This window comes from Tursiops truncatus, chromosome 2 (assembly GCF_011762595.2).
Source record: "Tursiops truncatus isolate mTurTru1 chromosome 2, mTurTru1.mat.Y, whole genome shotgun sequence".
NCBI classification, from domain to species: domain Eukaryota; kingdom Metazoa; phylum Chordata; class Mammalia; order Artiodactyla; family Delphinidae; genus Tursiops; species Tursiops truncatus.
In genome coordinates this window covers 46,340,335-46,412,423 of record NC_047035.1, presented here as the reverse complement: position 1 = coordinate 46,412,423, position 72,089 = coordinate 46,340,335, and the positions used below count along the sequence as shown (strand labels likewise).

Sequence of the window (72,089 nt, the reverse complement as noted above, 5' to 3'; positions counted from 1 at the left end):
AACCGTGACATATGCACTAAGAAAAATATTATAAAATTATCTAATTATGTTTATAAATAGTTCCTTTTTAAATGGAGAATGTATAATTACATTACTCATGAAATTGGATACATACCATATACAATTATCGTTTTTAAATACATGGGAAATGATTGAAAGGAAACTAATATATATTAAAATGCTTTTTCCAGCTTTATTGAGATATTATTGACTTATATGTAAGTTTAAGGTGTACAACATGATGATTTGATACACATATATTGCAAAGTGATTAGCACAGTAAGGTTAGTTAACACCTTTATCACCTCACATAATTACCATTCTTTTGGTGTGGTGATAACATTTAAGATTTACTCTCTTAACAGTACAACAATATATCAATACAGTCAAGTACATAATACAGTACTGTTAATTACAGTCACCGTGCTGTACATTAGATCCCCAGAACTTAGTCATCTTATAGCTTGTAGCTGGTATCGTTTGATCAGCATCTCCCAGTTCGCTCCACCACCACCCCACCCCCAGCCCTTGGCAACTACCTTTCTACTCTCTATTTCTATGAATTCATCTGTTTTAGATTCCACACATAAGTGAGATCATACAGTATTTGTCTTTCTCTGTCTGACTTGCTTCACTTAGCATAATGCCCTCAAGGGCCATTCCTATTGTTGCAAAAGATAGAATTTCCTTCTTTTTTATGGCTGAATAATATTACTCTGTGTATGTGTTTGTGTGTGTGTGACATTTTCTTTATCCTTTCATCCATCAATGGACACTTTGGTGGTTTCCATGTCTTGGCTATTATAAATAATGGTGCAATGAACAGGGGGATGTAGGTATCTCTTTAGGAAAGTAGTTTCATTCCCTTTGGATAAATACACAGAAGTAGGATTGCTGAATCTTACAGTAGTTCTACTTTTAATTTTTTGAGGAACCTCCATACTGTTTTCCATAGTAGCTATACCTATTTACATTTCCACCACCACTACACAAGGGTTCCCTTTTTCCCACTTCCTTGACAATGCTTGTTATCTCTGTCTTTTTGATGATAGCCATTCTAACAGGTACAAGGTCATATCTCATTGTGGTTTTGATCTACATTTCCCAGGTGATTAGTAATGTTGAGCATATTTTCTTGTACCTATTGGCCATTTGCGTGTCTTCTTGGGAGAAATGTCTTTCAAGTCCTTTGCCCAATTTTTAATAGAATTGTTTGAGGTTTTTTGCTACTGAGTTGTATGAGTTCCTTATATTGGTTATTAATATATATATTGGTTATTAATCCCTTCTCAGATAGATGGTTTGCAAATATTTTCTCCGATTCTGTAGGTTGCCATTTCATTTTGCTGATTGTTTCTTTTGCTGTGCAGAAGCTTTTAGCTTGATGTAGTTCCTCTTATTTTTGCTTTTGTTGCTTCCACTTTTGGTGTCATATCCAAAAAATTGTTGCCAAGAGCCAATGTCAAGGAGCTTTTTCTCTATGTTTTCTTCTAGGAGTTTTATAGTTTCAGGTCTTACATTTAAGTCTTTAATCCATTTTGAGTTAATTTTGTGAGTGGTGTAAGATAGGGGTCCAATTTCATTCTTTTGCATGTGAATATCCAGTTTTCCCAACACAATTTATTGAAGAAACTATCCTGTCCTCACTGAGTATTTTTGGCTCCCTTGTCAAATATTAGTTGACTGTATATGCATGGGTTTATTTCTGGGCTCTTGATTCTGTTCCATTGGTCTATGTGTCTGTTTTTACGCTGGTACGATACTATTTTGAATACTATGGCTTAGTGATAAAGTTTGAAATAAGGAATGTGATGCCACCAACTTTGTTCTTCTTTCTCAGGATTGCTTTGGCTATTTGGAGTCTTTTGTAGCTCTATATGAGTTTTAGGATTGTTTTTATTTCTATTTCTATGAAAAATACTGTTGGAATTTTGATAGAGATTGCATTAAATCCATAGATGTCTTTGGGTAGTATGGACATTTTAACAATATTAATTCTTCTGATCCATGAACATGGGATATGTTTCCATTTACTTGTGTCTTCTTCAATTTCTTTCATCAATGTCTTAATAGTTTTCAGTGGACAGATCTTTTACCCCCTTGGTTAAATTTATTCCTAAGTATTCTATTGTTTTTGATGCTACTGTAAATGGGGTTGTTTTCTTTTTTTTAGATAGTTTGTTTTTAGTGAATTGAAATACAACTGAATTTTGTATCTTGGTTTTGTATCCTGCAATTTTACTGAATTCCTTCATTAGTTCTAACAGTTTTTTTGTAGAGTCTTTGGGGTTTTCTATGTTTAAGTTCATATCATCTGCAAACAGAGACAGTTTTACTTCTTCCTTTCCAATTTGGATGCATTTTATTTCTTTTTCTTGCCTAGTTGGTCTGGCTAGAACAACCAGTCTCAAACAGTTAGCTAGGCTCTTCCAAATAAGGCAATTGCTTAAGTATGTATAACCAGTCAAATAATTTCCTTGCTTTGCTTCAGCCTCTATTCTATAAAAGCCTTTCCCTTAGAAAGCTCCTAATCACTTCCAGTTTGGTGCTGCCTGATTTGAATCACTGTTTGCTCAAATAAACTCTTGTCAATTTTAACGTGCCTCTGTTTATCTTTTAATGGGACTATGGAATCCACTTCATATTCCTCACTGGGAACTGATCTGGAGTTTGTTCTAGACTTACAGGGTTCCAGGTTTACAGGTGGTCAAGGATATCACTTCCAGGCAGCCTGGGAACAATGGCAAACTTTGGAGATCTCAGAAAAAGAAAGGTACTTGCATGTTAAGAGATAATGCAGATGAAACTGGAGAAGAGCCACCAATCCTTGGTTCCTGGGCTTAGATGAGATGATAAGGGCAATTCAAGGGAGAAAGAAAGCATTAGAATAGCCTTGCCACCTTTTAGAAAATCTCCAGATAGAAGTTAACTCATTGGCATTTGTAGTCTTATAGCTCTAGTTTAGTTGATCATAGAGCAAGGACAACAACCTCCTATTAATCAACACCTCCTATTACATCTGTATAAGTAAAACATGCCACACAGAACAGAACATTCACAATTTAAAAGCTCATATCTAGGTACTTCCCTGGTGGCGCAGTGGTTAAGAATCTGCCTGCCAATGCAGGGAACGTGGGTTTGATCCCTGGTCTGGGAAGATCCCACATGCCATGGAGCAACTAAGCCCGTGCGCCACAACTACTGAGCCCACATGCCACAACTACTGAAGCCCACACGCCTAAAACCCATGCTCCACAACAAGAGAAGCCACCACAATGAGAAGCCCGTGCATCACAACGAAGAGTAGCCCCTGCACACCGCAACTAGAGAAAGCCCATGCACCCAGAGAAGACCCAACGCACCCAAAAAATAAATAAATAAAATAAAAGCTCATATCTACAAACTACATGAAGAGCTAGTACTGAAATTAAGTCATGGTGAGATTTTGTTTGGAGATTCTTCTCTAGAATAGAAAACATGTTTAAAGAGAAAATATCAGTATGTACACAAATACAAATATTGCTGACAACTATGATTGTGTATGTATCATATAAATTAAGCCTGTACCTAATTTGTACCAAATAAATAATGGGAAATAATTTTCCTCAAACTGAAGAATATGAATCCCCAGATTCAAATGGTCCATCAGATATCTAGCACAATGAATGAAACCAGATCCGTACCGAGTTTCATCACAGAGACATTTCACAACACCAGAAATAAGAAGACCCCAAAAGCTTCCTGAGAGGAGAAGAATGTAATTTATGAAAGAATTGGAGTCCAACGGGCATCAGACTTCTTTTTGCGGTACGCGGGCCTGTCTCTGTTGTGGCCCCTCCCGTTGCAGAGCACAGGCTCCGGACGCGAAGGCTCAGCAGCCATCGCTCACGGGCCCAGCCGCTCCGCGGCATGTGGGATCTTCCCGTACCGGGGTACGAGCCCGTGTCCCCTGCATCGGCAGGCGGACTCTCAACCACTGCGCCACCAGGGAAGCCCCATCAGACTTCTTAACAGCACACTGAAGGTAGAAGGTGGAGGAGCAATGACCTTAAAATTCTGAGGCAAATTGATCCATCTTAGAATTTAATACCCAGAAAAGACATGCCACTCTAAATTCAAATAATTTGAGGAGGTTTTAAAAAAGGGCTAATACTAAAGAGTGGGAAGGGATGCTGGAGTCCTCAAAGCTTTGCTGTTCCCATCACCAGGCCCAAGGATGAAGAGGAGGTGGTGGTTACCAGGATTCAGAAAAAGCAGATCATGTAGAGAGAACTACCTTGAGTGCAGGAATGACTTTCAGTGGAGGGCCATAGCCTGTGGAGGAAGCCCTAATGGAGTGATGGAGGGAATAAATACCCTATCCTCACCCCCTATCCTTCTTAGAGATTGGCTGAAATCAAAAAGAAATCAGAAGGCAAAGGAGCCAGTTGATATAGTTTCTAAACATCAGCCTCCTTGAGGGCACAGACCAGGGTGGAGAAGGGCAGAGAGTGGGTCTGGAGAAGCAAACCAAAACTATCTGGCACACCAGCCAAACCACAAACTAACTGTGAGTATGGAGGAAAAACATTTTCAGAAACACAAAAGCTCTCCTCCATGTGCCATGAGCCTCAACGTCATGAGTTAACAAGACAGGGAATACATGGGATCCAACCAAGAGGCTCCAGCTAAGAAGCAAGAGGGGGAAACTTCAGGATGACATCTGGCCTCATACCTACAGAGCATCCAGTGTGTGTGCAGATCTAGAGGGAAGATGGGAGGCGGGGAAGTAGGGCTCCAAGGAGAAGAAGGGAACTGACAGCTTTTCCTATATGCTGAAGTATTGGGAAGAATTGCTCTAGGCATTTTATTAATCTCTTGGGGTATTTGGGCAAAAAATAGCAATGAATACATTAAAAACTAAGAAAATGGGGGGAAATGATACTTATTAATCCAGTAAAACAAAATTTGTAGAAAGAGTAATCATGAAGAAACCCCCAAAAGACATCTAAAATCCAAAAGATGACCCCTAGGAAAGAATCATTGTTTGAATACTTGTCCCACTCTTGGAACCACAGCCAGTTGGTGTTAAATAAAGAAGCAATGACAACCAGAAGTAAGCAACCTGCTCACCAGCAGCACGGGATGGATGCTCAAAGAAAGAAACCCCCAGAACAGAGGCAGCTTGCCCCAGGCAGGTGCATTAGCTAACACCTTTTCTGTCTCCTTCTTCCCCATCCCCAAGCCAGGGGGATAAGTGAGAAAGGCAGTGCAAGGCGACTGAGGACGGGTGCTCCCCACCACCGCCAGCCACAAGTTTAGCCTGTGCTGATGGGGAGAAAAGGTCTGAATCAAATCTGAGACGGAATTTTTAAAAGGAACAGAACGGAATCTTAGTAACAGAAAAGGCACTTTTAACAAATAAGCGACTGACATGTTATGGAAATATATCATTAAGGAAGCTTTCTAACCAGAGGGAAAAAGAGAGGTTGGACAAGGAACAGAGGTAACAGTTTTTTAAAAAACAACCCAAAATTTGTTATAATATTCCGTTTGAGAATCCTTCATCAGACCAGTTACATAAATTAGAAAAATATCAGATGGTGGTTAAGTGCTATGCAGAGAATGAGAACAGATGGGACGTGAGTATCAATGTGTTGCCACCTTAGGAAGGATGATAGGAAAGCCTCTGAGCGGCACCATTTAAGCTCAGTTCAGAATACAGGAGCCAGCCACAGGAATATTGCAGGGGAAGGGATGAGGGGTGTGCAGAGGGGAGAGCGGGCAATCTTCCCAGGAAGAAGCTACAGCTAGTGAGAAAGACTGAGCTTACTGTTGGAGGAACAAAAATAAGGCAGTTTGGCTCAGGTGTAGTGGGCTAGAATAGGACAAAATGAGATCAGAGAGGTACGCAGGGCTAGATCTGAGAGCTGACCCTGATGGCAGAATGAGAGAGTTGTACAGTCCCTGACGACAGCAAGGCAAAGACACGTGTTTCTTGCAGGCCCTGCTCAAAATGCCAGACTGGAGAAACAAAGGGAGGGTACCAGAGTTGACTGCTAGAAGCCAAGAGCTGGGAGGGATGGTTGTAAAGTCACCAGCCATAGGGGGCATGACCCAAGTCAAGGGTCTTGCAGCCAAAGCCCCCACTGGGGGAATTGGCAAGAAACCCATGAAATCATTCCATGGGGGAAAAAAGGTGGTATTTGACACTGACCACGCCAGAGGGCACCAACTCCAGGTTACATCTGTACCAGGTTAATAAGTCTTTTCCTTCTCCCTTATGTTGCCCATTTCCTCCAGTCTCCAAGGGCCCAAAAACACCTAGTGAATGGAGGAGCGAAGCAGGGCAATAATGCGGGACAGGCCACACCCCACGTCACACGGTGGGTTTCCCAGCCTGGAACAAGCTTGAAGGAGGCAGAGTAGAGGAAGGGGAGATGGGAGGGAGGGAGGGAGCTTTAAAGAAAGTAAGATGTTGAAGTTCTGACATTAGGCTAGACTGGAATTTGTACTACCTGAAAAACTGAGCATAATTCCATAATTCTTAAGAGCGACCAGAAAAGCTATGGAGCCAGAGAATTCCTCCAGAGACAAGAGAAGAGGTAACCAAAAATGTCACAGGATTTCTCTGAGTGGTAGACCTTTTCTACCTTTTGCTTAGGGTTAGGCACTTAGTTGGCATTTATGGAGCCATACTGCCATCGAGCAGAGATTGTTTCAGTCAAAGCCAGTTACCAGGTCTCAAGGGATGGAGACAGCCACAGGGCTGGAAGGAACTGGCCCCATGGGGACTGCGGGGGGTCGGCGGGGTTGGTTGTTTTGTCCTGAGGGTGCACCTGGGCAATGGGCTCCTGGCCGTAAAGTTTGTGTGTGTGTGTGTGTGTGTTTTAAGAAGATGCTATATTTAGTCCAACAAACAGCAGACTTCATGGTTTAAATGGCATTTGAGATGCTTTTTGAAGATCACTGGTTTTGGCAGGCAGCAGCAGCATGGGGAAGAGGTGTTTCTGTTGGTGGGGGACAGGGCCAGGGCATGTTTGTATAAAAGTTGGGCTGGAGATGGTGTAAATGTAGGGAATAGGGGCAGACGAAACCAGAGGTAGCACTGGGGTTAGGTACTTTATGCAACTGAACAGACATGTCCATATTGACTTAAGTAATGGAGGGTTTCTAGTAAGGATAGACACGCAGAGGAACCCAGAAAAAGCTGACCAACCAACCAGGCCTCAGAACGAGGGGGACTCTGAAGAGTGGCCCTAGGAACCTAGAAGCCAGGAGGGTGGCCCTTCAATTCAGGACTCCATCTATAACATGATTCAGCTGCTCACTGCACACCTGCTTCATTCTATACCTCCCCAGCTGGCATCTTCTTTCCCTCTGCTCTGTAGGTTGCACTTGGCCTCTTCTCCATCTAACAGCGTTCTTCCAAGTTCAGCTCCCACTGCTAATGGCCTCATTCAAGAGAATGAGATCATCGTCCCAATATCAGGAATTGAACTATAATTGAATTGTACCTCTTTATAAAGTAACAAGACTGACACCAGGAAAGCAATTGGCCCAGCTCAGTGTTTGGTACCAGTTAGGCAACATCTTAGAGGCTGGTGGCCCTTGGGAGAGATCCTGTGTGTACTGACGATGGGGAGGGAGCTGCAGACAGGAGTACAGCCATGTGGGACAAACCATGGCTGCCTAAAGGCTTGCCCCTTCAGCAAGGAGCAGTGGCAGGGGTATTTCTACCTAACAAAGGTCTGTGGTGTATTGGGATCCGCCATCCATTACAGGTAAGGAATAGGTCACAATACTGCAGGACTTAATTCCAGGGTAACAGAATCTATACTTAATTGTGTAGGTAACAGTGTCTAGAATCCACCGCCCCCCCCACGTCCCCATCCCCACTCCTACCCCCACTCGCTGACACACACACACACACACACACACACACACACACACACACACACACACACACACGGCCTTCCCCCTGCTTTGTCGGGGCAGCACAAGGTGGCTTTTGGATGCAACCTAGACATTCCGCTTTTTCTTTCCTGTAATTGGATGAGAGGGTTATCTCAGCAGGGAGCTTTTCATGTAGCCTAGGCGCAGATCTCAAGCAAAGGATGAGAGAACTCCCTGATGCTCAGCAATAAGATCTTTCCTCTAACTGGCTTCCCAACATAGCTAAAAATATACCGCACAAGGAGAGAGCATCTACTCAGGGTGCGCCCTCATGCAAATGAGAGTGGGCCCTCACTGTGAGGGTAAGTGATTAGAAATACTTTTTTTTTTTTGCGGTACGCGGGCCTCTCACCGCTGTGGCCTCTCCCGCTGCAGAGCACAGGCTCCTGACGCGCAGGCTCAGCGGCCATGACTCACGGGCCCAGCCGCTCCGTGGCATGTGGGATCCTCCCGGACCGGGGCACGAACCCGTGTCCCCTGCATCGGCAGGCGGACTCTCAACCACTGCGCCACCAGGGAAGCCCAGGAATGCTTTTTGATGCTGAAAACTGAAAAGGACAAAAAGACAATGAAGGTGAAAAAATTTAGGAGCTGGCCGTCTGAGTAGCTAAGTGGCTAAATTTGAGAAATAAGAAAGATGTTTCCTCTGGCCAATTCTCCTTGTGAGATTCTTGAATATAGGAAGGCAAAAACAGCTCCTTTCACAACGGTAAACCAACTGTGACCACTACATAGTCAATCACAAGAAGTATATGGTAAAGTCTAAATACTATGTTAAGTACTGTTGACTTGTATTCATTCAATAGATACCCACGACACACAAACCACGGACAACAGTCTGTGATATAGGCAGAATGGGTCTTTAACGGACGTTTAATAAATGGTGATAAACTATATTCAATAAAAGATGCTTCAATTTAATTTGATTTCTTACAAAATACACAGACCCTCTAACTTAGTCTTCCCTTTGAAAGCAAGTGTTCATCATTTGAAATAATGCCCTCTGCCCCTACAAACAAACCATTTTAGTATCAGACCAAGTTTTAGAAATTTTTATAATCTCGTTATATTTTCCCTCCCCCGTTCCTACTTTTGCCAACTGATCCACTTATTTTGCCTCTCGGTTTTTCCAGATAAAGTAAACAACTGAATCTGTGTGGTTCACACAGATGCCACAAGTGAGCCAGGCAGGTAATAGTAAATAACAACAAAAGGGAAAGGAGGCAAGTAAACAATGAAAAGCTATAAGTCCTTTCATGTTAACATTTTATTTAAACCAGTACAAGCACCATGCTTAACAGAAGACTGTCCAAAATAAACATGCAATATGAACTCGCACAGACTGAAACCACAGCTTCAGAAGTTGTGCCAGCTGTTGATTTTGTTAAACGATGACAGGAAACTGTTAAAATTCACAAGACTAAACCATTAATGTTTCAAGCCTCCTGAATGAGATTACATTGGACCACCTAAATCAGTGGGAACTACCCTGGCATGTTAGTGATCTCAAACAATATTCAAGTAATTACACGTGTATGAACTATACTCCAAAAAGCAAGAAAACACAGTTTCTATCACAACCTTAATGTAGTTGTTTTAAATATCATAGGGAGATGATCACTGATTTGAAATGTCAAATGGCATAATAAGAAACAAATTTCTCAAGAATATTCAACTTGGGAGCACTGATGTTAAGTGGCCTAAAAGAGTTACATTGTTCCAGAAATACAAAATAAGATTCGTCCAGAAATGTTTGAGACACTTCTTCACATAAGTTGTAAAGGCTCAAATTCTGTAGATTCCAGTATTATCAGTCTATTGAACAAACAGGGAAAGCAACCATACTAAGAATATTTGAATTGATAGATTAGGAGTTACTCTCTACCTTCCACCAAATGTCAGCATTTAAACTCTTATGAAAATATCTTTTCATCACTAGTCCACATTATGGATTAATGACATTGCTCGTGTTTTAAGGTAGTCCAGACATATTTTTAAGAACCCCTTCCTTACTATCTATATGAGTGGGGAACAAAGACAGCCAAATTTAATTTGGCAATAAACTCCTTTAACTGGAAAATTTTTAAAGTGTCAGACCAGGATACAGTTTATGGCTACGTTCGACTCCTGAAAATAGGAGACAAAAAGGGAGAGAAAAGTGCTGACATTTTGCTACAAAGATCATTTAGTAATGACAATACAAAAATTCAGCAACACCCTCTTAAACAAGAGTATGTTTAACTGCACTAGGCATTTAGTAAACTTTTTAGAAATAGACAATTTGAACATTTATTTTAGAAGTCAATTAAACAAAAACAGCCAAACAACTTTTTTCCTAACATAATTGCTTCAATACCAGAACAAAGTGAATACTATTCAAAACTCTTTGACATTTTGGAATTTCAGCATAGTCACCTGAGAACAGTTTTCTTCATATGTCATTTATGTTGCCACAAAAATCATACTAAAAAACATGCTGTGATTACGAGTCAGTTCTATTTTGACAACATTAGATGCTATGCAGAACTTATACAAGGCCAACAATTTCAAAACTAATGGTGACTTAGAAGACCATGAAGGAGGTTCCCAGGAAAAAAGCTGCTGCCAAAAAGGAAAGATGAAGTTTGAAGGCTGAATGGGAATGGCTGTACCAGAAATGGAATGTAAAAACTGGAATTACAAAATCTGGAGTTACTATTAGGGAGAAGGCAGAAAAAGAGATTGAATAGGAAATATACTCAAAAAGAACAATGCAAAATTTGGTTAGATGAAAGGGAAATATATATAAAAAACAGAGAACACTCTAGGACAAGGAATCTATAACTCTCCCTATAGGACCAAGGAAGTGAAAAAAATGTTCTACTGATCCCCTAACCTCATCTATTGTCTTGCAAAAATACATGTTATCGATAAGGAGTCAGACAAGCTCAAAAAAGCATGGTTTATCACAGCTCTTTGTCCCTGTTAGAGAACAGGGGAGCTAAGAGTTCTGTGTATGGAGGTCAATATTATCTGACATTATGGAGGACCTTCCAATTAAATTTAAAAAAAAAACACCTAAAACATGCAAGACAAAATAAGGAACCTCACTAAAAAATACATTCTTGCAGCCCTAGATTCTCTTATTGCTGCGAACCTGATGAAACAAAATCTCATTTCCTTCATTCAAAAACATTAGAAGAAGTGTCCAGTCACCTGGATTACATTTGCATTTCTGCAGAATTATAAGCATTATTCTCCAATATCAAAATAGCTGTTTAAAGAATTCTTAAACATCCTGGGTGAAGTTCTCTCTCTCAGGAAATTGGAATAAAGAACCCTTCCCATTCATTAACCAAAACAAATACCCCCTCTAGCACTTCCTCATCTCCAACTAACTTCCTATTGCTTCCTGTTTTTTAGATTAGTGAAGCCAAACAGTGTTGGAATAGAAGATTCAATATTGTGAAAATTCCAACTATCTTCACCTCTTTATTAAAGTTGGCACAGAAAGCTTAAAAAAATGCAAAGCACATATGAATGGCAGATACGCCAACATTAAAAAAAAAGCCTTTGCTAGTTTTGAAATGATTAAGATATTCTTAATAAAAGAATTCACTCACCAAATCTGGGTCTTTAGAGTCTCAAGACCTTTTGTCAAATTAATGTCAAGATAAATAATGTCAAGATAATGTCAAGATAACAGTTACTCATATGTTTTTAAAGTACACTATATATCAGAATCCTTGCTTTAATGATGCCAAGGATGCCATCATCTAACAAGACAGGTGTCCAGTTTAGAGTATCTTCTGACATTTAGGATGTAAGATGAGATTTCTATTGATGTGTTAATGTTATTAACTATGGCCAAGGTTTTAAGATAACCATTTTTTTTCCTATGGCACAAAACTAATCACAAATATGCCCCAAATTATAACTCTCAACTGCCATATATTCACCAATGCAAGTAGATAGTTGGAATTTTTAAAATATCAAGTTGATTTTATTACAAATTCCAGATACACATATTAGAAAATTGTTTTACTTGGACCCTTCACAAAAGTATTAATTTCACCAAATCTGGAATACTGGCAGAGTGTAGAAGTCTTAAACTAAATGTAAAGCTAACAAAGGCACAGTATTAACACATGTAAAATAACGAGCATTCACAGGACGACATTAAGAGGTGCTTTATAAATAAAGTGTTATTAACGTAGATTCAAAACTATCTAGAAATGACACAACCAGGAATGAGGCCCTTAATTAGTTACAATCCATCAATTTCTAAGACTAAAATGCTATTTTCCATAAGAAGAGAACCTAATAGTCATAACTTTATTATAAAATCTAACTTCCAGACCTTAAGAACAAGCAATTGATGAAAAGTTTCTGGACTTGATTAAAAGGATACAGAAAATTAAGAAGGCATGGAATTGATGAAAAAAATGCTTGTAATGCAGATTATACTATAGTAAGTTATTATTCATGGCTCAAAATTGGGTCACTCAAGTCTTTTATCCCAAATTGATTTCAAAGATTTCACAAGTGATAATATGCTATTTTCATATATAAACTGCTAATATCCAGTATTTGTCAAAAGGAGGCAACTGTTGTCTATCACAATCTAATACCCACTTTCCAATGGTGTCTGTAAATAGTAACAAATTCTGAACCATAAGTTGTAGAAATTAGTCACAAGAGTGCAAAAAGTCCCTGGAGAGAAGTAGTCCACCTAACAATTACAAATATAAGGAAACACTTTACAAAGTTTCATTACTATGAAGATGATTTCCCCTTTGTTCAAACTTTGAACAAATGAAGAATTTTTCTTTACTGCAGGTAACAGACTGTAAATAACAGTGCATTTTTAGGCATAAATAAGTATTTATGTCTGGTTCCAGTATGGTCAGGTTAATACATAAATACTTTAGAAACACAGAAGTTCACATTAGTGGAAAAATCCAAGTTTCTCACGTAACCATTCTTCAGTTAGGTCTTCGGTATTTCTTATTTCAAATACCTTAAGAAAAAAATCAAATATTTTGTATATTTGAGTATTAAATACCAAATTCTCCTTCCTTTCATGTTGGTCATGACTTAATCTGTGTAAATTAGATATACCTTTACATTTCTTTAAATGCTAGGGCCTCAGTTACCAAAGTTTAGCAATCAAGACAGCATAAAATCAAAACTCTTAAAAGCACAAATCTACAAATGTTCTAAAAGAGTAGTTCTGTAAATATTATCCACTAAAAGAGAGAGCCAAGTATACACACTTAAAATCAATCCAGTTAGGAACTGGAAGAGCAGGTGCTGATCCTTCACAGGTGGAGGGAATACAGCTCTTTTTATAAGGATAGATTAGTGGTCCACAGCCACAAATCTCTAGCCAGAATCTGAACACACACAGGCCCAGAAAGTATAACGGCTATAAAAAGACAATTTGTGTAAGACAATGTAATAGAGCAGAAAGGATGGCATTTGAGGCCAGATGAAAGTTTGAATCCTAGCTCTGAAATGTACTAATATACAACCCTAGGCAAGTCATTCATCCTCTGAACCTCAGTTTTCCCAGATAAGAACAGGAGTTTCACCATCAACTTACAGAGCTGTGGTGAGGATTCAATCAGATTATTTGTAAAAGTAACTTGTAAATTGTAATGCCTTAATTCCAGCACTTTAGGGCAGGCCTAGGATTAGAGCAGACATGAGCCTGTTAACAGAGCTCCTTCCTAACCACCCAATCCCCTTAGAGCAACTCCAGCATATTCCCGTGGTACAAATGAGGATACGTAGTGTCTATAAGTTGGTGGTATCAATGACAATCATGTGGGCTAAAGGGAAAAAGCAGAGGGCACTTAAAAACATCACCTGGGTTGATAATTAAGCACCCAAGGGGAAAACCCTGCTCTCCTTAAAATAAAAACTGAAAGGAAATATTATTTAATACCATTCCAGTGATGTAAAATTCTATTTCAAAATGTTAAATGTATATACTTTTTCAACTCAAACTAATGCATGGAAGTTAAATAAAGTTTGAAAGCAAGTACCACTCTTACCTTTAACCTTCAAAAATGCCATAAAACAATGGGAACATGTTAAATCTTGAAGCAGGTGTCTCATATGAAACAGAATGTTCTAACTTAATAAAGCTAATACGTATTCTTAAAATTTTAATTTTAGATTTGGAAACAATACAGTTAACTGCATAGCATGGAATTCCTGCACAGAATCTGGTTCATTTAGTCTATGGTAAAGGGCCCAGAGAAGCTTCAAATGCTGCATTTATCTACTAGAAATTACATTATGGAAGATGAAAAATTCTCAATAGATTGAGTAGTTTTCTAAAGCTGCCTATATTTTGAATATGAGTTCTTGTAATCAACTTATAATTTTCACCCCAAAAACACACTTTTGGTTAAAGACTTCTATCATTCTATTTCCAACTAATAAAAAGCTCTAGTTTACTGCTCTGTTCTAAATAACTTTCACCTACATAAAGAAATACTTAACTCTTCAGATTACTTGGGTATTGCTCTATTTACAAAGGGAAAAAATTGTCTCAACAAGTTAGTCAAATATAAATGCCACCTTGGTGAGTTCAGCTGTTTGGACTAGCTTATTCTTACTCCCAGCATACATCATCTGTTGTTCAGGTTTACATCCTGGAAGAGACAGATCAGAGTAGAAATGAGACTTAAATTTTGAAAGTGATGAGTTTTCATTATTTACTTTATAAAAATGACACATTTAGGATTTCCTATGCTATCAAGTTTACAGAAACTTCTGTCTGAATGTGTAAAGGCTGTATTTTGAGTCTTACACTGCATACTGCCTGCACAAAGAGAAACAGCTATATTACTAATGAACAAGGCTTTAGGTCAGCAAAAATAAATGAGGCTAGATCTCTAAAGATCTTGACTTTTAGAGCCTTGCAAATACTTTAAAACTTTTCAGCACTTAGTTTTGACGGTAAATATCAAGATGAATTTTACAAAGGCCTAATACATATAGGTTTGGGGATGCTGTTGGGTCAGTAGTGTCAGGAGACTGACTCTGAAAAAAGGTTACGGTCTGTTTACGTATTAATTAAAAAACAGACTGCAGTATATTTTAAGTGCTACATAAATGATACAAATAATAAAGTTCAGGGAGGAGTTCAGTGAGCAGAAACTTTATTGTGGGCTTGAATGGTGGTGGCAGTGGGAGTTCTGGTGATAATGGATACTTTAAATACCAATAAGCCATTTTAATATCCAATGTAAGCTACTCTGGGACTATTTTCAAGATTATAGGCATATCACTGGTAACTACTATTTTAAAAATAAACACCAAATATATATCATAATCATACACATAGTTCACATACTTATAAATAAAATTAAAATACAGAAGAAAATGTACTTTTGATATTTTAAAATGTCATTACATTTTCCTTAAAATCAATTCCTTAAAACATCTGTACAATTTGACCTAACTACACTTCTAGGAATCTATCCTAAGAAAAGCAAGTTCTAAGAGATGATGCTTTATAGTAACTTCCTTTTAGGGATGCATTCATGTGTGTATGGGCGTGCGCACATACTGCAATTTAGGTTATTCAACACTTTTCCTCCTTAAAACGAGCATAAAATTTGTCTAGTATAAAAATGGTTTAATTTGATCAGAACCAAATATGCACTATTTAAAGAAATTCACTTACCAACAGGACTGGAGAAAATAAAGCACAGAGGGTATGAAACTCTTCCATCATCATGTTGATACTTATAACTATATACAATGAAGGTTTTTCTCAAGTTAAGGAAACTAAAATTGCTGCTCTGTTTGAGACAAGTACTTATCAACAAAGTTCTGAAAGAAAACACGCACCAGGGGAGCTAGTGGGTGGCAAATTTCTATCCTATCCATTTAGGCCACACCTTCATTATTCATTATCTTTCCACAAAATTATAAATGGGCCCCCCGCCAAAAGTTATAACATCTTATACTCTCTCACAAATAAATTTATTAAAAGTATAGATTTAATATGGATTTTTTCTCTTTCTCAATTTTTATTATAAACATGTAATAATAAAAGGAACTTTTAAAAAATATTAATTTTTTGGTTCTTTTCCAATATGAGCATACATTTTATCGAATAATTTGGTCATGATCATGGTGTAGAAGAAAATTTTGTAAAATATGTCTTTTAAAAGTTGAACAAATGAACTTCATAAATAAAATGGTGACCACCTAAAAAAACAAATCTTTCTAAAGCACTAAGAAAAGGATATCGAGGTTGTCGTTCAGGTAGTTCATCTTTAAGTTCATCTGGTGAAATGCCCTGGAACCATAAAGAAAACAACTTTTAAACATTTTCTTACCCATAAATTCTTAAGAGATATACCAAGCACCTATTCTACTAATAGGTATAAATTCATAACCTTATACCACAACATAAAATTTTATTTTACTAAATTGTACATAAGCTGAGGTTATTAAAACCTCAGTGCAATGAAAGCCTACTCCAGCCCACTCAGTTTAGCTCTGTGTATTAACTAAACATGGGGCTGAGAGGCAGAGTAGTCTATGCTCATGTTCCAATTGTCAGGAAATACTGAGTGAGATAAGTCAACTCCTCAGAGCAACAACAATATCTGATTTAGGGGAAAAAGTTAATTTCTTTTCACTCTAAATTAGTTACTTGACAAACTAAATACTTAGGTTAAAGGGCTTTACTTTTTAATTACTGGCCAACCAATTTAGAAGCAAGTTATAAAGCTGATTCAGTTTTGGGGCTTCCCTGGTGGCGCAGTGGTTGGGAGTCCACCTGCCGATGCAGGGGACATGGGTTCGTGCCCCGGTCCGGGAGGATCCCACATGCCGCGGAGCGGCTGGGCCCGTGAGCCATGGCCACTGAGCCTGTGCGTCCGGAGCCTGTGCTCCGTGACGGGAGAGGCCGCAGCAGTGAGAGGCCCGCGTACAACAAAAAAAAAAGTTGATTCAGTTTTTACCAGACATATAGCCCTAACTTCTACTACTTATTACCCAGGATTTCATTAATCTTTTATGGAAGGTGATTATATTACCAAGACAATGCACTACACAATAATTAGCACATGCTTTTCATGCATAATAATCATGTCTAAAGGTTTAGAACTCGCTTTAGAAGTAACTGTAACTAATATAGCATCTTTTGGGCAATAACAATTGCTTAATGATAAAACTATATTTAGCTGATCCAACAAACCTCAAGCTCTTCATCCAGCACCACCAGGCGTTTATCCTTATCAATTTTCACTAAAATAAAAATATAGTATGAGTAAACTGTGATTCTGATGTGACTTGATCTACCCAACCCGCAGAGTCCTAGCCCTTTTTTTGGCATCCAAAATTAAAACAGGAAGAAACACAAGCATAAAACACAAGCTTGACTCTACAAGCAGTCAGCATTTAAAAGCTTTTACCCAGAATTCCCAGCACCTAATTTGCTAATTTAGAACTTTATGTCAACTCCTTACATTTACTGTGTATATGAAGAACTTCGTAACTCAAATGCACTTCCTAGATGATAAGAAAAGGTCTGAAAAGGTCATTGTGACTGAGACTGGTTTATTGCACATGGTTAGAATTGCAAGCAAAACGTGGACCAAGGGTCAGGACAGAACAACCGCCAGATTCCCAGCTTCTCCAGAGTCAGGATTTCATGGTGCAGTATGAGTATTCTGAGAAAGTGAATTACCAAATAGTAGTGATATCTCTATTAAAATACATGCAACAGAGCCCAAAGCCAAACTGAAATACGTTTAGATAATCTATGCCTATATTCTTTTCCGTTACTCTGAAAAGTTATCTAATTTTTTATTTTGCACTAATTTCATAGTAAATCCTGTGAGACACAATATGATCTCAAATAGCTTTACTCTTTGTGGCAAAGTGGCACTGACGCACATTGTCACTTTAAAGAACTGTATGCCTGCGTTGTAGTATTTGTTTGTAAAAGAACCATAATTCAACAAGCTGTCACCACCTCATTAATTCACATCTGCCAGATGCATCTGTTAACAGTATATAGAGTTTTACATTCTCACCCCCTCATTCTTCCTTTATCTTTCTAAATCACTACCCACATATTAAATATTACCTAAGAATATAAAAGAAATCTGCATAACATCACATACAGTTCACAGTGGAAGAGGCAATATACAAATCATTCTTTCTACTGTCAAAAGTCAGTGACACTTAAAAGTACTCTCCATGAAACTAGAGTTCAAGTCTACAATTGAATTAAGACCTCAAATCACTTTGAACATAATGCTGAACTGTACCACTTTAGGTGTAGGCAAAGATGTCTGTCTGAGGATTAATGGCCAGGCTATTTTTAGTCCCCTGAGAAGTTAAAGGATGGAGTTGGATGGGTCACTACAAATGACCAAGTGACCAAGAAGATGATCATCTTCTCCAGAGCTGTGTAGGCAGCTGAGGGCGGAGGCAGGACACTCTGCCTCTGTTCTGTTACAGTAGCTGCTACTTTTTAAAGTGACCTAACAGATGGGGGCTGGTGGGAGGGGGAATTAAAACTGGAGGAGGTAACTTTCTAAAGGTTCAGGTTATTCGATGTAGCTATAGGATAAAGCCAAACTCCAAACTAAGACCATGTAACGGAGACAATCGTTTTTAGCTTACTTATAATGGCAGCATTGTTCGTCTCTTTGCGAAAACGAAACTTTCTCAGCTTTTCCACTAAATCTTCAGCAACATCACAAACTACCAAAGACTCACTCTAGAAAAGACAAAAATCATGTTATCAAATGCCATGACTTCAATATACACATGTACATGTTAAAGTTATAAAACCTAATACCTTTATGAAGGTATACTGACACCTACAAATGTCATAATTATGTGGAAGTATTAATGTGAAACACATGAACACTTAAAGAGCTTTTAAATCTACCAAGCTTTGTATCTACGTTATTAAATTATACACATTTGTTCATCTTATATGTAGGGTATACTTTCTCTTTGGCTACTAAATATCTCAAAGAACTAGACACATAATAATGTGCAATTTCATCAGAACTGTAGAGGAAGGGAAGAATAAGGGAAAAGTCAAGGATCATTGCTGTTAGAAAGTATAATATTTTTGCACTATGCAGCAAGAACAGGAAAATCATCTTATTACACTTAGAGTTAATAAGGCCTTAGTTCATTTTTGAGTCTCACAACTATGAAAAAATAAAAAGAAGCAAAAGTTATGAAAAATAAACCATAGGAGTAAAGACCGATTACATTTTATATCTTAATTAAATGACTACACGGATCAAAAAAAAGGAGCTATTAAGAATTATGAAAGCAAAACCAGATGAAACAAATATAAACACTCAAAGAACCTTTTATAAATTATGAATAAATATTAGAAACTCTTCTCCAGAAATCTGGCAAGGACATTATCAAAAGCACTCTTCTTTTAGTGGTACAAATGCACTATTGATTGCAAGCATGTGGATGGAAATCTTTTTCTTTAATGTGTAAACTTTGAACACATACAAAAGTAGAGAATAGTATAGTGAAATCCTATGCACTTAACACTCAGCTTCAACCATAATCAACACATAGCTAATCTTATTTCATCCAAAAACCTCAATACTGCCCCCATGGACCATCATATAGGAAAGGCCCAAAGTCATTTTAACTATAAATATTTTAATATGTATTAATAAAATGACAGTATGTGCCATTAAAAACATAATGACAATAACATTATCTCACCTAAAAAAAAACTAATAATAATTCCAGTGAATTATTCAAGTAGAGTTCAAAGTTCAAATTTCCCTATTGTTTTAATTTTTTTTTTTTTCTTTTTTAACAGTGAGTTTGATTGAGTCAGGTTCCAAACAAGGTCCACATTCTTTGGTCTCTTCATATATGGGTCTCCCCCCACCACCCACTTCTTCAGAAAATTATAAGTGTTTTGAGACCAATGCCAAAATACATGTCTCATTACAATCTGAAAGAATTAAGGCTTCAAATTTTAAGTTAAAAGGAAAATTTAAGAAAAGCCTGCTTTTTCATCCTGTGTTGGGTAAATAAGAGCATATGTTACAACAGTAAATAGCTATCAATTTTAAGTTGTCCTTTAAATTCATAACACTGGTAACATATAAGTTATGATATACCATAGGATGTGCTATTTATACAATTAGAAAGTACATCCCACCAATACATATTATCCAATAAATTAGGTTCCTGTAGGAGTCATGTATGTCCATCCTTTTACTTCTCTTTAGAGAAAGAAATGCTAAGTCATATGGAGCTTCCTGAATGCAGTATTCAAGCCTAGTCTATTTTTTCCTATCTTTCAAGAAAGAGATATAAATCAGAAAACTAGAATTTCCAATCTTTCATCAACCAAAGATAGAACCCTTTAGTAGAAACTAATAAATACTTTACATTTTTGTAGGCAAAGAGCAATTTGTCATGAGTCTTATCTTACAGTTCTGATACCCAGAGCTGCCTGTGCAATCCTGACACTCTAAGAATAGTAAACCAAGCGAAAAACATGCTGTGATTTAATCTATATTGCTTTTTTTTTCATTTTCACCCCTCCCAATACCTTAATAAGGCCAAGAATTCCTTCCTACAAGAAAAAGGACCACGGCTCAGCCAACTCTAATGCTTCCAGTCAACAGAAGCATTTAAAAATCAGTATAACACCCTGAAAACAACACTGTATGGTAAATATTAACATACAAAGTGGAGAGTTGAACTCAAGTGGTCATCTATTGGATAATCCACACAATGAACATTTAATGAGTGTTAGCACGTGCTAAGTGCTAGGGATACAATGATATAAGATAAATAGATTAAAACTATGGGCCCCTCAAGGAGCTTATAAAGTCTATTAGAAAACAGACGTACATAAAAATCATCAGGTAAAAAAATATACATTTGTTTGTACCTAGGATAAGAGCTGGAAAGGAGAGAAACTTGATGTTATGAGAACTTATGACTAGTGGACAACAGCATGGTTACAGGAGACTTGCCTGAAAAAGGCATCTAAAGGACCAAAACTGCCTATGTAAAGGCCCTTTGATTAAAGTGAGCACAGCACATCTAAGATAACGAAAGGCCAGTGTGACTCAAGCACAGAGAACGAGCTGTAACACGTACAAGAGGAGGCTGGCAGGGGCTGGACCACATAGGGCCCAGTGGGTTATACTAAGTATTTTGGTCTCTATCCTATGAGCAAAGGGAAGCCTCTAAGGTGTTTTAAGTAGGTGGTGACAGGGAAAGTGATCAGATTGCATGCAGGAAACAGGCAGTGCACCTGGATGAATAGACCAAGACTAGTTAACTGACAAGCCTAGTCCAGGTGAGAGACGAAAAGTAGCCTAGACAGACTGATGAGGATAAAGAGAAGCAGGTGAATTCTGTTAATAATTGTTAACGTGTATTAAAGGCTATGAGAAAACACTGTGCTATGTAATTTACATGGATCTCTCTTCATCCTCAAAACAATCCCATTAGATGGGTATTATAGTATACCCAATTTGCAATAAACTTATTAATAAGATTTAGAGAGGTGAAGTATATTCCCCAAAGTTATGCAACTAGGGGAGCCAGGACTCAAGCCAGACAGCCTGACTTTAGCCCACACTTAACCACCACAAAGGAGCTGGTGACAGACAATACTGGGAGGGGTGGATCGGTAAAAAAGGTGACTCCTAAGCTTTTTGGCTTGTGTAAGACTTAAACAGTGCTACCTTTCACTAAGTTAAGGAACACTGAGGAACACCAGGTTTGAGGGGAAGGAGATGAGTTCTATTTTGGACAAACTGAGGGGGCTTTGAGGCACTCAAGAGGGGAAAAGCTTCCCAGGGGATGTTAACTAAATAGTGGGATATAAATATCTGTGCTGGATCTCAGAAGCAAGGTCTGCACTACAAATTCACAAATCATCTACATATAGGTAAGTGGTAATTGAAGCTATGAGTGCAGGTAAGAAACGAAGGAGAAAAAAATACAAAATGTTAAATGAAGCATTAGGATGGAGCCTAGGACTCCTACTTGTGATCTACAGGATAGGAGAAATGCATGGGACACAGACAGACCAACAGGAGACGACGTAGGAGAAAAACCAGTTCTGTATCCTAGAAGCCAAGGGGGAAGCATGAGGGAAGAAAATGCTTCAAAGAGGGGAGCGTGATCAACACCCAGAATGCAGCTGAAAGGTCAGGAAACGTGAGAATTGAAGAGTGAGTCCCTTGGATTTAGTGACCAAGACAAGATCTATTCGATGGAAGTGGGTTGAGCAATGAGTGGGAGGTCAGAGAATAGAACAGTGGGAGTTTTGTGTTTTGCTTGTAATTAAAGACACGAGAAGCATATTTTAAAACCCGATGGGGAAGATGCAGGAGATCCTCGTTGGGTAACTAATTTAATTCTACACTTTATTTTTGAGCGCGGGGTCTAACCCATACGAGACGGAAGCCAAAACCCCCAGACCGCGCAAAACTAAGATTTTGACAGTTACTTTAAGGCCAAGGGTCAAAGCACTGGGTCAAAAGATTTCCAACTGCCATAACTCGAAGAAAGCATGGATAAAGAGAAATCCTTAGAGGCAGGCCAAGGGAAGGAGGAAAAAGAAACTAAGGTGAGGCCGGGAGAATGGAGTAAGAATTCGAGCCCTTCCCCGCAAAGGCGGCCAGGCCGAAAGTGCTCGGCGTCCGCCGGCCCTTTGGGCCTGGCCCGGCCTTGGGAGAAAAGCCGGCGTTTGGGGGAGCCCTCGCCTGGGCCAGACCCACGGCCCCTCCGACCCTTCAGCGCAGCAGCAGCTAAAACCTTCCATCCAGAAGGACCCGGTGAGAATCACCCATCCGCGCTGGTCGCACCCTAGTCGCCAAGCCCGCTGGACGATTCGACCCCGGGCCCGGCAGGAGGATGCTGCCCTTAGGCGAGGCGGCAGCGTCCGCGGGCGGAGGCCAAGACTCAGACTGGGGGTACCCACCAGCAGCCGGGCCGGAAGCGGCGCCGACCCACCCCGGGCGCTGCCCGCCGAGACCGGTTCTGGCAAACAGGAAAGCCCGGCGGGCTGGCCCAGCCCTCCGGCCGGCCCCCACCCTCCCCGGCAGCAACTCACCATTTTCCTTCCGGCCGTCAGCAGCCTTTCGCCTTCCCTCGGGTCCCTTTAAGAATGGCACGACAGCCGCCTCCCTTCCTGCCCGGCGCCAGGCAAAGCCGCCCCCACCAAGCTACGCGGCAGCGGCAGGCCGGCACGTGACGGTGGACGGCGGGCTGCGCGGCTCAAAATTAGCCGAAACGCGAGCGCCCGCTTGCTCTTCAGCCACCGTAAGGGAGGATGCCCTGTCTGATTGGGAGTGGACAACCGTGCCAAAATACACTCTTAAAACTCAAGCCAGTTTTTGCTTCCTTTTAACTTTCCTCTGAGATCAATTTCCTGGTGACATGATTAAGTCAACGATTTCAGTGGTAAATGTGTGCGTTAACCCTGGCTTCCCTCTCACCCTTTCCGGAACACTACCCCAGACTCCCACCAGCTTCTGGGACTTGATTAATACATTTCTTTTCTCAATGGTGTTTATTTATTGAAGTATGATTGAATGATGATTGATGTCTAGATGAGTGCTCTCATCTAGAGCCGTTGTCTAATCGCACGTTAAGAAGTTTCTGTAGGAGGTGCCGACTTACTGGAGCAAGTTTACTTTTGAATGTGGTGGGGAAAGTAGTTTAGAAGAAGTAAGGTTCGAACTCAGAATGCATACAGGTGCCTTCAATGAAAGAAGCTGCCTGAGGCAAGATCTCACGGTGTTTACAGCTTATCCCCAGCTGCTAGCATGATGCCCCATCCATAGTAGATGCTCAATTCATACCGAAAGAGTGAAAGAAGCAAAGAAAAAGAACGTTCCAGAACATGCTCCCACTTACATCCTTCTTCATTAGTATTAGACTGAATTACTAGAATTTTTAAAGTTTGTGTTTAATATTAAATTTAATGAATTGTTAGCATGTTAATAAGTAGCATTAAATCAGAATTCAAAATATATAAATTAATTTGATACAATACCTATGTTTTCTCATAAGTTAGAAAACTAGAAGGATTAGCTGTAAGAAGTTCCACAGCTCAACTACATTCTCTTAGTGATCTGCCCCCCAGCCCCAATACTTTTTACCATGACAAGGGAACTGGTAAATTTCACATGTAGTACCATATAAGAAATGGTGGAAGAGAAAATGATTTTTACTGGTCCATGAACAGGTATTTTAGACTTTTGCGGCGAGCGGGAGCCACTCTTCATCGCGGTGCGTGGGCCTCTCACTGTCGCGGCCTCTCTTGTTGCAGAGCACAGGCTCCAGACGCGCAGGCTCAGTAGTTGTGTCTCATGGGCCCAGTTGCTCCCCAGCATGTGGGATCCTCCCAGACCAGGGCTCGAACCTGTGTCCCCTGCATTGGCAGGCAGATTCTCAACCACTGTGCCACCAGGGAAGCGCCGTTATATTAGACTTTAACAAAGATTCTCCCCCACCCCCATCTTTTCCCATCTCTTCTCTCCACCTACAGGAGGAATTGGAGAAAAAAGTGAGAAAATTAACATTTAGATACATGACATTTCGCCTGGTAAATAGTAAAGCCATTGTTTTCCTCTTTCATGTTGTTCTTTTGCGGTACGCAGGCCTCTCACTGCTGTGGCCTCTCCCGTGGTGGAGCACAGACTCCGGACGCGCGGGTTCAGCGGCCATGGCTCACGGGCCCAGCCGCTCCGCGGCATGTGGAATCTTCCCGGACCCGGGCACGAACCCGTGTCCCCTGCATCGGCAGGCGGACTCTGAACCACTGCGTCACCAGGGAAGCCCTTATGTTGTTCTTTTAACGTTTCCTAAATGTTAACGGCTATGAAATGGGCTGGTCTCATGTTAGACCCAGAGAGGTTGGGCAGAGTAGTACACTGACAAGAAAAGGACAGTGATGAAAATATGATTTATTTTATTATGTGGGAGGTGTAAAATGAATATAGACTATATATAGAAATTTTACTTGAACTCACTGTGTAGAATATTCTTTGAACCAGGAAAAAAAAATTACATCTATTTTAAATGAGGTTTGGGAATGCTGTTCGGGCTTGGGTTATTCTGAGGGGGAAAAGTTCAAACTGTATTCTAGCACTTTTCTGCCTGGGTAGCCCCTAGTAAAAACTCAAGAACCTATAAATACTAAGCTGTGTTGAGGTCACTGAAATGTGTTTTATCTCAGGGAAGCATTTGATGTCAAGACAAGATCAGGGTCGAAAGGAAAGGAGTATTCTAATTAAAAATCGAGGGAAGATCAGAATTAGAATAATCTTTTCTGGTCTGAATTTTTCTAAGTCCTCCATTCTCTGTATTGGCAGCCATGCTAAAGTGTTTCTATTATTTACATATTCATTCATGCAACAAATAGTTATTGAGGACCCATTGGCTCTGTCCTGGTGCCAAGATCCAAAACAGACTAAAATCCCTACCATTCTAGAACTAACATTCTAATGGGGGGGGAGGAGGTAACAGACAATAGCACAGTAAATTAGTAAATATTATAAGTTAGAAGGTGATCTGTGCTGGGGGAAAGAATTGGAAAAGGGAGATTGGGAGTGCAGTGTATGAGGGATTTTTATTTTAAATAGGGAAGTCGCCCTACTCTTCACTAGGAAGGTCGTGTCTGAACAAAGATTTGAAACTGTGGGGATTAAGCATGTTGCTATCTGGAGGAACATCCCACACAGAGGGAATAGCACTGTAAAGGCCCTGAGGCAGAAGCATGCATGTTGTTACAGGGGACAAAACAGCAGTCCAGTAACTGGAGTGAGTTGTAGGTGTGGTCAGAGGGATTAGAGGGCTGGATTCTGTACAGCCTTGTAAATCATCACAAGGACGTGCCCTTGGAGAGATTGAGCAGGAGAGTGACGTGACCTGTTATGCATTTTAGCAGAATCATTCTTTTTAACAATTTTTTAAAATTAATTTATATTTTTAATCTATTTATTTTTGGCTGCTTTGGGTCTTCGTTGCTGCCCGCGGGCTATCTCTAGTTGCGGTGAGCTGGGGCTAGTCTTCGTTGCAGTGGCTTCTCTTGTTGCAGAGCACGGGCTTGAGGCACGCAGGCTTCAGTAGGTGTGGCACGCGGGCTCAGTGGTGTGGCACGCGGGCTCAGTAGTGTGGCTTGCGGGCTCTAGAGCACAGGGTCAGTAGTTGTGGCGCGCGGGTTTAGTTGCTCCGTGGCATGTGGGATCTTCCCGGACCAGAGCTCGAACCCGTGTCCCCTGCATTGGCAGGCGGATTCTTAAGCACTGTGCCACCAGGGAAGCCCCTAGCAGAACCATTCTGATTTCAGTGTCCTTCTAAAAGGATCCTTCTGTTGTGTTAGACTGTAGGGATAAAGTGACTTCCAGAGCCAGCCAAGATGGAGTAAGTAAGTTGCAGTCTTTCTCTCCCACTGATTACAACTAAAAGCTCTGGAGAGAATATGAAAAACAACTACCAGAGGACTCTGAAGAGTAAATAATAGCAAAATAGCTAGTGGATTGAGAAAGGAAGTGTTTTGATCACCTCTTCTTCATCCTGTTTGTGAGGGAGGGATTCTCTCCCTAGGATTATGGAGATGGCTGAACACACAACACCCAATACTGGACAGGTGAAATTGACAGCAGTTTTTTAGTCACATACACTCACAGTCTGGGGGAGGGGAACACCAAGTGCCATGCCCTGGGGAACAGAGTGAACAACTGGAGGCTGTGGGAGGCAGGCTTTGTAGCATCAAGAGGGTGAGGTGCCCCCTGGTCCTGCGGGAGGATGTGACTGGCTTATTTGAATAATTCCAGGAGCTGGAAGGAAACTGAAACCCGGTACTCAGGGATAAGCAGGCACCGTGCCTGGTCCCCTTGATAAGGAGGGTTGTTTGGGTAGGGGACCTTGTCCGTGGGAGAGGAGTGGGGATAGAAACTCACAGTTAGGTCATTCCCGATTTCACCAGATAGCAAGGCAACACATAATATTACACCTTAATTTTAGGCCTTACACAGCAGGAACTCAGAACTTGACAAATGACTGGTATTGTGCTGGTAAGTTTTCTAGTTCTTTTTCCTCCTTTACTGCCTGACTTGAGAGTGGTCTGAATCAGCGAAGCAGAGACAGCAAAACCTCCAAAAGGAACCCTTCCTTCTAGCCTGGGGATGGCGAAAAGGGGCCCCTGGGAAAGGAGAGTGTGGAAGGAAACTCCCTTTTTTTCTCCTAGCCCTGCCCTGAGGGCAACACCAATCAAGTTGGCACTGTTACAGCAGGGCAGGGGCTCAAGCGCCTAAAACCAGGAGAGAAAATCCATTTTTCTGCATAGAGGAATTTGGAAAAAGGTCCCTGTTATACAAAAATTGATGGCGGTATCCCAGTTATTTTTTTTCTCCCTTTTCTTTTGTCACTTTAGCTGAAGGACAGGCTCAGTCATGCAGACTGACCCAGCAGTGTAGAGGGCAAATATTCTGGAAGCTCCCCATCTTTCAGGCCAGAAGAACGGAGAAAGGGGTCTCTGGGAGTCAGAGGGTGTAGAGGAAATCCTGAAGAGGAGAGACTGGGATTGACACTGGGCACATACCCAAGTTCCACATGTGCAGAACACACCCACAGGAGCACGGCAAAGACTTTGAGAGCTTAACTACCATATAAACCACTGCCGAGACTCAGATTAAGTCCAGAGTGGCTCATGTGACGAACAGACACAAACAGCATAGTGAAGATGTTGAAAATTGAGCTGCCATTCTGTATCCTGGTTGTGGTGATAGGAACTGTACACCGGACATCATGAATTTTTCTGTATTTAAATTAAAAATTGAATTTTTAAAAAGTAAAAAAAAAAAAAAAAGAACCAACTGTGGGAAATAGAGAAGCAAGGAAACCAGCCAGGAAACTATTGTAGTAATCCAGGGAATACATGGCCAGGACCAAAGTGGAAACAGCGATTTGGTGAGAAGTGCCCAGAACTACTAAGAATTTTCTGTATAAGGGCTTCTCAGCTTCAGAAATATTGACATATGGAGTTGGATAATTCCCTGTGGTGGGTAGGCTGTGCTGGGCATTGGGGAATGTTTGGCAGCAACCCTGTCCTCTACCCACTAGCCACTAGTAGCCCCTCAACCAAAATGTGGCCAGACATTGTCAAATGGTGTCAGGGCCCAAAGGTGAGGATTCACTCCCAGTTGAGAATGGCTGTTCTAGGTGAATGCCTTAAGCTTTGGGCCACAGACTAAGCACCACGTTAGTCATCAGTGTCGGCTCAGTTGGAGCAGGCTTCAGGTGGGCTCCTAACACTTAGTACATACAGATGCCAAAAGCCCAACATCGAAGACCATGAAAGTTTTTTTTACTAGAGGGACTTGGAAGTTCGATGGGCTACAAAAGGTTAGGTTCTGCCAAAGGACTATAAGATGTTTCACAGTTCCTGTCATCTATGAGATCATACCCAAATGGCACATTCATTCAATTCTGTTGTGCAATGATTGTCTCAAAGTTTGAAACCCAAAGTTATGATGCTTATCATTCCTCTTGGTGTCTCCAAAACAGAGATAAATTTGACCTTCCAGGAAATAATGTGCGAGATAGAAAGTCCATATAAAATGAATGAAGGGATTGGCAGCTCCAAGAAAAATGTATAAAAGAAATAATTTTTAAAAACATGTTAATATTTTTAGCATTGCTAATGAGACCTTCTCCTTGGTCACCCAGAAGTATCTATTAGCCTCAAAGGATAAACAGAACTGTGATGTCAGGAATGCAAAAGAAAGCAAGCAGCTTTTGACTACTAAGATAGGATTTTTGAATCCGAAGAAACACAGTAGTCTTGAAAAAGCCAGACACTACCAAGGGAGAAAGGTTTTATAAAATTGTAAAGCTCCATTAACATTTGGAAATCCAGACCTTGGCAAAATTAAAAGTGGCATTTGATATACGCCATATGGTAGAGAAAACTGAGGCTATGACATAAGGAAAGTACCTGCTGAGGGTAGGAAGGAGAGAAAGTCTCCCTTCTGATCTGGAGCAGCGTGGGAAGAAGAAGGGGCTTGGGGGGGCTTCCCTGGTGGTGCAGTGGTTAAGAATCTGCCTGCCAATGCAGGGGACATGGGTTCGAGCCCTGGTCCGGGAAGATCCCACATGCCACAGAGCAACTAAGCCCGTGCGCCACAACTACTGAGCCTGTACTTTAGAGCCCGTGCGCCACAACTACTGAATCCCACGAGCCACAACTACTGAAGCCCGCATGCCTAGAACCCATACGCCACAACAAGAGAAGCCACCGCAATGAGAAGCCCGCGCACTGCAACGGAGAGTAGCCCCCGCTCGCCGCAACTAGAGAAAGCCTGTGCGCAGCAACGAAGACCCAACGCGGCCAAAAATAAATAAAATTAAAAAAAAGAAAGGGCTTGGGGAAGTATGACAGGCAGCCATAGCCAGCCTGTTCTGGCAGGGCTCCCCGGCTGAAGTTTCAGAATGGGGGGTGGGGAGGGGTTGTAGGAAAGCAGGAGGAGGTTGGTATGGGCAGTCCACTTTTCCTATGAGAAAGGAGGAGAGGCCTTGCATTTAGCTTTGCGCCTCCTTGAATATGACTCAGGAGCAACAGTGTTCAATGGCAGAGGGGGCCTAGTTTGGTATCTTGAGGTGCTCAGTGGCCGGCAGGGTACAAGCTGGAGGAGCTACACATTCATAGTTCCCTAAGGAAGTACCACTGGAAATGGTGAACAGTCTGGTGAACCAGCTAAGCTAGTGCTTGAGGGCTTTACAACCAGAGATAAAGGGCTAGAACCCTGGATCTCAGGAGTGGTTGCTAGCCCGTTGCCACAAAAGGCCCGATGAAACCTGCATCACCTTACTGAGGACTCAAAGGTGTGCATAGTGAGGCCTTGTTTTCCCAACCCTACCGTGAGATCACACGAATACCCTGTACAATTGAATACCATCTTAGGGAGAAGCAAGAGAAGAGGGAGGAGAGACTAAGAATTTTCCTGAAAGAGACCAGCTACTCAAAAGGGGCAGTTAGGGGCTTCCCTGGTGGTGCAGTGGTTGAGAGTCTGCCTGCCGATGCAGGGGACACGGGTTCGTGCCCCAGTCCGGGAGGATCCACATGCCGCGGAGCGGCTGGGCCCGTGAACCATGGCCGCTGAGCCTGCGCATCCGGAGCCTGTGCTCCACAATGGGAGAGGCCACAAGAGTGAGAGGCCCGCATACCGCAAAAAAAAAAAAAAGAATGGCTAAAAGTTCGCCAGGAGAGGGAAGAGGAAAGAAGAAGGGCTTTTCAGGCAAAGGGAAGAGCATATGTACAGAGCTGTGATGACTAATTTGATGTGTTGACTTCTCCACGTGTTGCTCAGGTTAAACATTACTTCTGAGTGTGTCTGTGAGGGTGTCTCTGGATGAGAAGAGCACTGAATCAGTGCACTTGGCAAAGTAGATATCCCTCCCCAATGTGGGTGGGCATCATCCAATCCGTTGAGGGCCTGAAGAGAACAAAAGGCAGAGGAAGGATATCGCCCCCCATCCCGCCCCCTTTTTCTTCCTGATTGCCTGCTTGAGCTGGCACAGTGGTCTTCTGCCCTTGCACTGGGATTTATACCATTGACTCCCCTGGTTCTCAGGCCTTCAGACTTGGACAGGAATTACTCCACCAGCTTCGCTGGCCCTCCAGCTTATAGACGGCTGAACTGACTGTGGGAATCCCTCTCTCCCTCTCCTTCTCTCCCTCCCTCTCTGGAGAACCCTGACTAATACAATGGCCAATTCTGAAATCTGCAAATATTTTCTTTCACTGATTTCAAAATTCATTTCCTCCCAACACTTTAACTTCTCTGAAATCAGGATGCACCTAGCAATCGTGGCATCTTACAATTTTTTTCTTGGTGATACATGAAGTAAAGGTGAGGCTTAAAGCACCCTAAAGTGAATGAAGTTTAAGTTTGGGGGCCACTTGCTTGCATAGGCCCCTTTCAAGGCCTTACAGTTAATTCTGTTTGTGATTTTGTATTCACCCTCCTAGAACGGGCCCCCCAAATGGTATGTGCTTCAGGCCTCACATACCTGCATCTCTAATGTATTTTAGAAGACTGGTAATTCCATAGGTCTAAGATTTGTATTTGGAGGGAATGAGAGAAGAGGAACAGGGATGAGTGGTGAGAGATTGGAGATTTAGGGTCTAATTTCAGTGAATGACAGCCACATCCACTCAACTGGTAGAAGAAGCCAGAAACTTCAACTCCTGCTACTCTCATGCCCCATGTCCAATGCATCATTAGGTCCTGTATACTTCTTCTGTGACAAGAGTTCTCTCCTTCAAACTGTTTCCTCCTTCTGTAAGTAATAGAGCCTTCTAGTTTTAGCTGGACACACAGCCACCCTGAACAAAGACTGTATTTTCCAGCCTCCCTTCCAGTTAAATTTTGGCCAACAGAATGTGTCATATATCCTTAGAGTTTCCTTAAATTGAAATGGTGTCTCATTCTTCCTCTTTTTCCTCCCTCTTGCTAGCAGGAATCTGGACATGGTGGCTGGAGCTGCAGCAGGTATCTTGGACCATGAGGTGACCTTAGGAATGGGGGTTACACATAGTGGAGCAAAATAGAAGCCTGGGTCCCTTGCACTGTGAAGCACTGTATCAGTCCTGCATTACCTACTTCTGGACTTTCACCTGAAAGAGAAATAAACTTCTATCTCAAGTAAGATACTGTTTTTATTTATTTATTTAGTCACTCACAATTGAAATCACTTCTAACTAATAATCCACTTTGCTGCAAGTCCTCATCACTTTCCTAATCAGAGTTACCAATATTTCTTCTCTGGACTTTTGAAAGAATCTATTAATTGGTATCTCCATATTCACTTATATCCATCCCAGCCTCCTTCCAATAAGTTTTCTACACAATAGCTAAAGTAATTGATTTAAAATGCAAAAGTGGGAGAGGCCACAGCAGTGAGAGGCCCGCGTACCGCAAAAAAACTAAATAAATAAAATAAAATAAAATGCAAATAGAATGTCACTCCCTATATTAATTTGCCTGGGCTGCCATAATAGAATACCACAGACTGGGTGGCTAAAACAATAGAAATTTTCTCATAGTTCTGGAGGCCAGAAGCCCAACATCAAGGTGCCAGCAGTCTTTCAGGAGAGAATTCTCTTCCATGGTTTTTAGACAGCTGCTTTCTTGCTGTGTTCTCATATGGCCTTTTCTCTGTACACACGTGTACACAGAGAGCAATCTCTGGTGTCTTGTCTTTTTTTTTTTTAAATAAGTACACCAGTCCTATTAGATTAGGATCCCACCATTATGACTTCACTTAACCTTCATTACTTACTTAAAAGCCCTATCTTCAAATACAGTCACATTGCGGGGTTAAGGCCTCAACATACGAATTTTGAGGAGGGGACACAATTCAGTCCATAAAACTCTCTTCTTCAGTCATATCAGAGGCTTCTCATTGCTCTTAGGTTATTTGAGTAGTTAAAATGGCAAGACTCATGTATGATCTGGGCCCTACCTATGTCTCCATTTTCATCTCATAGCATGTTCCTCCTCCCTCTCCATGCTGGCCTTTCATTCTCTCAGGTATGCTATGATTTTCCCACCACAGGGCCTTTGCACATGCTGTAGCTTCTGACCTAAATGCTTTTTGTCCCATCCTGTCCCTTTGCCTGGTAAACCTCTTTCCATCAGCTCTCAGGTCAACCATCTGTTCTTTAGGGAAGCCTTCCTTGATCTTCCTTATATTCCCCATTTCCCCATTATTTACTCTCATAGCTCCATGTGCCTATTTTTAATAGCAGTTATAATTTTGCCTTTATATTTTGTTCAAGATTCTTTGGTTAATGTTTGTCTTTTCCATTAGATGATAAACTCCATGAGAACAGAGATGTGTCACTTTTTGCTTATTATTGTATCCCTACTGTTTTCTACAGTGTCTGGCACATATCTGACCCTCAATAAACATTTTCTGAATGAATAAGTAAGAGGTAAGTGGGAGCTGGGTCATGGAGAGATGGATATGCTAAATAAGGAACTTGGAACTTCATTCTCAAGGACATATAGCATGACAACCAAGAAGTTTTGGCAGTAGAGTGAAATAAGACGTGTTTAAAAATATATATGTGTGTTAAAAAAATGTTGCCAGCACTGTGTAGAGTGTACTAGAAAGAATCTATGTTGGAAATAAAGTTACAAGTTTCAATGGTTGTAGCAGTTATCCAAGTGGAAAATAAGGGCTTGTCTTAAATTTGTGTCAGTTCCTGTTCTTTTTTCTGAGAATTCTTTGGTGTGAGTCAGGTTGGGTCTATTTCTCCACTGCTGGTTTGGGATTTGGCTTTAATAGCCTGGCTAGTGAATTATCCTTGTTCAGCTGTTTTCCATCTTCCAATATGTTGCTGCTGTTATTTTATTTCCTGTTCTTGTTTTTGTTGATTTACTTTTAAAATCCCTTTGATGTAGTTTTAGTGGAGTTTTGGGAGAGAGCAAACTTATAGGCATATGTTTAATATACCACTTTCACTTGGAACTCCTTACATTTTTGTTTCCATTATGAAAATTCTTCATTGTTTATTGAAATAAAATTGCCTTTCACATTAGCCAAGATTTTGTTAAGTGACAATATCAAATGATGACAAAACCGAGGATAAAAGGGAGGGAACATAAATTGGTACAACATTTCTGGAGAACGGTGTTTCTTCAAAGGCTTAAGACATACATACTTTTTGAACCAAAAGTTCCACCTCTGGAAATTTATCCCAAGGAAATGATTTAGCTTTAAGAATATCACTGCAGTGTTGTTTTTAATAATAATAAAAAAAAATGTCCAGGGCTTCCCTGGTGGCGCAGTGGTTGAGAGTCCTCCTGCTGATGCAGGGGACACGGGTTCGTGCCCCGGTCCGGGAAGATCCCACATGCCGCAGAGCGGCTGGGCCCGTGAGCCATGGCCGCTGAGCCTGCGCGTCCGGAGCCTGTGCTCCGCAACGGGAGAGGCCACAACAGTGAGAGGCCCGCGTACAGAAAAAAAAAAAAAAATTACGTTGTTGGACAAGAGAAGCCTCCGCAATGAGAAGCCCACGCACCGCAACGAAGAGTAGCCCCCGCTCGCCGCAACTAGAGAAAGCCCGTGAGCAGCAACGAAGACCCAATGCAGCCAAAAATAAACAAATTAATTAATTTATTTAAAAAATTATGCTGTTGAACCAAGCTTCTCACACAGCACTACTCCAGAGAATACCCAATACGTTGTCATTCACCAAAGGATAGGTGAAGCCACAGGACAAATTTAGCTCATCTTCCTCCAGCAGTAATTTTACTGGTGATTTGGGAGTGTGGAGGGACTACTAGTTATCTATCTCTAGGTCCTTTGTCCCTTTCTTCCGTGGTAACAAATCCCTGATCTGTAGCGGGGATGCTGCGTTTCCCTGACTCCGTGGCAGCTAGGTGTGGCCTTGGGACCAAACGCAAACCCATGAGATCTCAGTGGAAGTGTTGAGAGAGACGGGTATAACTTTAGTTGGTATCTGCGATACCTCAACCACGGATTCAACCAACCACAGACTGTGTAGTACTATAGTATTTACTATTGAAAAATATCCACCTATAAATGGACCTTGTGCAGTTCAAACCTGCGTTTGTTCAAGGGTCAACTGTATATATGTATATATATGCACATATATACACATACACATAATACATATTTAAAATTATTATTAAAGTGAAAATTAATGCAAAAAATATTCAAATATCTAATTCTAATTTGAGGGGTATAGGGGAGGAAAAAAAGAAAGGGATATGGGAGGACAGTTGATTTATTTCTGAGAATCTTGACACCCAATGCTAATTTTCCTCTAGCATTATATCCAACTTGAAAAGGCTGACAAGGCTCCTATAAACTGCTTGTGAGACTCTTTTTGGTGTTTCGTACAGTGCCTATTTGTAAGTTTTGTACATAAAACAAGAGTAGGTGTGGGGTTATTTTACTTTGTAGATGCAGCCGCCCTCTTCCTCCCACAACCGCCTCAGATCTAATAGGCAGGATCTCAGGATTTTGACTCTGTGACGTGGATTTCGGACTGTGCCTCCTCTCTCTGGCATCAGAAAACACTACCTGAGTCTTGGGCGGGGTTGGCACCAACATCTATTCAGACTTTGCCGCAGACAAGCGCGTACCGCTGGGGCAGACCACGAAACAAGACGGTCGCTGGACACCAAGCCCGTGAGCCGGGGGCGGTGCGAGTCGCGGCCCCGCCCCTCTGCGAAGCCAATAACCCTGGACGGGAGCGGGAGGGGCGGGGCGAGCCCTGTAGGCCGCCTCGTGATTGGCACGCAGGCTCCCGCAGCCCGCGAGGTTACCCCTAACTAGTCTGCCGGAGCTCCAGGCTAGTGCGGATCTACAAAGTTTGTCCGCTCCGGGGCACCGTAGTGGCTTTTACCCTGGCCGAGAGGGCCCGGCTGGTCTAGACTGGGCTCAGCGGCTGGAGCCCGGCTCAGCTTAGGAGACCCTGATGGCTGCGGTATTTCTAGTAACGCTCTACGAGTACTCGCCGCTTTTCTACATCGCGGTGGTCTTTACCTGCTTCATCGTGACCACCGGCCTGGTGTTGGGATGGTAAGTGCCCCAGGGCGAGGGGCAAGGGACGACGGGGCGGACAGCCAGGGAGTGGGGTCGCGGCGGGCAACTGGGGGCAGAGGAGCTGGGTGGCTGCTGGATTGGGGCACCTGGGGCTGTCGGAGAGCCGGTGCCGAGGACTCCGACGGCTCCGACTGGCTCCGGGAGGAAAACAAGGTGGACACCGCACCTGCATCACTGCTCCGCATCATCGTCCGGTCCCCGTCGCTGCGCGCATCTGAGGGTGGTGCCTGATTGAGGTATTTTACCCAGCTTTGTTTCTAGACGATAAAGCAACCAGTAAGGGCCAGGTCTTGGTGTTAGGATAGAGAGGTTGTACAACAGGCTTTTGTCCGGAATTGGGGCCTACTGTGTGCCCGAGTGAACCCGTCATCCGCGGTGCAGTCCACAGACGTGGACAGTAAACCGAGTTGATCCTTGTTGTTCTGACCTGAACTGAGCACTTGGCCTCAGATCTTACAGTATAAGTTATAACTGACTGAACTCTGTTACCGTTTGAGAGTTTAATGGTTTCTACACATATTTCACACCTTTTGAAGGAGTATTTAGATCGATAGAACCATAAAGACATAATTTTAGAGCTGGAAGAGACCTTAGAGATAAGTTACAGTAAGGGGTAAGGGCACTTTGCCTATTGGAGACAAGGAGAGTAGACTGTTAGCTCATCCCTGAGCAATTCTAGCTCAGAAATTCTAAAATTTCTCTCTTGAGGAGATGCCATTGTATCATGTTTAGGCAAGCCTTAAAAATACAGCTATTTGAAACCATCTTACAGGCCTCATCCATTGAGGAGAGAGACATGAGCTGGATTTTGAAGAATGAGTATTTTGAAAAATAAATGGAGTTAAAGGTGTATAGTAGAGAATAGAAAGCATTTCAGAGAATACATGAGCAGAGGGTCAGAGAAGACATGCTAGCGAATAGAGCAGGCTGTGTAAAATGAGTTTTAAAATACCCTTGAGCACATATATGTGATTAGGTTAAAGAAAGGACACAAGCCCTGGTCAATTTCTGAAAAATATGCCATCTTTAGGAACTAAGTAAAGTTTTAATGTTTTCACACTGCTTTCCACCCTATCAGCAGTAGATCATAAAATTCCTTGTTGGTTGGTGGGGGAAGAATAAGACCAGTTTTACACAATTTGTTATTCTTGACCCATCAGACTTTCTTGATATTGTTCATTTCAAGAAAGTTTGTAATTGGAGTTAGGAAGATGTTGCCTAAGCGAGAAAAGCTGTCTTAACACAGGACTTTTATTGACTATAATGTTAGTGTTATTGTCTTCAAGAGTGTAATTTTCCTCCATTAAGGAAAATAAGTAACTAGTTGATAATTACATTATATCCTTAAATTTTAATTTTCAATAGGCCTAATTATTTTAAAATTAATTTTCAGTCGGCCTAATTCAACTAATTAGGTATCTCAGATGTCCATCTTTAGTACTGGTAAGAGGAAAATAAGTGAAGACCATACTGATAATGATGGTGGCATCTGTGGGTGAAGGGTAGTTAGGAACCTCATGTTTGTGGTGGTTAAGAGACAGACTTTGGGGTCAGACAGACTTAAGCTCAAATCCTGGCTCTGCCAAATCTGGCTTGGTTTGAAAACTTAATGATTATCTAAACACTCCATTTAAGTATGACTTTTACAAGGGGTGGAAACCCAGGTAATTGTAGAACTTTCAAAAGTCTGAACTAAGCACTGCTGAGGACACAAGACCATGTAAGTGCCACTCACTTCCATCCTGATTTGGGCCTAACCAGTTATCTTGAGCCTAACCCACCCATTCTCTCCATCTGGGTTAGCTTTGCCCATCTAGATAACCTTTTTACTAGTATTTATTTGCTGCCCTAAGCCACGGCTACAGATTCATTGAGTAGAAACAATGAAAACCATCTAGATCTCATCAGATCAACTATCTGATAGTTCTCTAGGCAGAAGGTAAACCCATTAATCCACTATGCTTTTTCACTATGCTTGTCATTTTTTTTAACCTCCCCAAATATAATTTCAATTGGTCATCTGTTTTCTCTGTCATGGTTCTTACCTCGGTACTGCTCTGCGTTTCTTTCCACTTTTCCCCTGTCCACTTGCACTGTGTGGGAATGGAGAAAGACAGGAGCACCTGGTTGTTGGAATCCCAGTGGCAATAGCAGAGAATCATGCAACTGGAAGTATGGTATCTCTATTTAACTGTGTGATGGTTTCTGTGAGCGCTACTAGCTACATTTATTAAGCTCTTGCTATTTACCAGGCACTGTGCAGAAAGGAGACCAAAATGCCATATACATCCTTTAATGGTTTCAAATAATCAGTGAGCCTAACTCTGCAGCTACTCTCTGCTTCCTCTGGACTGCAGATTATTAAAGTGTCAACTCTAGGCTTCATACCACCCTTATATACTCTGCTCTATGAATCTGGGGCAGAACCTCTAAACCACGTTTCTTCTTTACTAGCTCGCTGCCTCAATGAGGCCCTGCCTATAGGGGAAGGGGAGTGGAAGGCTAGAGGAGGGCAAAACGACTTGCTGCTTTCTGTTTGATTCTTGTCTTCCTCTGTCTCACCATAGTGATGGTGCCCCACCCTGGCATTAACAGTTGGTCGCAGTTTATAGTTTTCCACTCTCTTAGAACCAGCCTTATTGAACCCCCTCAAAGATTTCAATATCCCTTCCTCAGATCCGAGTCCCACGTGCATGGGGGTCTTTCCTCCAAATTTCTAAGCTGTAGTAATCCTCTTTGCTCTATTCCTTGTCCTAGGTGTGATAGGTGCTTCCCACTGTTACTACTTCTTTGATGCTTAGTGTCCCCTTTTTGCCTTTTCAGTTCTTCAACATCTGCTTAGCAATTTTTTTACATTAAATTATCTGTTAAAATACTGGTGTGGTTTTGGTCTCTTGACTGGACTGATATATAAGAAATCGTTACTCAGAATGGGATCCTGGCGGGTGGGGGGGGGACCTTCAAAGATGTGATTTGGGTTTGGTCATTTCTTTAGCTCCTTACCAATGGGAAATAAGATTCTAGTAATCCATGGCATGTGTTGGCCTCATAATTAATCAACTTACTACCTTTGTGTGATTGTGATTAAACGATTTCTGAAGTAAGTGCCTTGGGGGACCAAGCGCCTTAACACTTAACAGAAAGGAAATGACAAGCTCGTGTCTTTAAACTCTCAGATCAAGTCTTAGAGAATCAAGAGTTTTTATGGTTTTATAGCACTTTACTTCATGCCACAAAGCTAAAAATTGAACACAGATTTATTTGTGCTGGTATTAGAATTACGTAGCCTTGTCAATGTCTCATTTAGGACACTGACTAGAAAAGAGTAGTTCCCTGAAACTAGGAATGGCAACATCTAAATGGACAGAGCTGAGAATCTTGAAACCCCAGTCATTCTGAGCTTTCCTTCTTGGTGGAAGCAGGCTGCTTTCCGTGTCTGAGAAAACTAGGCTTCTCTTGCTTGAAGATCTTGTAATAACCTCTCCCAGGGCAGTTGCTTTGCAAAGGGTGTTTATACTCAAGACGTACCTCTATTACCTTTTGCCATGAGGCCCAGATCTCTTCATGTTCCTCAGGACAGGGACAAAAATCTGACCTAGTCAGAAATAGCCTAGCCTCTAAAAGAATTACAAACGTTTGCTAATTTATATCATTGCGAATTTGGGTAGTGTGTGTGAGAAAGGAGTGTAAGTAGGTTAGGCCAAGGAGGATAGAAGGTAACAATAGAGCAGATTACATTTATTTATCTGGGTGTATTCTAAAAAAATTTCTAACTCTAAAGTGTTAACTCATACTTGGTTGACTGAAACTTGGACTCAGAGGTGCTCTATATTTAATAAGGTTGGACTTCCTGTTAACCATTTGCTTCCTTTTCCTGGTCTACATTCCTGCAGCCCTGGCATCACCCTGGCAGTGACAGTAGGCCTGAGTAGCAGCAGTTTATTTTAGTTTACAGTTTTTCCTCATATCTAGAAACAGCCTTATTGCACTCCTTCAGAAATATGATCACCAGCTGGCCAGCACTCCTACTGGAAAAGTCTGGGTCCAGCTCTGGGGGATTCCTTCTCCCAGCTTCTAAACTGTAATAATCCCCACTCTTCCTTTTGTTTCCTTAGCCTTCGGAGGGATAACTGCTTCTTGCTAGGGTACCTCAGTGTCCCCTTGTTGGCTTTTCAGTCCTCCAGTACTTTAATAGTTCTGTATATTAAAATCTTTGTGTCGAAATAGCTGTCTCCTGCCAACCCTTCCTGATAAACTGACCTTGACTGTTTCTCATCTTACTTGTCGAATGCAGTAGGTTGTGTATGTGTGATGAGGTACAGATTCCTTCTTAGGGAAAGAATATAGCGTTATCTTGTATTTGCTTAGGGTACAAAATATATGACCCTTCTATTGGCAAGAAGTTTCTTGGAACAATCTAGAAGAAAACACAAAGCTCTTAGAAATGGCATTTCAAACCTTAATAGGGCCTTAAGATAACTTATTCTAACCCTTCTTTTTTACAATTAAAGGCACAGAATTTTAGAGATTGAGTAATTTACTCGAAGTCTGTTAGCACATCAGTTTGCCCAGAAACAGCCCTCCTCCTCTACCAAGGATTCCCCCAAGAATGTTTTTTATATCCTGATCCAATCTCAGTATCCAACTAGCCAAGTGAGGCCAACTTTGGGAGATTGCACAGGAGAGAAGCTTACCCCTCATCGCCGCCCCCGCCCAGATTAACAGCTGCCTGTGTGTTTTCTAATTGACTTTAGAACTCAAGGCTGAAGGGGTGATAAAAGTTGTTTACTGCTGAGCTTGACACTTTAGCCTCAAAGTAAATTTTTTTCAGGAGGGACTCGGTGAGACTCCAACAAGGAAAGGAGGTCAGTTCTTCTGATTCAGCTGCTGGGTGGAAGCTTAGGAAGTGTGTGCAGGGTAAGACAGTGTACAGGCAATATGAAAAAGTCTGGACAGAATTGGAAGTCCCCAGGTTACTGCTGTGCTGGAAGTTTAAGCAGTATGAACAAGTGCAACAAACACTTTAGAAATGGGAAAAAAACAGAATTATAGAAAATTCCAGGAGGATTAAGTATGAAATTTTAACAGTAAAGAGAATGGAAAATTCTCTTAATGGAAAAGAAAGGGGTGGGAGGCTGAGTTTATATAAAAGAGAAAGTAATGAATGTTAAGAAACGTTTATTTAGTTGGTATTCTATTGCTAACAGTTGCCAAAATGACTTTGAGTGGAAAAAGATAAAAATGGAATTTGATTGAAAAGAAAATTGCTCAGTTTTCTATTTTACTGTTTCTTCTAATGTCATATCAGCCATGATCTGATACACAGGGCATCAGTGTCTTTATTCACGCTTTTGACTAAAAATGTGAAAAAGGCCAGATGTAGGATGGTGGCCAGAAACACATCACAGAGTCTACTTACTAACATTTTATAGAACCATTTGGCAGCACCAATTATGGATTGCTCTTTAGACAGTCTCTAGCATTTAACCTTATTCCAAATCATTTCTGCATATTGGCTTTTGAGTAATACATTAAAGATAGAAATATTGGTCCACATCAAATACGTTTAAACTGTGAAAGTTGTGGATTTTTGTGTAAAAGAGCAAGTTCACGATGGGTCAGGTATGTGAAAAGGTTTAGGGTTATTCTAGGCTGAAAGCTCAACGTGAGTCATCAGTGTGTCAGCTGACATGATCTTAGACTACATTAAGTGTGATGTTTAGGACAAGAGGTGTTGTCAGGCTGTGATGTCACTCTGCTACACAGTGAACTCTATCCCCCTCACCCCCTGTTTTCCCTTCAAAGCATGAGGATATCAAGGGAGCAAGGCTGGCAAAGTCAAATAAGGACCCAGAGCCTTGACTGAGTGCTGGCTGCACTAGCCATGCTTGGCTGAGTCCTCTAAGAGGACAAGAATACAAAAATGTCTGAGATGGTAATTCAGAAGTGTAGCAGTGTTAGGCCATAATTCACATAAGGCAGTAATGAAAAGCCAAAGAGCAAAAACATTAACCTTAAAGGAAAAGGTTAATAACTTTTGTGTTAAAATTAAGAACCCTGTTCATCAAGAGATACCATTATGGGACTTCCCTGGTGGCGCAGTGCTTAAGAATCTGCCTGCCAATGCGGGGGACACGGGTTTGAGCCCTGGTCCGGGAAGATCCCACATGTCTCGGAGCAACTAAGCCCGTGTGCCACAACTACTGAGCCTATGCTCTAGAGCCTGCAAGCCACAACTACTGAGCCCTCGTGCCACAACTACTGAAGCCCGTGTGCCTAGAGCCCATGCTCTGAAGCAAAGAGAAGCCACTGCAACGAGAAGCCCGCGCACTGCAGCGAAGACCCAACACAGCCAAAAATAAATGACACAAAAAAAGCATTCTCCATTTATGTAAAAAAACAAACAAAAAACCAAAAACATACTATTATGTACGTGAAAAGGCAAAGTGTAGAAGAGCTGAACATATATCCAATAAAGGGCTTGTATTCAGAACATATAAAGAATTTTCTATAAATAAGAAAAATAGACCAGTAGAAAAACAGGGAAGGGATTTCAAAGGGCTTTCACAAAAGAGGATATCCAAGTAGCAATAAACATAAAAAGTGCTCAACCTCATTAATATTCAGGAAAGTAAAAATTAGAACCATAATGCAGTGCCACCACACACCTACCAGGATATCTAATAATGTTTGGACAAGGATATGGAGCAAGGGGAACCCTCATTCATTGCTGGTGGAGTGTAAATTGATACTACCACATAGAGCAGTTGTTAAGATTATCCACCAAAGTTGAAGAAGCACAGACCTTATGGCCGAGAAATTCCATTCCTAACGGAAGTGCATGTACATGTATGTGCATTGAGAGCCTCTTATGAAAATGTTCATATAAACATCATTCATTATGGCCGAGAATTTCCATTCCTAACAGAAATGCATATGAACAAAATGTTCATATAAACATTATTCATAATGGCCAAGATGTGAGGACAACTTAAATGTCCATTAAGAGTAGAATGAGTAAGCACATTATGGCATGTTTGTACAATAGAATACTATACAGCCACAAAAATGCTCTAAGTATAGATACAAGAATGAATCTTCAACGTAATGTGATAAAATAGGAAGTAAAAGTATACACAGCATGCTTCCACTTATATGAAAGTTCAAAAGCAGGTAAACTAAATTATAGTAATTGAAATCAGGATAGAGAAGGAAGGGGTAGTATGTGGGAGGTGACACAAGGAGACTTTCTGAGGATATTATTTTGGTTCTTAACCTGAATAACAATTATTTTGTTATTCAGAAAAGTACTTTGTGTACTTTTTTATATGTATGTTATCCTTCACAGTAAAAAGGTTATATAATATTAAAAGGCCAAAGATTGAGCAAGATTCATAACAACTTTAAAAGATGTTAAATCAAGGACCTTAGGATATTAGAAAATGTAGACCCAAGATTAAGCATGAGGCAGAGAAATTAAAAATCGAGAGAGGGCTTCCCTGGTGGCGCAGTGGTTGAGAGTCCGCCTGCCGATGCAGGGGACACGGGTTCGTGCCCTGGTCCGGGAAGATCCCACGTGCTGCGGAGTGGCTGGGCTCGTGAGCCGTGACTGCTGAGCCTGCGCGTCCGGAGCCTGTGATCTGCAACGGGAGAGGCCACAACAGTGAGAGGCCCGCATACCACAAAAAAAAATAAAAATCGAGAGAGGAATTTCTTTTAATAATAGATGTGCTTTGCCAACTGTTGATGTGATGCTGGGCCAAGCAGTATTGGATAAGCACGCTTAAAGAGAAGCAGCACTGCACATGTCAAATTATTTGTTTCACTCTGAGGTGTATCCAAAGCCACAGAGCAGATATGTTATATCCTCCTACAATATTGATTTTATGTAAGGATTTGGAGAAATAATATTTTTATATTAAAACCAAATATATTATGGAGTATAAAAAGCATTTTACAAAGGAATTTTATGCTCACGATGGACTGCTTCCAGAAATTTCCCCAAAGCCTTGCCTTTTGTGGTTTCTGGCTTCTGTACCTTAAAGCAGCAGTCCCCAACCTTTTTGGCACCAGGGACGGGTTTTGTGGAAGACAATTTTTCCACGGACGGGGAGGGGTGGGGTGATGGCTCAGGCGGTAATGTGAGCGATGGGGAGCGGCAGATGAAGCTTCTTTAGCTCACCCGCAGCTCACCTCCTGCTGTGCAGCCCAGTTCCTAACAGGCCTCTGACCGGTACCAGGGGTTGGGGACCCCTGCCTTAAAGGATTCTTTAATTGAAATTTTTAGGTACAACATTATAAAGTACCTGAAATACAGTACTTGAACCTACAGTAGAAATGAACACCATGAGCTCTAACTTCTAGCTTTTACTGCTGGTACTGTGGGTATAAAGAGTAAGGCAGTATGGGTAAAGAAAGAAAAGGGTGGGGAGAGGTAGGGAGAATTAAATAATGAGGAAAGGGCCAGGGAATATAATGAGGAGTATGCATAGAGTGGTGTTTTTTTTCTTTGCTTTTTTTCACTCCAAGGGACGAAGGAAAGAAAGGGAAGGTGTTATGGCTGTAACAGGAAGGTTATATCTTGTGTCCTGCCACTCCGTATGCCTGACTTGACCTCTAAAGGGCACTGGGGCAATGGTGAGCAGTGGAGACAAAAGCTGTGGGGTAATTGATTCTGAGAATCAAAGAGGAGAAGTTACTGGATTTCTGTTTTCTCTCTTCCAACCCCTAAGTCCACTCCATCATCATCATCACTGTAAGCACTTACATAGTGCCAAGCCCTGTTATAGACATTTACAGGTGGGGAAACAGTTACATAGAGGTTGAGTGATTGCTTAAGGATACATGGCTATTAAGTATCTTGTTTCTGACTTTAGGAAGAAAGCAGTTTTTGATTAAGTATGATGTTAGCTATACTTTTTTTTTTTATTGCCTCTCTTTATCAGGTTGAGTAAGTTCTTTTTTTACATTCCTGGTTTGCCGACAGTTTTTATCAGGACTAGACATTGGATTTTAGCAAGCAGTTTTTCTGCATGTATTGAGAAGATTGTATGGTTTTTCTTTTTTAGTTTGTTAATGTGGTGAATTACATTACATTTTTAATGTAATGTTAAGCCAGCCTTGCATTCCCGAGATAAACTTTGCTGGGTCTCGACATATTTTTATATACTGTTGGATTTAATTTGCCAAAATTTTGTTAAGAATTTTTACATTTATGTTCCTGAGTGGTATTGTAATTTTCCTGTATTGTCTCTTCCCCTCAGCTGCAGACTTCAGTCACATGTATGTTAGCCTGCTTGAACTTGTCCCTCAGCTCACTGATGTTTTGTTCTTTTGTGCAGCCTTTTTTCCCTTTGTGTTTCATATTGGATACTTTCTGCTGCTATGTCTTCAAATTTACTAATCTTTTGTTCTGTAATATCTAACCTGCTGCTAATCCCATCCAGTGTATTTTTCACCCAAAACATTGTGTTTTTCATCTTCAGAAATGGATTGGGATCTTTTTTATATCATCCCTGTCTCTATATTATATGCTTGATCTTTACTTATTTTCTTGACGTATGGAATATAGTTATAAAAATTATTTTGATATCCTTATTTACTAATTCTAGTATCTGTACCATTTCTCTGCTCATTATGGGTTATATTTTCCTGCTTCTTTGCATGCCTGTTAATTTTTTATTGGATGCTAAACATTGTGAATTTTACCTTATTGGGTGCTGGATGTTTTTGTATTCATACAAATATTCCTGAACTTTGTTTTGGGATTCAGTTAACTTACCTGGAATGCTTTGATCTGTTAGAGGCTTGCTTTTCAGTTTTTTAAAGCAGGAACAGAACAGGCTTATCCAACTGTTCTATAAAATTAAAATCATTTAGAGTGAAATTTTATTTCATTTGTTAATTTTATTGGCTTTCTCTTAGCATTAGATTTATTCATGTGTTTTGAAATTTTAGTTTGCAACCTAAATTTTAGTGGAAGTCCCCTGCCCCCCTCCTTTGTCCTCATCCTTGCTTGTTTAACCGGATTTCTAGACCCCCTCATCAGGGAGTAGGTCTTGTAATGAAAGTTCTGTCCCATATTGATATAAGCCTAACCCAGCTCCTGGAGTCAAGTTGTGAACCTGGCTCTGGCCCTTGTCTTGAGTGGACAACCTGTAAGCCCTCTTACCGTGTGAAGGCTTAGTTGCCACTGCCTGCTGCCAGACTCAGAACCCATCAAACCATGGCATCTGCCTGACTCATTACTTTGTATTTCTTTTCCTTTTCAGATCCGTAAAGATTTGTCTTTTAACCCAGCTGTCTCTTTTTTATTACAATTTATTATTAAAATTTTCAAACATACAGAAAACTTAAAAGAATTACATAGTGAACACACATATGCCCATCACTTAAGTTCTACAATCAACATTTCACTATAATGTCTTCATTACATATCTGTCCATCCATCTGTTCCTCTATCTACCCATCAATCCATGTTAATTTCTTGATTACTTCAAAGTAAGTTATACTCTTTATCCATTAAGTACTAAAGCATTGCATATTTTTAGCTAGTTGAATATTTGTTTTTCTTTGTATTTTTCTTTTGAAGTAAGATTTATATACAGTGAAATGTACAAATCTTAAGTGTTACCAACATATCGTCTATACAACTCAAACCTCAGTCAAGGTAAGAGCATTACCATCACCAGAGAAAGTTTCTTTGTGCCCTTTCCCAGTCAGTCCATACTCCTGCACCCCTAGAAGAACCATTGTTCTGTATTTTATTTCTACCATAAATTAGTTCTGCTTGCTCTAGAATTTCCTATTGTGGAGTCATAGAGCATGTACTCTTTTATGTAAGGCTTCTTTTGCACAGTATGTTGTTTTTGAGATTTAGCCATGTGGTTGTGGTAATAATTTACTCCTTCTCATTGCTGAGCAGTACTATTGCTTTGTTTAAACACACCTGCTGTTTGTTTACTCATTTCAGTGCAGTCCTTCTGATTTCTCTTTTTATTTTTTTTTCATCTATCACTGCTAAGTGTGTGGAGAGAAAAGAGTGCATTAAAGTATGAATCTAACTGTGCTATCTTAGCCTAAAGTCCCCTGGTTTAACTAATGTGTTTTCATTTTAAGTTGTTTTGTTTAAACTGAGTAAACTCAGCTGCTTTCTACTTTTATAAGGAATTGAGTTTATCCCTTCCGTTTTCCCTCTAAGTCTGTTCATTATCACATTTTTACATGAAATTTAAAAGTAGAGAATATGTTATATTAATGAAGGGCTATATTTGGTGTTTAAAAGTTCTCTTGTCCCATAAATAATATCAAGTAGTCTGCACATTAAATATGTATTTGCTTTTCATTTCATTTAAAAAATTCAATAATTCTATCTTTTTGCTACCATGTTAGGTTCATTTTATCTATAATCATGGCACTCCTTTGTAATCAACAATAATTAACAGTAGAACTCTCTGTTTTCAAGAGTATGTTGATTCAGCCAGCCAAACAATATATTGCAATTCTATGGGGCCTCTAATATCTCTTAGTTTTGGATTAATTCTGCAATATAATATAAAATTTTGAGTAACTGAATCTATTTTTCTGATACTTATGTTAAGAGGAATAACTAATAAAGCACAGCATTCTTTACATATAAAGTTTCAATATTTATTAAAATTATGTCTTATTTTATTTTTACCTTTCTTCAGGTTTGGTTGGGATGTTCCAGTAATTCTCAGAAATTCGGAAGAGACCCAGTTCAACACAAGAGTTTTCAAAAAGCAAATGAGACAAGTCAAGAATCCTTTTGGCTTAGAGATCACCAGTCCATCTTCAGCTTCAATTACAAGTTGGTGGCTATTTTCCAAAGATTTTTCTCTCTTTCTATAGCCTTTTAATTAGCCCTTTAATTTTCTTTCTCTATTGCTTAGCCCTTTAATTTTCTTTCTCTACTGCTTTCTCTTCCTCAGACTTAACAAACATTTATTGAGCCCCTATTCTGTTCCAGGAGCTATGCTACATACCAGAGATACAAAGACTAATAATACACAAACCTTGCTCCTAAGGAGCTTATCAACTAGTAAATAGAGGCATTTGTATGAGAAAAATAAAGTATCACAGGTGTTAATAAGAGAAGTCTGTTAGGACACTGTGCCATTTTCATTGTTCTTCAGTGCAGTGAGAAAAGTAAGGCAGTGTAGTATCAGTATAGCTAATGTAAGGTTGCTACCCTTCTGAAGAACAGCCATCTTTTCATCTGAAATTATGGTATTTTGGTATTAAATGGTAATAATAAATGGTGGTTGTTTATTTCTGTACTTGGGGAAATAAATTGTCTGCAAGATCATCTAGGAACCACTGGAGTAAAAGAAAGAAGGAAAAGGGTTAAGTTTGGGGAAGCATATACAGGAAAAGCTTCGTAAAGGGGAGTGTGCTGTGTGTGTGTCTCCCTCTGTCTTATTTTTCTCACTCCCCCTTTTTTTTCTTTGGTGAGTAGAGTTTTGAGATAAGTAGGTGTTTATCTTTGGGGATCAGGAGAAATTCTAGGTAGAGAGAGAAGCACGAGCACAGCAATGAGATATAAACAGAATAATACATTAGAGAAACAATAAGTAGTTTGTTATGTATAAAACATAGGGTGGGACAGGTAAGAGAGAATAGTCAAGGAAAATTCAAGTTCTTTGCATGGGTCCTCCATAGACAGATCCTATCGCCAAGGTAAGGAGTGCAGGAGGAGCAACAGGTTTTGGAAGAAAGGTAATGAATTCAGTTTTGAAATTGTGACTTTGAAATGCTTCTGTGACAGTTAAGTAGAGATATAGAGTAGGCAGTTCTCCACACAGTTCTGTAGCTCTACAAGAATTTCTGGGCTAAGACCCTATCATTTTTCACACTTGCTCACATTTCTGGTACCTTCTAAACAAACAACCCCAAACTTCTTCAACTTGTCATCTTATTCTAGCGACTGTCCTCTTTCTCTTCCTCCCTTTGCAGCCAAACTTCTTAAAAGTGGTTTGCATTTGCCTTCTCCTCTTAGCTCGTTCCCTTTTACGCCTCAGATGATTGCGGTCTGATTTTTGGCTGTATCCCTGTACTGAGATGGCCTTCTCCAAGGTCACTAATTACTGCTTCAGCCCTCACCTCTGGTCCCCCCCAGTCGTAAAATCCAGGGGACGCATTTCTGGCCTGAGTTAGTGCTCTCTCAGCAGTGTTTAGCAGAGTTGGCCAGGCCTTCCTTCTTGACATCCTCTCCCTTGGCACCTGTGACCTTCTTGTCTAGTCATCTTCCAGCCTCTAACTTCTAGAATCAGTTGTCATCAGTGTACATAGTCAACAGGGATTATCAACCTTAAGTAAATCTTTTTTTAAAATTAATTAATTCATTTATTTGTTTTTTATTTTTGGCTGTGTTGGGTCTTCATTGCTGTGAGGGGCCTTTCTCTAGTTGCAGTGAGCGGGGGCTACTCTTCGTTGTCGTGCGCGGGCTTCTCATTGCTGTGGCTTCTCTTGCTGCGGAGCACGGGCTCTAGGCGTGCAGGCTTCAGAGTTGTGACACGCGGACTCAGTAGTTGTGGCTCACGTACTGTAGAGCGCAGGCTCAGTAGTTGTGGCACATGGGCTTAGTTGCTCCACGGCATACGGGATCTTCCCACACCAGGGCTTGAACCCGTGTCCCCTGCATTGGCAGGTGGATTCTTAACCACTGTGCCACAAAGGAAGTCCAACCTTAAGTAAATCTTGATTTACGTTGAAAAAGTACAAAATTTCTTTTTCCTATTCCTTACCTATAAATATTGTCTGATTACCCTATGACTTAAAGGAAACTAAGGACCTCTTTTCCCCCTCATGGTGGATAAGCAGTTCATTCTGACATTTTGCACTTAGGAATAACAAATTTCAAGATAGGACAGAGAAAACTAACTTGTTTAGAAAACATGCCTGATTAAGATGTGCAGAACTGTGGAGGTTTCCTGATCGCTAACCTCTATGGACATGTACTTAGACCTGCTATAATGTCACATCTGGCTTTTGAGCAGGACTGCCAATAAAAAAATCCACCAGCACAAAGCTGTCCTTCCTGCAGCACAGCTCCACAAGCCTGGAAACACTGAAAAAGAAGAACTGTTACATCATGAGCAAACAAATACAGGACGCTTGTGAGCTAGAATGTGTGATGAAATCCATCAGTCTGTCTTTCATGCAGAAAAAGTCTCAAATAGAGCCCACCCTGTAAATGTTAGAAGCAAATGAAAAGATACCCAGTAAGTAGAAGACCTCTCTGCTATGTCCAACACACTAGATGCTAACAGTAGCATTAGTGAAGTACGTGAAAAAAATTTTAAGTGTGCAGACTTGTAGCATGCTTACTGAAGTATTTTAATTTTTCAAATACTAATGCATATCATTCTTTTTTTAAAAATTTGTTTATTTTATTGATTTATTTTTGGCTGTGTTGGGTCTTCGTTGCTGCACACGGGCTTTCTCTCGTTGCGGCGAGCGGGGGCTACTCTTTGTTGTGGTGCGCGGGCTTCTCGTTGTGGTGGCTTCTCTTGTTGCGGAGCACGGGCTCTAAGCGTGAGGGCTTCAGTAGTTGCAGCACACAGGCTCAGTAGTTGTGGCTTGTGGCTTAGTTGCTCCACGGCATGTGGGATCTTCCCAGACCAGGGATTGAACCTGTGTCCCCTGCATTGGCAGGCGGATTCTTAACCACTACGCCACCATGGAAGTCCCTCTTTTTTTAATTGAAGTATAGTTGATTTACCATGTTGTATTAATTACTGCTGTACAGCAAGGTGATTCAGTTATACATATATATACATTTTTAAAAATATTTTTTCCATTATGGTTTATCATAGGATATTGAATATAGTTCTCTGTGCACAATAGGTTTATTCATTCTATGTATAAAAGCGTACATCTGCTAACTGCAACCTCCCACTCCATCCCTCCCCCAACCCCGTCCCACTTGGCAATCACCAGTCTGTTCTCTATGTCCGTGATTCTGTTTCTGTTTCATTGATAGGTTCATTTGTGTCGTATTTTAGATTCCACATATAAGTGATATCATATGGTATTTGTCTTTCTCTTTCTGACTTACTTTACTTAGTATCATAATCTCTAGGTCCATCCATGTTGCTGCAAGTGGCATTATTTCATTCTTTTTTATGGCTGAGTAGTATTCCATCCTATATCTATACATCCTCGTTATCCATTCATCTGTTGATGGACATTTAGGTTGTTTCCATGTCTTAGCTATTGTGAATAGTGCTGCTGTGAACATAAGGGTACATGTATCTTTTTGAATTATAGGTTTGTCTGGATATATGCCCAGGAGTGGGATTGCTGGATCATATGGTAATTCTGTTTTTAGTTTTCTGAGGAGCCTCCATACTGTTTTCCATGGTGCTTGCAGCAACTTACATTCCCACCAACATTTGTTATTTGTAGACTTTTTAATGATGCCCATTCTGACTGGTGTGAGGTGGTACCTCATTGTAGTTTTGCAATGCATGTCATTCTTTATCTATGTTCTGTGGGGAAATAAGAAGAATGTTTTGCTGGGAATTATACTCAGTAGAATAAAATTCATTTGTTTAAACTGTGGAATGGCGGATGTTATTGAAGGTGTCTAACCAGAACATTGAAATAATATTCTGAGCAATAATTGTGAGATTGTAAGAGGTTATTTCATTTGATGTGTAGATAGGTAGTTTAAAAATGCAAGTCTTTATTTTCACTGCTGTACCTAAGATGCCTGGCACATAGAGGAGGAAGGGTGAACATCTGGAGACCTGATTTACTTGAAAAAAAGCAGAGAATCAGTTTTAATCTTAGTTGTTTAGCTCTGTTTACTAGGCACGGGTTGTTGGGATTGCTTTGTTGTTATTTAATATATGTGGGTTTATGATGCTTCCATGTCCCCAGGGTAGAAGCTTTAATGACATTAAAAGTAAGTACTCAGGGACTTCCCTGTTGGCTCAGTGGTTAAGAAGAGTCCACCTGCCATTAGCCTGACGCTTGGTGTTTTTCTTTGTTTATAATTGAGTAATTAAGAGACTGAGAAGCTGAGCAGAAAACAGTAGCTGAGAGGCTGTGAAGTTGAACAGAGCTTTTGAAATTTCTTAGGACAGGTGGAACCAAAATACTGAGTCCCATTCTTCCAAAGAATAGAGAATTTGACAAGTATCAGATGATTTTTGTTAGGGATTTCTGAAGAACTATACTTCAGGAATAATGATAAAAAAGAGCTTTACACAAACACACACACACACACACACACACCCCATTAATTACAGAAGGAAAGCTGAGAGAGAATGTTGTAAAAGTAATACAATAACCAAGAATTTTCTAAAACAGATAAAGGGTCTGATGCCACAGACTCAAGAAACACTGCAAACCCCAAGTAGAATAAATACAAAGAAAATCATTATAAGCACATCATAATAAAACTGCTGAAAAACAAAAACAAAACAACAAAAAGAAAAAAAAGACCTGCCAATGCAGGGGACACAGGTTCGAGCCCTGGTCTGGGAAGATCTAACGTGGCGCAGAGCACCTAAGCCTGTGCGCCACAACTACTGAGCCTGTGCTCTAGAGCCCGCGAGCCACAACTACTGAGCCCATGTGCCACAACTACTGAAGCCCACATGCCTAGAGCCCATGCTCTGCAACAAGAGAAGCCACCACAGTGAGAAGCCCGCGCACCGCAATGAAGACTAGCCCCCGCTCACCGCAACTAGAGAAAGCCTGTGCACAGCAACAAATACCCCACACAGCCAAATAAATAAATAAAATAAATAAATTTATTTTTTAAAAAAAGTAAGTACTCAGGGTATATTAGTTGAGTTGAATTGACTTAAAGGGAACTAAGGACCTTTTTTCCCCCAGTGGTAGATAAGGGGTTCATTCTGACATTTTACACTTAGGAAGAACAAATTTCAAGATAGGACAGAGAAAACTAACTTGTTTAGAAAACATTCCTGATTAAAATGTGCAGAACCATGGTGGTTCAGGAATTCTGCTGTCCTTTTGTAAACAGCTCCCTTGTGCAAGATGACACACATAGCATTTTTGGAGGAATTTGTGAACCTCTCTTCCCTACAACCTAAAATTTTCAGCTCCCAGTACTCCCTCCGGTTTTATTATCCTCATGCATTATCTCCTTGTATATAGTTCTTCTTTCTCAGGGCGGCTTCTTCAAGGTTTGTGGCTTTTCTGCCCTAGGGTTTCTCCTTTTTTAACGGCTCAACTCATTTGACTGTAGTCCTTTTTTTTTTCCAGTTTTTTGCAAGGCTATCTCTTGTGCTGTGCTTTACTTGGCTGTTACAGCTAGGCACATAAGGGCAGGTTGAGAGAAGTCACATCCATGCTGCCTCACCTAATTTGGCTTCTGAATTTTCTGGTTTATGGCTGTGTCCCAGTATTGTTAATGATCTGTTATTGATCTGTTAGATCAACAGATCTAAGATGCCGTTGTGTCCATACTGAATTATAGAAGATTAAGAAAATGTAAGAATGGGAATTCTATTTGCAAAGAAGTGGGAAGAACTAAAGGGAGACATTCTCTTGTCAGTCTGTTAATGGAAAAGTTTATGAAAGATTGTAGGGAGTAGAATTTTATAGATTCTGTAGTTCTTTTTGTTAACTTATTAATTTCAGAGACATATTATGTTAAAGTATGAGTAATATCCAGTGGTGAGTAGACTCTGACACTCCCTATTGTAGTCAGATGTACAGAGTATGTACACAAGTCTTGTTTGCAGCTCTGAACCGCTGGAACTCTGATTCTTTTTACAAAGCAAACACACTGGGTAGGTTTCTATGTTCTGTAAGTTGAGTTTTTATATATTTTTTTTAACGTTTATCCTTCCATTGTTCTTTTTTTAGTGTAAGTAAACCCATATATATAGATATTCTCTCCTGTGAGATAAACAGTAACATACTATATATACTTCCCTTCACCTTGTTTTTTTCATGTAACAATATATTCTGAAGATTGTTCCACGATAGTACATGCAGATATTTTGATATGGCTCAATTCTTTTTTAAAAGTTACAGTACTTCATTATAAAGTATTCTAGAATGGCCATCATCAAAAAATCTACAAACAGTAAATGCTGGAGAGGGTGTGGAGAAAAGGGAACACTCTTGCACTGTTGGTGGGAATGTAAATTGATACAGCCACTATGGAGAACAGTACGGAGGTTCCTTAAAAAACTAAAAATAGGACTACCATACGATGCAGCAATCCCACTACTGGGCATATACCCTGAGAAAACCACAATTCAAAAAGAGTCATTTATCACAAAGTTCATTGCAGCACTATTTACAGTAGCCAGGACATGGAAGTAACCTAAGCATCCATCGACAGATGAATGGATAAAGAAGATGTGGTACATATATACAATGGAATATTACTCAGCCATAAAAAGAAACGAAATTGAGTTATCTGTAGTGAGGTGGATGGACCTAGAGACTGTCACACAGAGTGAAATAAGTCAGAAAGAGAAAAACAAATACTGTATGCTAACACATATATACAGAATCTAAAAAAAAAAAAATGGTTCTGAAGAACCTAGGAGCAGGACAGGAATAAAGATGCAGACATAGAGAATGTGCTTGAGGACACGGGGAGGGGGAAGGGTAAGCTGGGACGAAGTGAGAGAGTAGCATGGACAGATATACACTACCAAATGTAAAATAGATAGCTATTGGGAAGCAGCCGCATCGCACAGGGAGATCAGCTCGGTGCTTTGTGACCACCTAGAGGGGTGGGATAGGGAGGGTCGGAGGGAGATGCAAGAGGGAGGAGATATGGGGATATATGTATATGTATAGCTGATTCACTTTGTTATAAAGCAGAAACTAACACACCATTGTAAAGCAGTTATTCTCCAATAAAGATGTTAAACAAAAATAAAGTATTCCATATTTTATTCATTTAATCCCTTATTGATAGATATTTGGGTGGGTTCCAGCATTTTGCTATAACTAGTGCTCTAAACATAGATCTTTTCACATTTTTTTGCATTTTTGCCAGTAATACAATAATATTAAGAAATCATTTTCTGGGTTCCTTTTTTTTTCTTTTTCTACTTTTTTTTTATATGCCTTTTATATTTTTTCCTGTCCTGTCTACGTCCAACTTTTTTTCCTTTCCTCATGTTTTGTGGTTCTTTAGTGACATAGAGGAAAGTATGTGTGATTTTAATATATATGTATACATATACATATATATATATATAATTTGTATTAATAGAGTGTTCCTCTTCAGCTATTCAATAGTTAATCAAGAAAAATAACTAACTGAATTTTCCATTCTTGAATTAATACCTGATGTTGGGCATTATTTAAAAATTTGAAATCAAATTCTGTTCCAATTACCTATGTGAAATTCCTGCCAATTAAGATTTTTGCTTAACAATGATTAGAAATTGCTCTACGTTGCTGCTACTGTACATGTTCAGAATCTGAGACTCTGTATACATACTACTGAATAGTGAGAAGAAAAGTGTAAAGCCCAATTTTTGGTGTCCTGTAGAGCAGCGGTCCCCAACCTTTTTGGCACCAGGGACCTGTTTCATGGAAGACAGTTTTTCCACGGGGCAGGGTTGGGGGGATGGCTCAGGCGGTAACGCGAGCGATGGGGGGCGGCAGATGAAGCTTCTGTCTCTTGCCTGCTGCTCATCTCCGGCTGTGCGGCCTGGTTCCTAACAGGCTACGGCAGACCGCTGCCCATCCACGGCCCGGGGTTGGGGACCCCTGCTGTAGAGCATCTGCTTGTGTTTGTGTATCTCCTTCCAACTCATACTCTTGATCACCTTTTAAAAAATACATAATGTATCAATAAAAATTCCTATTTGCAAACAACAGAAATGACTCCAAGGACATTGAGTAGCTTACAGAATTGCCCGTAGGTTTGGAGAGCCATAATCAGAGACCAAGGCTGTTCAGCCAGGAACAATGACCAAAACCATGCCCTTTTGCTCTGGTAAGTATGCCATGGCCACTGAGCACTAGATGTTGCAGCTTGCACTGCCAGCAGTATGAGACATTGGATGCTGCTGCCCTTGAACTTATATTGCTACAACTGCAATGAGCAAGGGAAAAAATCATATAGGTGGCTCATAGTAAGTCCTATGTAAGTGTTAGGTAAATAGGCAAAACTATATAAGATAATTTGAATGTCCACTTTATAACTTATATATCCACTTAATCAGGTTTACTTAAATTGTAATATATTTTACTATGCTGAAAGCAAACAAATGAATGAGGGCAACACTATTAAACCCTCCATGTTTTGGAATCTCCACTCTTTCCTTAGGATATTTTGCATATTACATGGGACATTAACTGTGTGACAAGAGTATATCAGTGTTGTCAATGAGTATGTTAACGTTAGTAAGGCTCAATTTCTTCTTAATATTTTTCCTACTCCACTGATCATCTTCTGGACCGCATGGGTGGTATGCATCCACTTTTAGAGACAGCTCTATTACTTCTTGTAGTTAGGATTACATACACTATTAGAGTGGTAGGTTATCAATAGTGAACGGTATTTCAGTTTTTTAAATTTATGTGGGAAGAGTCTTGAAGTCATCAAAAAAAATCTTTGTAACTTCCAAGAATAAATATGAAATAATGTAAATTAGAGTTTACTGACAGCGCTTTAAAATTGTGTAGACATTGAAGTTTTTATATCTTTTGTTTTAGAGACCATTTCCTTCATTTATAGGCACATACCCTTTAATGAGTTCCTTTAACTGCCGTCAGCCTGGCCAGCAACCAAAAGGAAGCTTTTGTTACTGGCTATGTATAATTGTAGTAGACATAGCATTAGGTAATTTTCTTCTCTTTGTCTCGTTTGTTTTCCACAGCTGGCATAACTTTGACAACAGATTGCCTTGAAGATAGCCTCCTTACTTGCTACTGGGGGTGCAGTGTTCAAAAATTATATGAAGCTCTGAAGAAGCACTTTCATTGCTTCCGAATAAACACTCCTCAAGCATTAGAAGATGCTCTGTATAGTGAATATCTCTATCAAGAGCAGTATTTGTATCCTTTTATCTGATATATCCATTAGCACATGAAAATTTTAGACCTTAGACTTTTTATGGATAAAATAGTGTTGCTAAGTTATTATTTATCCCCTTTGGTATATTGTATTTTTGCTTATAGTGGCAATTTCTCTTTACATCTTCAAAAAGTATTAAAAAGGACAGCAAAGAAGAAATATATTGCCAGTTACCAAAAGATACTAAAATTGAAGACTTTGGTACAGTGCCCAGATCTCGCTATCCATTGGTAGCACTGTTGACCCTAGCTGATGAAGATAACCGAGAAATTTATGATATTGTAAGTAATTTTAAAATTGTGGAAACATTAACTTTTAAGTGATTTGGATGATGGGTCTTAATTATTTGGTGAAATAGAAAAAGGTTTATTTTAATTTCTGAGGATATACATTTGGCCTGGACACATTTTTTTTGGAAAATGAATACATGGGAAGTACACTTGTATGCGTTTTATATGTGTAATGCTCCTTCAGAGCATGACTTGTTTTTTTCCATATGGATTGCAAGAATATGATTTTATTTAGAAAATGAAAGGTAGAGTTGAATTACATTAATTTCATCATCCCATATTCTGTCATTTTTGCCACATAGAAAAAGGTCTGTTGGGAAGCATGTTTATTCCTAGCATTTTTAGCACTGAATAAATAAGCATTGTAATGATCTGAAGGGCTTGATTTTAAGACAGTATCCACTCTTTTCTTCGCATGTTTGCAGTCATCTTGGTTCCATCATAGCCCCTGCTGCACCTACATCTTATATGTGTTTGGTCCCTATATTTTCAGTAATTATTTTAATCTCCTTTTCTCATTATGTGCTAATTATTTCTTTAGTCTGGTAGTTTATCCCAATTAGGAAGATAAAACCATGTTAGAGGTCTAAAAGGTCCTGAGCCTGACATTCCTATAAGTATGGTAGAAGCTTGTACGTGAAATAAACTTTTGGTGAAATCCTATCATGATTAGAACGGCTTTATACACAATTTACTACTTTTCTGAAGTGCATGAAATAGATATGTTGATGAATAAAGATATGGTAACATTTTTATGACACTTCGTAACATACAAAGTACATTCGCTACCATTAACATATTTATTCCTTCCAACAACTTTGTGTGTTAGGGCATCTGTCTTATAGACCCTGAAAGAGACTAAAGAAAACTCCCAGGCATTCAGGAAATAAGAGATGGAAGCAGGGCTCGATTCTGAGCCTTTGTAGTCCTGTGGCAGTATGCTTTGTTTTTAACAGGAGTATCTCACCAAAACCAGCACACATTGAGCTTTGGAAGGTGCACACCCTAACTGGGAGATCTAGACCCTGCTCAATAAGTTATGCCTCTAGTTTTTTGGGGAGCGGGGTTAATTTTATCAAATTGAAGTTCCATTGAACTGAAGTCAGTTTGTTTTTTCCAAATAAAAGTCATACTAACAGCAGTGTATTTCCAGAACCTAACAGAGTGCCTGAAACACAATAGGTGCTCAGTAAATTTGATAAGTGAAAAAAAAAGTCATACCAAGCAACGTTAGTGAGCCATATAGAGCCTCACAGCCAAGCTCCTGAATAGCCCATAGGAGAGCTCTTCTGGCTGTCTCCCCTCTCCCTCCCTTTGGCCCTCCCACTCTTTTCAACTGAAGATAAATAAGACCTATTAAGTTGGTGTTTGATACGTCCAGCCTTTCCGTCCTTCACTCTGCCTACCTGGGCAAGATAGCCCTTCTCTCACCACTGTGTCCCCCATCTCTTCTAAGCTCCCCTACTTCTTTCCTTTCATTCGAAACAGAAAGGGTCAGATCTGTCACCTTCCTCTCAGCTTCCCCTGTGGTTCCTTTCCCTCTCGCTGCTGGTGCTCTTTGTCAACTGAGTACTCAGACTCTTCCTTATTTTCTAACTTTCCTCCTCAGTCTAAACAGAGAAGGAGTATGAGAGAGAGAGAGAGAGAGAGTGAGAGTGTGTGTGTGTGTGTGTGTGTGTGTGTGTGTGTGTGTGTGTGTTTGGTGTTGGGAGGTGTAAAATACATATAACATAAAGTTGACCATTTTAACCACTTTTCAGTGTACAGTTCAATGGCATTCTAAACAGGGAAAGATTTGCTCTCAGGTCCCTGATGCAACTGGAATGAAGTCTACTGGCCCAGCTGTGGTTGGGGGAGGCTTATTCCCACAGGGCAGACAAAGTACCTGGCTCCCAGGTCCTTTGTATACACCTCCCTGCCTGGGTCCTTCTCTGTATCTTCTGTTCTTATCAGTAGGTTCCCTTCTTTTTTTCCTGTTAATCCTTGCTTCTCGCTTTCTTATCTCTCAGGTGGGGCCTAACCCTGGCACTAAAGCATATTAGTATATTTTGTATGAATGTTCTCTGTTCTTAATCTTAAAAGCAAATTGGGCATTTGGTTTTTCAGTATTTTATCTGGGGTCAGAAATTCTAAATCTAAAAAAGAAATTTTTTAACTCTCTCACTCCTATCGTAACAGTAATAAATTACATTCAGATTGTGTAGTTAGGAACCAGTTTGTTATTTTAGGTAGTTAAGGAAAGTAGGGATTGTCACTGCAAGACCTTGACTTAATTTTTTTTTTCATTTTTACTAAATTATACTAGTTTACTTTCTGTACTACTCAAATGATACATGTTTGTGGCAGGAAATAGAAGTAGAAAATCTAGATAAGCCAAAAGGGAAAAAAGGAAAATCACCCGTATTCTATCATCCAAAGATAACCACTGTGAATATTTGTATCTTTCTAGACCTTTATGTATGTAATTTTAAAACAAAAATGGGATCAAATTGTCCATACTATTTTGGGATCTGCTTTCATTTAATAGTATGTTTTAAGCATCTTTTCCATATCAAATGTTAATCTACAACTATATATATATATTCATAACTAGCATGATAGTAGCTTCAGAGGCTTTTCATGTTAAATTAAATGGCAGGATTGTTAGTAGTGGGCGATAACATTACTATCTTTTACCAATCCTGTCGTTTTGATTTACTATTAAAAACCTCTGAAGTCACTGCCAAATTAATAAATCCTTATAAGGCTGTAAAGGATCTTGTATGTTTACAACCATAATAGGGTTGTTGTTGTTGTTTTTTAACTTTCTTTATGGACATAATTTCAAAAACTTGCAAAAATAAAAAAGTAGAAGAACATCCATATACCCTTTACCCTGATCTCCTATTGTTAACTGTTAACATTTGCACCATTTTCACTATTTGCCCACATACATATTTATGGGTGTATGTGTATATATATATTTTTAATGAATTGAGAATAAGTTGTATACATGATGATTCTTTACACCCAAATACTTCAGTGTGTTTTCCTAATAATGGGGATATTCTCTTGTATAACTACAATATGCTTATTTACTTTATAAATCTAACATTGATATAATATTTTATCTAATCTATTATAATATATATTCCAATTTGTCAGTCTGTCTAACAGCATTCTTTACAACATGTTTTCCCCTCCAGTACAGATTCTAGTCTAGAGTCAGATGTTGTATTTGTCATGTGTCTAACCTCCTTTAATCTGAAACATTTCCATAGCCTTTCTTTTGTCTTTTATGACATTAGCATTTTTGAAGAATAGAGTCACATGCACACACTGTTTTTTTTTTATTATTATTTTATTTATTTATTTTTTTGCGGTACGTGGGCCTCTCACCATTGTGGCCTCTCCCGTTGCGGAGCACAGGCTCCGGACGCGCAGGCTCAGCGGCCATGGCTCACGGGCACAGGCGCTCCGCGGCATGTGGGATCCTCCCGGACCGGGGCACGAACCCGTGTCCCCTGCATCGGCAGGCGGACTCCCAACCACTGCACCACCAGGGAAGCCCCACACACTGTTTTTGTAAAATAGAACATTTCTCATTTTGTCTGATGTTTCATCATGATTAGATTGGAGTTGAGCATTCTCAGCCAGTGTACCACGCAGGTGATGATGTGTGTGTTTCAGGGCATCGCCTGTAGAAGAATGGGAGGTTCTTTTCCCTCATTGGTGATGTAAATTTTGATCTCTCAGTCAAGGTGTTATCCAATTTTCCACTGTTTCCTTTTTTTTCTCTCCCTTGCAAGTAATAAGCAGTGTGTGGGGAGGCACTTTAAGACCATACAAATATCCTGTTCTTTAGTAAAATTTCCCCCTGGATTTAATATCCATTAATGATTCTTACCAGATTTCATCTTTACCATGATGGTTGCAAAATGATTATTTTCCAGGGCTTCCCTAGTGGCGCAGTGGTTGAAAGTCCGCCTGCCGATGCAGGGGACATGGGTTCGTGCCCCGGTCCGGGAAGATCCCACATGCCGTGGAGTGGCTGGGCCCATGAGCCATGGCCGCTGAGCCTGCGTGTCCGGAGTCTGTGCTCCACAACGGGAGAGGCCACAACAGTGAGAGGCCCGCGTACCGCAAAAAAAAAAAAAAAAAAAAAAAAAAAAGGATTATTTTCCAACTCCAGCCCTCCAGTCAGCCCTCAGCATTCTATTACAAGCAAGAGTCCTCCGATTTACCTCTTTGTTTATCTATTTGTTATCCTCATGGCCTCATGAATTCCTTTTTCCCCCAGTGGTTTATAATTCATTACTGAATATGATTATTTTGGTCCTCAAACTGCCCTTTCCTTATTTCCTGCCCCAAACTGAGGATTTATAGTCAAAAACTGTGTCCATGAATTACTCAGATTAGTTCTCTCAAAAGTCAAAAAACTATATAAAGTGGTATACTCAGATGTTGCTTTCATCCCTTACCCCCATTCTCATACACCCCAATTCTTGTACAGATAATCAAGTTGTTTTCTGGTTTATCCTTCCTATGTTTCTTATTGTAATGATAAGAAAATACAGATATCTTTCTGTTTCTTCTTATTTTTCCTTCTTTCTTACACAAAAGGTAGCACCCTATATATACTATACATGTTCTTGCTTTTTTCACTTATAGCTGCCTAGCACTTTATTGTATGTAGGGTATCCATGTATGACAGTTATTCAGCCAATCTCCTGTGGCTGGACATTCAGGTAGTTTCCAGTATTCTGCAATAACAGATAATCTTGCACTGAATAACCTGTGTGTCCGTATTTTAACATTGTTGAGGTTATGTGGTTGAAGGCTAAGTAAATACATTTCTTTCTGTTACATACTGCCAAATTCCCCTCCATTGGAATTGTACCTTTGGAGTTGTATTTTTTTTTTTTTAACACATTTCCACCAGCAGTATATGAGAGTGATGACTTCTCCATAGAGTGTACTGACAAGCTTTTCAATTATCGTTAACCTGATGAGAAAGAAATTATATCTCAGTCAAGTTTTAATTTTCATTTATCATATTGTGAGTGAAATGAACATCTTTTAATATGGCTAAGGACCATGTTTTTATCTTTTTGTATATTATGTGTTCATGTCTTTTGCCCATTTCTCTATAGGATTTTTATTCACTTTTTCTTCAATTTTTAAAAGTTCTTTATAAATTAGAGATATTAACCCCTAGTCTGTGATATACGTTGTGAATATATATTTCAGCTTGTCATATGTCTTTTGACTTTGCTTATAGTGCTTTTTGTCATGCAAATTTTATATTTTTATGTAGTTAGGTTTGTCAAATTTATCTGCCTCTGGGTTTGGGTCATAGTTCGAAAGTCTTTTTCTACACTGAAACTAAAAAGAAATTCACATGTTTTTCCTAGTACTTGCTTAGTTTTATTTTTCACAATTAGATTTCTTATGCTTTTGGAGTTTATTCTTATGTATGGAATGAGGAATGCATCTAATTTTATATTTTTCCAAACAGATATCCAGTTGCCCCAATACTTTTTATTAAGAAGGCTCTCTTTGTTTAATGATTTGAGATGCTGCCTTTGTCATATTTGTATATATAGTTATGTCTGTTTCTGGACTGTTTATTCTGTTCCATCCACCTGTCTATTCATGTGCCAGTACCACACTGTTTTAATTTTAGAGGCTTTGTAGTATGCTTTAATATCTGACTGAGCTTAGTCCCTCTCATAGCTTTCTTTTCAATATTTCCCTAGCTATTCTTTTTTTTAAATTTTATTTATTCATTTTTGGCTGCATTGGGTCTTTGTTGCTCCACATGGGCTTTCTCTCGTTGAAACGAGCAGGGGCTACTCTTCGTTGCGGTGCGCGGGCTTTTCATCGCGGTGGCTTCTCTTGTTGCGGAGCACAGTCTCTAGGCACGTGGGCTGCAGTAGTTGCAGTGTGCGGGCTCAGTAGTTGTGGCTCATGGGCTCTAGAGCGCAGGCTCAGTAGTTGTGGCTCGCGGGCTCAGTAGCTGTGGCGCACGGGCTTAGCTGCTCTGTGGCATGTGGGATCTTCCTGGACCAGGGCTCGAACCCGTGTCCCGCATTAGCAGGAGGATTCTTAACCACTGCGCCACCAGGGAAGCCCCTTTCCTAGCTGTTCTTATGTTTTATTTTTCCATATGAAAATTTTAGTCAACTTATACAGCTGTATAAGTTGTAACAACAGTTTTTTTTTTTTGCTGAAATAACACTGAATTTGCTGAAATAACATTGAATTTGTTGAAATTCAATGTTTTTGCTGAAATAACATTGAATTTGTTGAAATTTTTGCTGAAATAACATTGAATTTGCTGAATTTTTTGCTGAAATAACATTGAATTTGTAAATTTGAGTATAAATAAAATAATCCTGGTAAAAATATGTAACTGGGTCCTCTTTTGTGACTGTGATTTAAGGAACTTATTGTAAGTTTTCTAATTTATCAACCTCTTATTTTTATTTGAGAAGTATTTTTCACATATCTGTGAAATAATATAAGGAGGTATGTACTGACTGGTGTTCAATTTTTATCTTAGATTTCCATGGTGTCAGTAATTCATATTCCTGATGAGACTTATAAACTCTCCTGTAGAATATTGTATCAATATTTACTCCTGGCTCAAGGTCAATTTCATGATCTTAAGGTAAGTTGTACCCTCTAGTCTTTATCCTCTGTCTTTTTTGTTTGCAGAGTTTCAAAGAATGACTATCTATAAAGAGATAATATTTTTCAGTTAGTTATCATAGAAGTTAGCTATTATTTGTTACTGGATTTGCTAGCTCATAAATTTTTAGCACGTCTTATGACCCCCGGATTTGAAGCGTAATTGTCATTTGTAATATCTTTACATGTGTTTCTTTGATTTTCAGCAACTTTTCATGTCGGCAAATAATAATTCCACTCCCTCCAGCAGTTCCTCTCCAGAGGAAAAAAGCACAGACCGAAGTTTGCTGGAAAAGGCTGGACTATCTGAAAGTGAAATGGAGCCTCCAGAAGAGAATAGCAAGGACTGCGTGGTTTGCCAGAATGGGACCGTGAACTGGGTGCTCTTGCCATGTAGACACACGTGCTTGTGTGATGGCTGTGTTAAGTATTTTCAGCAGTGCCCAATGTGCAGGCAGTTTGTTCGAGAATCTTTTGCACTTTGCAGTCAAAAAGAGCAAGGTAAAGACAAACTGAAAAGTCTCTGAGGATGTTGTTACAACTGAGAAGTACACTTCCCACTGAAGATGCGGTGTTCTTGTGTTCTTGGAACTAATCATAACATGGAATCTACAGTGTTAACCGTCAGTGAAAATTCTATTTTAACTTCATATTTGTACGGTACGTGGATGGTGAAAATTAATTATTCCTTGCTGTTCAGTATGGCAAATACTGGAATCCCATTCTGGGTCAATGCATAAAAATTCATTCAACCTCTTGAGAAGAATGTAAACATTTGGCCTTTTATCAGCTAGAGGATTTCACGTAATGTTGATTAGAAAAATTTTGAAAAGCAATCCATCTAAAATTCGAGGAAGTAAAAGTCTTAAGATTTCTGAATGTTTTTCCTTTGATGAAATCTAAAATGCAGTTGGGTAAAAATGAAATCCTTCTTAAAATAATTGTATGTTCTCTGGTTTACAAAAGAGTTGGAAAGGGCTTCTAACTTTAAATCCTTTCCTGAAATATCCATTTTTATAAATATCCAGCTGTTCGGTTTCTAATTTTCCTTATAATTATAGTCACATAAACACAAGTCTTAATCTTTAAATATAGCTTCTTAAATCATAAATGCAAGAAACAATTCTTGACTGTTCTCAGTGTATCATAGACTTAAATGATACTCACTTATAGGAAGCAGATATATAAAACATGGATAATAAAATTTATTGGATAATTAAATGTATTGTCCAATATGATTAGAGTAGCTGGATGTGACCTACCAGGGAAGATGTGCGAGGCTCTCAATGCCTTACCTTAGAGTTCCTCCTGCACACGAACCCATCAAAACTGAAGGGGTTTAGAGCCAGAAAAATCACTAAAAGAAACAAGTGACTCTTTTTTTCTAGGGTGTTTTTTATTCTAAGTAAACCCCATGTCCTTCTGAATAGTAAATCACTTTGTTCATCCTTTGTTACATCCTCTTAAGAGTTGAATAACCTGATAGTCAAAAAAGCCCCATTCCCCACTTTTCCCAAGATGACTAAGAAGAAAAAAGTAAATCAGAGCTTCCTGTTTCTTCAGTGGAAATTACCTCTCACTCACTAAGAAATTAGATCATGGCAAGTAAACTGTGACATGCAGGGAGATTGCCAAGCCTCCTTTGTCCTGTTTGTATTAAGAATAATGCCTTATCTTTGTATCAGTGTGTTTCTGTACTATTATTTCATTCCCGTCAAATGTAACACTCTCAAAAAGACATTACCTATTCTCCATTTTATAAACCAAATCAAATTTCATCTATGTTCAATAGCTATGTACTAAATACCTTCTAGGGGCCAGATACCTTTTGGGAGTCTGGGCTACAAAGAATCAGACAAGGCCCCTGACCTCCAAGTATTTGTCCCTAACAGAAGCATTGATGGCTTATTAGAAGCACATCCCTATCTTAGTAATTCCTAAGGCCCTGTTCTAATTCTATCCCTGGAAGCAGGGTGGTCAAATGCTACAGTCCCTGCTGCATTTGGCTAGCTGTATAGCAGTTCCTCTGGGAAATTCACTTTGTAGGTCAGTTGGGGGAATACTCAGGGATCATTTTGCCCATCCTATCCATCCTGCTTCCCTTTACAGATCTATGTGTACCTAAACTGTCCTAGATACATGGTTGCTTTCTCATCTGAGATAGCTTCCACCTGCAATCTTATTCCGTTTTTCATAACTTTTTTTTATTGTAGTAAAATAGACATAACATAAAATTTACCATTTTAACCATTCTTAAGTATACAATTTGGTGGCATTAAGCACTTTCACATTGTTATGTGACCACCACCAGTATCCATCTTCAGAATTTTTCCATCATCCCAGACTGAAACTCTATACCCATCAAACAGTAACTCCCCATTACCCCTCCCTTCAGCTCCTGGGCAACCACCATTCTACTTTCTGTCTCTATGAATTTGACTATTCTAGGTACTTCATATACATGGAATCATACAATATTTGTCCTTTTGTGTCTGGCTTATTTCATTGAGTACAATGTTTTCAAGGTTCCTCTGTGTTGCAGCATCTATCAGAATTTCCTGCCTTTTTAAGACTGAAAAATATTCCATTATATGTATATACCACATTTCATTTATCCATTCACCCATTATTTTTCATAACTCTTAAAGATGATTTGCCCTTAGCTCCCCTTGCTGCAACTAAAGGAATTGTTTTCCCTGACCTCAGTAGTAATAAATATGAGGAATTTGGTAAGTAATCAAGTAACAACAAGTACAGTGTCTCTTAGAGGCTTATGGCAGAGTTTGCCAATAGCAGTGAATAAGGGACATCTTGTGAGAACATCTACAAAAGCATTTTATTTATTTTATGGATCATTAGATAAAACATTTGCTTTATGTAGAGTAGTTGGTACTTTCCAGAAATCTCAACCAGGGATACATTAAGCAGACCTGATAGGTGAGTAGCCACCTCCTCCTTCAGTGACTCTTTCTTCCCAACTTGGTACCTATGAGGGTTCTTAATGTCGAAACCAGCTCTAGGGGAGGAACTTAAAAACTGTTGCTTAAGGACACAACACAAATCATCTCATCACATCACAGATAATCGTGAATTATCTCCCACTGGGACTATTGTATTTTTTGAGCCTCATTAATTGTGGAATGAAATTTTGTCTTGGCTTGTGGGAATTTGTAGCATCGATATAGGTAATCTGGGGGTTAGGAAGGGTCGGTGGAGGTGATTTCAGCCTCTTCTACTCATTCCTGCCTCAGATGGCCCTTATTCCACTGGATAATTCCCTAACTCCATTACCTAGATTTTGAGCACTGAATTCCCCTCTCTTTTCATATCTCCCTATATTATATTTCTCCTGAATCGTTTCTCTCTTGTCATCATGACCTCTAGTTCCTGGGTCCCTGAGTCTATTCTAATAATTCATGAACTTGCTCCTGGGTTGCTGGCTCAAGTGTTTCAAATGTGTTACCATGTTGCCTTGCTTTCTTGGCCTCTCCACTCTACCTGCCCCAGCAACCCACACGCTTGGCTTACCTCAACTATGTTTCTTTCCTGCTGTTACCACAGAAGGTCAAGTGGTCTAACCAATTTATGGAGTCCACCATGAAGCCTCTCTGCTTAGTTGCTTCCAGGTCTTCACTGCTGCTCAACAATCCTTTTATTGTTTTCCTAATGGACCCGCTACCGAACTCCCAATAGCTATTTCTCTTCCACTTTTGTCAAGTTTTGTACCCCACCACTGCTGTCTCACTTTCAGAAAAGAACCTTCAAAAGGTAGGTGAAGGGCTTCCCTGGTGGTGCAGTGGTTGAGAGTCCGCCTGCCGATGCAGGGGACACGAGTTCGTGCCCCGGTTCGGGAAGATCCCACGTGCCGCGGAGCAGCTGGGCCCGTGAGCCATGGCCGCTGAGCCTGCGCATCCGGAGCCTGTGCTCCGCAACGGGAGAGGCCGCAACGGTGAGAGGCCCGCGTACCGCACACACACACACACACAAAAAAAGGTAGGTGAAGATGATAGACCCCCAAAGTCATATATCTTGGGTTTTTTCCCAGCTCTGCCACTTGTCCCTTGGACAAATTATTTAACCTCACTCACTCTGATCAGTTTCCTCATCTAGAAAAATAGTGATAATAGAACCTAACTATAGGCTGTTGAGTTTTATACCAGTTAATACATGTGAAGTGCTTAGACCTGGGCATAGCATATAGTAAGCTCTATGTGTGACAGGTGTTACCATTACTGCTTTGTTTAGATGTTCAAAGCCAGTAGACATTCTTTTCTCTCTTCCTCCAAAGAGGAGGTATATTATATATATTGATACTTCTGCGGCCAACACTGCTTGATGTTATTGATCTCATCTCTGTTTGCTCCCTGAACTCATTTAATTATAAAAAAATTTACTCATTCAGTAATTGAAAAATTAACGAGTGCCAAAGACGTTACACGTTGTGTGGGCATGAGAATACGGCAGTAAAAAAAAAATAGGCAAAAACCCGTGCCTTCATAGGCCTTACATTCTAGTAGAGAGAGAGAGAAATTAGTAAGGAATACCATATATCAGGTGGAGATTAAGTGCTATGGAGAAAATCAAAGCTGGGATGAATGAGTCGGGAATGTGAAGGATGGAAGTGAGGATTCTACTTCAAATACGATGGTCAAGGAAGGCCTCACCAGGATAATAGAGACCTGTAGAAGGCCAGGAAGTGAGCTATGTATATCTAGACAAAGACACCTTAACCACTGCAAGGCTGAGAGGTGCAATTTACTGAGATGGAAACAATTGGGAAAAGGTAGGTTTGGAGGAAAAGAGCAATTTTGTTTTTGTTCCATTTTGGATGCCAGTTGGAACTCCAAGTAGGGATCGCAAATAAGCAGGTGAATATAGTACTCTGAAGTTCAGGGGAAAGATCTGGCTGATAGATTTCATCTTTTCTTGATGTGATGGCATTTAAAGCCATGAGTCTGCCTGAGATCACCGACGACGTGAGCACAGGAATAGAAGTGGTCCATGGACTGAGGGGATACTCCAGCATTCAGGGAGATTGGGAGGAACAAGTACACTGAGAAGTAGACGGTGAGGTAGGAGGAAAACCAGAAGCGTGGGCTTTACAAACCATCCCAAAATGGAGTTGTATAAAAGCATCACCCTTTTATTATACTCAAAGATTGTGTAGTCAGGTATTGGGACCGGACATGGCAGGGATGGGCCTGTCTGGGACCTGAGTTGGGAAGACCCAAATGACTAAAGTGACTCAAGGTCCAGAGGACTAAGATCATCTGAAGGCTCTTCATTTACGTATTTGGTGCCTGGGCTGTGATGACTTGAAAGCCGGGCCAAGCTAGGACAACTTGTGGCCTCTCCATGTGGCTTGGACTTTGTCACAGCCAGGTGGCCTCAGGATAGTCATTTCTTAAATGGGGGCTCAGGATTCCAAGAGTAAGTGTTTTTAGTGAACAAGGCAAAAGTTGCATGGCCTTTTTTGTTTTTGCCATTTTTTTCTTTTTAACAGCTTAATAGAGATATAGTTTAAATACCATATCAATACAATTGCCCCATTCAAGGGTTTAATGTACTCACAAATCTTTCCAACCACCCCTACAGTCAATATGAGAACATTTTGATTAACCACATGAAAAACCCTGTGTGCATTGGCCATCACCCCCAATCCCTGCCATGTTTCCCCAACCCTATGCAACCACCGATTTACTTTTTTATAGTATAGATTTGCCTGTCCTGGACATTACATGGAATGGAATCACATGTAGAATCACAAATGGAATCACACACAATGTGTGGCCTTTTTTGACTGGCCACAGAACATTACTTAGCATAATGTTTTCAAGGTTCATCCATGTTATAGCATAAATCAGTATTTTATTTCTTTTTATTGCCAAATAAAATTCCATTGCATAGGTATACCACACTGTGTTTATCCATTCATCAATTTATGGACATTTAGATTTTTTTCACTTTTTGGCTATTATGAAAAATGCTGCTGTGGACATTGGCTACAAGTTTTCACATGGACCTATGTTTTCATTAATCTTGGGTATATACCTACAAGTGGAAGTGCTGGTTCATATCAAAATTCTACAATGAACATTTTGAGGAACTTCCCAACTGTTTTCAAAGCAGCTGCACCATTTTATGTTCTTACCAGCAATGTATAGCGTTCCAGTTTTCCCACATCCTCACCAACACTTGTTATTATGTTTTTTATTATTGCCATCCTAGTGGGTGTGAAGTGGTATCAAAATTTTTTAACTGGGTAAAAAATACATAACATAAAGTTTACCATCCTGACCCTTTAAAAATGTATAGTTTGGTAGCATTAAGTACATCACACTGTCACAAAATAGACCTCCAGAATTTTTCATCTTGCAAAACTGAAACTCTACTCTCATTAAATAACAACTCCCTATTTCCCCCTCACCCCAGTCCCTGGCAACTACCATTCTACAGTGTAACTGTGGTTTTAATTTGCACTTGCCTAATGGCTAATGAGGTGGAGCATCTTTTCATTGCCTATTAGCCATTTGTATATTTATTCAGATCTTTGACCCATTTTAAAATCGAGTAGACTTTTTGTTATTGATTTGTAAGTGTTTGTATTCTAGATACAAAGCCTTTAGCAGATATATGATTTACAAATATTTGCTCCCATTCTGCGGGCTGTCTTTTCACTTTCTTGGTGGTGACTTACAAGCATGAAAGTTTTTAATATTGACGAAGTCCAACTTACCTATTTTTTCTTCCGTTACTGCACTTTTGTTGTCATGCGTAAGAAGGCTTTGCCTAACTCAAGGTCACAAAGATTTACTCTTATGTTTTTTCTAAGGGTTTTATCATTTAGGTCTATAGTCAATTTTGAGTCAAATGTTGTATATGGTGTGAGGAAGGGGGTTCAACTTCATTCTTTTACATGTGGAAATCCTCAACAAAATATTAGCAAACCAAATTCAACAATACATTAAAAGAATCATACACCATGATCAAGTGGAATTTTTCCAGGGATGCAAGGATGGTTCAACAGATGCACATCTATCAATGTGCCACACCATATTAACAAAACAAAGGATAAAATTCATACGATCAAATCTTAAAGGTACTGAAGAATTGCTGCAGTAATTTAAAACAGAGCAATATAATCAGATATGCATTTTGGAAATGTCAGTATTGGAGGTGCTTTGAATGTAGCAGTCTACAAAGTGGAATGTGGGGAAAATATTGGAACTCATGTTTATTTTTATCTGCATGAGAAATCACATTTTACTAAACTTGGATTAGCTGGAGAACATGCCTATCACTTATAAATAGATATGTAAGTTTGGAAGATGGTCTGGAGTTTGAAATGTGGGGAAGACTAAATGTGGAAAAATCAGGATCGAGATACTATTACAGTAATCCAGCTGAGAAACAATAAGGACCAAAGGACTTCATCAAATTGGATCATGGAGAGGAGGAGTCCAGGATAGCTCTTAGGCTTCTGGCTTGGGTAAAGTGAGTCAGGAAAACTGGGAAGACGCTGTCTTATTCACGTTTGTACCCCCAGAACACCATCCATTCATTCAACAAATACTTAGAAGGTCTTACATGGATCAGCTGCTGTGCTTGGTGCTAGAGGTAGAGGATGAACAAGGCATGTGAGATCTTTGCGCTTGTGGAACTCACTTGGATGACTGGAGGAGACTAACAATAAATAGTAAATTAAAAAAATAAGATGATACTGCTTATGCTGCATACTCTGAAGGAAAAAAGCAAGTTAGGTAACTAGATAGGACGGTGTCTGTGGAGGTCTCTCTGAAGAGCCTACAATTGAGCTGAGCCCTGAGGGTTGAGGAAAAAAGCCTTGTCAAAAGCCTGGGCCCAGAAAGACCTTCAAGATGGTGGAGGAGTAAGAAGTGGAGATCACCTTCCTCCCCACAAATACTTCAGAAATACATCTACATGTGGAACAACTCCTACGGAACACACTGAACACTGGCATAAGACCTCAGACTTCCCAAAAGGCAAGAAACTCCCCACGTACCTGGGTAGGATGAAAGAAAAAAGAAAAAACAGAGACAAAAGAATAGGGACGGGACCTGCACCTCGGGGAGGGAGCTGTGAAGGAGGAAAGGTTTCCACACACTAGGAAGTGCCTTTGCAGGGGGAGACTGCGGGTAGCGGAGGGGGGAAGCTTCGGAGCCACGGAGGAGAGCGCAGCAACAGGGGTGCAGAGGGCAGAGCAGAGAGATTCCCGCACAGAGGATCGGTGCCGACCAGCGCTCACCAGCCCAAGACGCTTGTCTGCTCACCCGCTGCGGCAGGCGGGGGCTGGGAGCTGAGGCTCAGGCTTCTGTCGGAGCGCAGGGAGAGGGCTGGAGTTGGCTGCGTGAACACAGCCTGAAGGGGGCTAGTGCGCCACAGCTAGCCGGGAGGGAGTCCAGGGAAAAGTCTGGACCTGCCTAAGAGGCAAGAGACCGTTGTTTTGGGGTGCGTGAGGAGAGGGGATTAAGAGCACC

The 72,089-nt window shown here is 40.2% G+C and overlaps 2 protein-coding genes across 9 annotated transcripts in view; one reads left to right on the top strand and one right to left on the bottom strand.

Moving 5' to 3' along the window:
- Positions 1-23,180, bottom strand: part of GMFB (glia maturation factor beta) — a 24,074-nt gene extending 894 nt beyond the window's left edge. Inside the window, exons 1-7 of one of the 6 annotated variants that reach the window (XM_033851136.2) lie at positions 23,036-23,179; positions 18,580-18,676; positions 17,144-17,193; positions 16,188-16,237; positions 15,617-15,702; positions 14,506-14,579; positions 1-8,483 (exon numbers count right to left, since the gene is read on the bottom strand). The exon at positions 1-8,483 is cut by the window's left edge and continues 894 nt beyond it. In XM_033851136.2, coding sequence (XP_033707027.1) covers positions 8,433-8,483; positions 14,506-14,579; positions 15,617-15,702; positions 16,188-16,237; positions 17,144-17,193; positions 18,580-18,676; positions 23,036-23,038 — 411 coding nt within the window. In that variant the 5' untranslated portion in view covers positions 23,039-23,179 and the 3' untranslated portion in view covers positions 1-8,432. The other 5 variants (XM_033851135.2, XM_019923847.3, XM_073800457.1 and 2 more) reach the window with 5 other exon arrangements.
- A 12,118-nt stretch (positions 23,181-35,298) lies between these two features.
- On the top strand, positions 35,299-65,369 carry CGRRF1 (cell growth regulator with ring finger domain 1). Of its 3 annotated transcripts, none has more exons than XM_004324715.4 (6): positions 35,299-35,550; positions 47,265-47,404; positions 56,433-56,610; positions 56,763-56,910; positions 63,464-63,571; positions 63,798-65,369. In XM_004324715.4, the coding sequence occupies exons 1-6, from the start codon at positions 35,447-35,449 to the stop codon at positions 64,116-64,118; spliced, it is 999 nt and encodes a 332-aa protein (XP_004324763.1). In that variant the 5' UTR covers positions 35,299-35,446; the 3' UTR covers positions 64,119-65,369. The 3 variants fall into 3 exon arrangements, with proteins under 3 accessions (XP_004324763.1, XP_019779403.1, XP_073656557.1); XM_019923844.3 differs by having other exon boundaries at positions 35,394-35,810; XM_073800456.1 differs by lacking the exon at positions 35,299-35,550 and adding an exon at positions 46,123-46,243.
- The last annotated feature ends 6,720 nt before the right edge of the window (positions 65,370-72,089 follow it).

What these genes read in the sequence shown, in the direction of transcription:
- CGRRF1 (XM_004324715.4), top strand. Translation starts at nt 35,447, where the DNA reads ATGGCTGCGGTATTTCTAGTAACGCTCTACGAGTACTCGCCGCTTTTC. An exon ending in ACCGGCCTGGTGTTGGGATG is followed by an intron (nt 35,551 to 47,264) that starts GTAAGTGCCCCA and finishes ACCTTTCTTCAG; the next exon opens with GTTTGGTTGGGATGTTCCAG. An exon ending in ACCGAGAAATTTATGATATT is followed by an intron (nt 56,911 to 63,463) that starts GTAAGTAATTTT and finishes TTTTTATCTTAG; the next exon opens with ATTTCCATGGTGTCAGTAAT.